This window comes from Acomys russatus, chromosome 25 (genome assembly GCF_903995435.1).
Source record: "Acomys russatus chromosome 25, mAcoRus1.1, whole genome shotgun sequence".
NCBI lineage: Eukaryota > Metazoa > Chordata > Mammalia > Rodentia > Muridae > Acomys > Acomys russatus.
Window position 1 is genome coordinate 50,034,219 of NC_067161.1, and position 69,209 is coordinate 50,103,427.

Consider the following 69,209-nt stretch of genomic DNA (forward strand, 5'->3'; position numbering starts at 1 on the left):
GATTTCAAACAGGTTTGCTCCTCAGTTTACCAAGTTGCCTAGCAACCATCCAGTCAATGGCATGAGGCCCCACCCCCACCTGCTTGACTTCACACCATGCTCAGCACCTCATTGGCTCCTGCCTGGTCCCACCTCTCAACCCCTGGTTTTGGGAACAATATGCCAGACCCCACAGACGCTGGACAAAGGAACATACTAACGCCCCCTGCCAAACTCCCACCAGTCACGTGCCACCCCCAAACAGACACAATGACTCCAGTATGATACAGAATCTTTATATTAACTCATCCCCACATCCCTCGGTCCTTCCTTGTCCCTTCTCATCCTGATGGTCACCAGGGCTGCTGGGGTCTGGTCCCCCTCCACACCACCAGAGCTGAAGCCGCCATTCAGGATGGGCGTGGCCCAGGGACAGCAGGGGAAGGCCCGGCTCCCGCTCGCCTTCGTCCCCACTGTCGGTGGGCTCTGGAAACATGCGCTGGCCAGAGGCAGTAGCCAGCAGAGGCAGGCTGGGGTGAAGGCTGCAGGAGAGAGCAGTGTGTGAAGATCCAGGTTAGGGGGACTCCTTTCTCCCCGACCCTGGCCCCACGTTCCTCCAGTGAACTGAGCACCTCACTCCGTTGGTGCAGTCCTTCTGGGGCAGAAAGGCCATCACAGGGTCCAGCTGCTTGCCGCTACTGAAAGCTCCGCTGACGTCCCACACAGAGACAGCTCCACTGGTGTTGCCACTCACTAGGAACTGCCCGCTCCTGGAATGGACGGAGACTTGCGCCAGGCAGGCATCACCCCTGGGGTAGAGCCATTCCTATCCAGGGTCCTAGGCCCCTGCAGCGAGACTCTGACATCCTTGAGCCTGGAAGGGGCTGCGACCACTTACGGGTCCAGATCAAAGTAGATGCGCTGATTGGTGGTCACTTCCCGACTCAGAGACCACAGGAGGTGGCCAGGCTGCCGGAGGTCCCAGCACAGAAGTTCAGCATCCTGAAGACAAAAACAAGGGTCTGGAGCCAGCCTCCCTGCCACCTGCCCCCCAGCTTCCCTGGTCCCTCAAACTTGTTATGTTTCTACATGTTACAAATGATGTCCTCACTCCTGTCTACCCATATGCTTTGGGTTCTGACCAGTACCTTTCGGGCTCCTGAGAAGAAGAGGTTGCCATCGGGGTGAAAGCAAAGGTGGGTGATACCCCCTTGGTGGCCTCCCAGCAGGGCAAGAGGTGAACCGTCATCCCAGGCATACAGGCCTAGGGTACGGCCATAGGAGCCACAGGCGTAGAGCGGCTGGGACGGACTAAAGGCTATACAGGATATGATGCCGCTCTGGCCTTTCTTCTTAGCTGGAGAGCAAGCAGGAGAGCAGTCAGCACAGGGTGCTAGCTAAGGACCTCTGTCCCTGCCCCGGTCCTGACCCCCCACTATGTCTGTCTCAAGCAATCTCAATTGTTGAAAGCTCAGGGTCACGGTGCTTGCCTAACACAGACCCTGGGTTCAATCCCAGGCACAGCAAAAGAATAAAATACATTTCTAGGAATTAGCAAGATTTTGAGAGACCACATAGCACACAATTGACAGGCACGGATGGTTGATTGGCTTGCTTTCTTTCTTTTTAAATAATTAGTTTTATTTTATTATTTTTTAGGTTTGTTTTGTTAGTTTTATTTTATGTGCATCGGTGTTTTGCCTGAATGTGTCTATGTGAGGGTGTAGGTCTTGTAGATATAGACAGCTGTGAGCTGCCATGTGGGTGCTGGGAACTAAACCCAGGGCCCCTGCAAGACCAGCCAGTGCTATCTTAACAGCCCCCTTGACCCAGCTTTGTAATCAACTGCTTGACCTTGGTAGAGTCCTCCACACTCAGAGGCTGCTGTCATCTCTACAGCTGGCATATGCCGCCCAGGTTTGTACTGAGGATGATGAGAAACCCCACAGGTGACCCCAGCTCACTCGAAGCCCCTCACAAGTGCTGCTCTTCCATCTCTTCCCCTTGCTGGCTTACCAAATGTGGGTCGCACCTCACAGTCTCTGCCAGGCCTGGATGTGGAAAAGATGCGCACAGTCCGGTTGAAGCCACAAAAGAGCTGGGAACCATCCGGGGAGAAGCAGAGTGAGTGTGCCGCTGTCAGCTCGTCCTGGGGGCAGGAGAGGGTTGGAAACAGGCCTGCAAAGCTTCAGCTGCATGCAAACAGAAGGGCGAGGCAGCCGCGAGCACAGGGGCTGGACAGGGAAGTCAGTACCAGGTGGTTGTAAGCGCGAAAGGAAGCTCGGAGCTCTCCAGTGAATGCATCCCAGATGTGAACTGGATTCTCCCGGCTGCTGCTGGCCACGCTGAGAGAGACACGGACGCTGAGGCCTGGCACTGACTGTCAAAGGAGGGGAAGGAAGCCAAGTGCCCAGCCAACACGTGAGCACTTTCTCCCGCTCTCCCAGTAGCCCTGGCAGCCTAAGGAGAGGCCTCTTTGAAACTGGGTGTGTGGGCCGAGGTGACGGGGAACACGTCACTTACTAGGAGGTGTCTGGCTGGGAGGAGGACATCAGAGAATACCAGCAGTAATCGTAGATGGTGTCGCCCTCCACCATTCGAAGGACAGGAACCTGCAGAGATACAAGAATACTGCGCTCACTGCAGGGAAAGTGGGGGTGGGGGGTGAGGACAGGACAGGACAGGATGACAGGGCGGGGGACGGGACGACCTGTGTGCATCTGTGCCCGCACCCCGGCAGGGGAGGTTATAACCCAGGTAGGAGAAAGCAGATGGGGCATAAAGAACACAATCTTTGCAGGGCGCGGTGGTGCACGCCTTTAATCCCAGCACTCGGAGGCAGAGGCAGGAGGATCGCTGTGAATTTGAGGCCAGCCTGGTCTACAAAGCAAGTCCAGGACAGCCAAGGCTACACAGAGAAACCCTGTCTCGAAAAACAAAACACAGGGCTGGAGAGATGCTCAGAGGTTAAGAGCACTGGCTGCTCTTCCAGAGGTCCTGAGTTCAAGTCCCGGCAACCGCATGGTGGCTCACAACCATCTATAATGAGATCTGCTGCCCAATTCTGGACTGCAAGTGTACATGCAGGCAAAACACTGTATACATAATAAATAAATCTAAAAAAGAAAAAGAAAAACAAACAAAACAGACTCCTTACTGTTTAAGCATTTATCTCAGGCTCTAATGTCAGACTCCAGCCACCAAAATGCAGTAAAATCTTAAAACACTTTAAAAAAGACACAAATAATACCCTAACCTAGAGATAAAGAACCAAGCAGATTCTGTGCCATTTGGATTTAGCTCAGTGGCAAAGTTGATCACCTGCCATTCACAAAGCCGTGGGTTTGATCCCCAGCGATGCAAATAAAGTCCAAAACTGCAAAGCTTTCTTAAAACGCACACTCACAGAGCACATGTGGGAGGAAGAGGGCAACTCAAGCGCGCAGGTCCTTCCCGCCTACACATGGGCCCTGGAAACGGGAATCACGTCTGCACCTGTGGTACCACCTCAGGCTCCCCAACAAGACAAGGTTTCACAGATCCCAGATGGGCCTTGAACATCTACCCCTAGCGGCCAGGGTAACAGGTGTGTCATAGCCTGCTTCTGCCCTGCCAGGGAGGGAGCCAGGGCTTTCCGCACGGGAGGTGGGTGCTCTACTTCCAGACCACCCACGCTCAGACAATGCACAGACACTTCCAAAGCAAAACAAGGGACTGTGGACGCACCTCGGCGGTAGAACACTTGCCCTGGGGTCAGTCTTTACTACTACAGAGAAGCAAACACCTATGATCTTTCTATCCAGCCGAAGAAAATAAAGTCAGTGTGGTGTCTCGTGACTGTTACAGACAGTTGTGAGACAACATGTGGTCGCTGGGAACTGAATCCGGGTCCTCTGGAAGAGCAGCCAGTGCTCCTAAGCACTGAGCCACCTCTCCAGCCTCCAACCCTAGCATTTATTAGAACCTGAGACAGGAGGAACCACTGTTAAGTCCAGGGCCAACCTGTAATACCTAAAGAACTCCAGGCCAGGCCTGGCAAGGGCCTAATGAATAAAGGCATTGCTAAGCACCATGCCAGCCATGAGCTTTGGCATGAGTGCCATGGTAGGCGTGTGTGTGCACATGTGTTCTTTTGTTTGTAAGACAAGGTTCCTCTGTGTAGTCCTAGCTGTCCAATTCAGAGATCTACCTGCCTGCCTCCCAAGTGTTGGGATTAAATGTGCACCACTGGGTGTGGTGGCACACAATTTTAATCCCAGCACTTGGGAGGCAGAAGCAGGTGGATCACTGTGAGTTCCAGGCCAGCCTGATCTACAAATTGAGTCCAGGACAGCCAAGGCTACACAGAGAAACTTTGTCTCAAAAAACAAACAAACAAATAAATTTTTTTTCAGACCAGGTTAACGTACATAGAAAGGCACTGCCTTCATAAATGGAAACACAAGGGGTTCGGGCTACGGGGCTACAGCTGTTGGTGAGGTGCCTGCCCAGTATCCACGGCTGTTGGTGAGGTGGTTGCCTGGCATCCACGGCTGTTGGTGAGGTGGTTGCCTGGCATCCACGGCTGTTGGTGAGACGCTTGCCCGGCAGCCACAGCTGTTGGTGAGGTGGTTGCCTGGCATCCACGGCTGTTGGTGAGGTGCTTGCCCAGCAGCCACAGCTGTTGGTGAGGTGGTTACCTAGCATCCACGGCTGTTGGTGAGGTGCTTGCCCAGCATCCACGGCTTGATCCCTAGCACCACAAATCAGGCATCAATGGCTCATGGCTGTGATCCAGCAATCTTAGTACTCCAGAGCGAGAGAGGCAGGAGGAGGAGGAGTTCAAAGACATCCTTAGCTACATGGCAAGTGCAAAGGCAGCCAGGGGTACTTGAAACCTTGTCTCTAAAAAGCAAAACAAAACATAACAAGCAAACCAGGGCAGTGGGTTAGCCGGCTCAGCGGGTGAGGTGCTTGTGCAACTTGGTGACTTTAGTTTGGTCTCTGGAGCCACGTGAAGATGGAAGGAGAGCACGTACCTGTCATCTGCTCTCTATGAGGCCCCAGCACACACACACACCCCTCCCTACACTAACAAAACAACAATAAAAAAGAGAATAATTTTAAGCTTGACAGTGTGCTGGAGTGTAGCTCAAAGCTCTGGCTTTGATCCTCACCACTACAAAAACAAAACCAAATACAGGTGATGGCAGGAAGAAAAAGGACACCAGGCACTTTAAACGCTGCTGCTGAGAGTCGACAGGGCTGGGTGCGCTGGGAAAACTGGCACTTCACAAAGCTCCTCATCCTTTTGCCTCAGCCTCCAAAGCGCTGGGATCACAAGCAGGTGTCACCGTGCCTGGCCACATGTTTCTGTCTGTGGGCTCTGAAATGGTGCTTTACAATGGTAAATTTGGTGTTTCTTATCCATACTGTAAAGTCAAGGCAGGACAGTTTGCCCTGTTTATTTTTTGTTGTTAGAATAAAAGCAAATACCTAATGTTTGATTTTTACCAATGAAGACTTAGGAGGCAGATGCTGGGGTGAAAACCTGCTAGCTCAGAGAGGCAGAGAAGGCACACAGCTGACCTGTCTACCCAGCTCACATCCGGAAGGAAAAAGGCAAAAGTTAAACGACAAAAAGCCTGCCAGCTCAGCTGATGGCCCAGGAGGAAAAAGCCAAAAGCTAAGCACCCTTCCTTTGCTCCTTCCCGCTATCTTAACTCCCCTGCTCTCAAAGTTCCTTCTTTCTACCTAATCTCTGCCAGATGGTTTCTTGTTCCGCCTGTTGACCTAGGGTTAACCTTATTTATTTACTTTTTTGAGACAGGATTTCTCTGTGTAGCATTGGCTGTCCTGAAACTTGCTGTCGACCAGGCTGGCCTCGAACTCACAGAGACTCACTTGCCTCTGACTCTCTCTGGGATTCCCGGCCTAGGGTTAACTTTTCGTACAGAATGGCCTCATAGTCACTATGTAGCTCTCAAGGCTAGCCTTGAACTATTGTGTCATCATCCAAACTCTGGATTTACAGACATGTGCCACATATATGGCTTCATTTTCTCTGTATTTCTTAGCTATTTAGGTGTCTTGTATCCTAATTTTTGCCTATTTTTCTACCAACTTGTTCTCTTCTTAACCATGTATAGGACTCTGAAATAGCACGGACACCAACCCTTTGTAAGGTATTTGTTGACATCATGCGAGCATGACTTCTTTTTCTGGCTCCTCTCCCTGCATCCATGCAGCTGCCTGCCTGGGGATTCCCACAGGCACTGCAGACTACTGATCCGTAACAGCTCCGGCTCCCACTGCTCCTGGGCCGCATGCTGGTTTAGAAGCTTAGTGTGCATCGACCAGAGTCACCAAGAAAGAGGGAACGTCAATCAAGGAATTACGGAGATCAAACTGTGTTGTAGATATGTCTACAGGGCCTTTTCTTTTTTTTAAATTGTTTTTCGACACAGGGTTTCTCTGTGTAGCCTTGGCTGTCCTGGACTTACTTTGTAGACCAGGCTGGCTTCGAATTCTGAGATCCACCTGCCTCTGCCTCCTGAGTGCTGGGATTACAGGCGTGTGCTGATATAGGAGGGTCCAGCCTACTGTAGGTGGTGCCATCTGTGGGCTGGTGAGCCTAGACTATGTGGTTGACCGTGAGCCTGGGAACAGCCAGTAAGTAGGCAGTGTTGCTCTTTTGTTTCTAACCACAGGCACAGGAAAGCAAACTAGGACAACGCTCCATCCTCGAGCACCCTTCCCTCCTGGTCCAGCCCAACATAAAGTTGCCAAGTCTTCCCCAGGGCTCCCTGTCTCCTCCCTTCATCCTTCCCGACAACCTATTACAAGCCGCTGCCTTCTTGCCAGCATTTCTGCAACACCCTGAGTGCTCTGCAGACCTTCCTCCACTACCGCTCTTACTGGCCTCTGCCTCCAGAGAGCTGGGACCACAGGCATGCGCCACCACCGCCCAGCTTCCACCACTGTTTTCAAGCCCACCCACCCATTCTCCACACTGGAGCGAGACCTTGTAAGCTGGAATTCTATATAGAATCATCTCCGCTGAAATGTTTCACAGACTCCACGTGGCCCTTTACTTAGGAAGACTTCCACATATGCTCCTGTCTGCAAGTCACCTGTCACGTCCCTAAAAACCACAGTATCTGTCGGGCAGTGGTGGTCCAGCACTCAGGCAGATGGATCTCTGTGAGTTTGAGGCCAGCCTGATCTCAAAGTGAGTTTCAGGACAGCCAGGGCTACACAGAGAAACCCTGTCTAGAAAAAATAAAACAAATGGGGCAGGAGAGATGGCTCAGTGGTTAAGAGCACTGTCCGTTCTTCCAGAGGTCCTGAGTTCAATTCCCAGCAACCACATGGTGGTTCACAGCCATCTGTAATGGGATCTGAGGCCCTCTTCTGGCCTGCAGATAGAACCCACCTCTGATTCCCAGGCCCCATGAGAGTGCACTTCCATGCCTCCCACGAGCAGCCTCTGTAACAGTGCTCCCTCCCTCCACTCTAACTCCTCCTGATAGACTCTAAGTTACTCCAGGGCCCAGGCCTCCTCGGAAAAGCTGTCCACACCCTTCGCCCCTGCTTCACGCTCTCCTGGCCTCCCTGCTCCTCGCTGCATCTCTTCTAACAGAGCAAGACAGTCCTGTCTGCTTCGCTCACCAGTGTCAAGGGCAGGATCACAGGCAAAGGATTTACTCATTTGTTTATTTTCATCTTACATTTATGAGTGTTTTGCCTGCATGTTTGGACGTGTGCCCCGCATGTGTGCCTCAGAGGTCAGAGAGGGTGTCAGATCCCCTGGAACTGGAGTTACAGACGGCTGTGAGCCACCACTTTGGTGCAGGGAATGGAACCTGGGTCCTCTGCAAGATCAACAAGGGCTCTTCACCGCTGAGCCACCTCTCCAGCCACGGGTGAATGATGTGTCACAAGCAGACTGTGGCAGCAACATAAGACCCAAATAAGTGGATCCTGAATTAAAGTCAAAGAGTGAAGGAGTCAAGTGGGGGATGAGGCAGATCACATAGGCTTAATGCGATCTGGCAGCTACCGTGGGGGCCGGGAAGGCGATTACAGGATGAGACCCTGGCTTCTGGCTTGGATGTCTGAGGCCACCAAGCTGTGGAGACTTAGACACAGAAAGGCTATGAGGAGCCAACACCCTCAGCAGTAGGGGAATCCGGAAAGACTTTGCAAGGACAAAGAACAATGGCCAGGCCGGGCGTGGTGGTGCACGCCTTTAATCCCAGCACTCAGGAGGCTGAGGCAGGAGGATCGCTGTGAGTTTGAGGCCAGCCTGGTCTACACAGTGAGTTCTAGTACATCCAAAGATAGAGAAACCCTGCCTCAAAATAAATAAATAAATAAATAAAATTAAAGAGAGAGTTCTAGAAAGCTCTGTGCAAAGACAGACAGTAAGAGGGGAAACTACATAGGGAGAAGGCCCTAGCTCACCCCTTACTACCCCAGGGGCACTGATCCAGGACACCCCCACACACAACATATCACAATGCTGCAGAAGCCGCACAGAACTTAAATGCCCGCTCCTGTGCTCCAGTCTCTAGGTTCCTTTCCATTACTAAGGCCATGTGAGTATCACACAGACAGTTGCTGCACTCAAGGGTTTAGGGAGTGCAATGGTCAGGGAGGAAAGGCTCCAAGCACGCTCAGCACAGACTCCATGCCTTCACCAGGTATCTGGACCTGCAGCTGTACAGAGGGCCAACTGGATCCAAAACCATCTTCATACACCAGGCAAGCATGGCACCCCAAGCTACATTCCTAGTTCCATAGATTTCATGTTTTCAAACACTGAGCTCTCAGACACAAAGTGGGAACACTTAGGCAGAACTCAGGGCATGCAACTGCCACCCTATACTTGGGAGGCTGAGGCACAAAGGTCAGAACTTCAAAGTCAGTTTGGGATACTAAGACCCAGCACACACAGGCACACGCGCACACACATCTATATGCAAAAAAACTGTGGGAGCTAAGTTATCTCTTACACATAAAATTTCACATTACAAACCTACCTGCATTTTCTTGGTGGGCATAACAGATCAGGCCTTTAATCCCTGCACTCGGAGGCAGAAGCAGGCCTACCTCTGAGCTCCAGGTCAGCCAGTGTCACACCAGTGAGGTTGTCTCAAAAACAAAACAAAATAAAACAAAAGCCCACAGAAACAGAGAAGGGGAAGAGGAGAGGAAAACAGGTTTTCCTGAAAGGAGGAAAGGGAAGGCTACCCTCAAGCAGGTTGAGATAGAAGCAGCCGCTGTGCAGGCCAGGCCCTCCTGCCTCAGCCTCCTAAATGCTACACTAAACAGGCGCGGCTGCCACACCCAGCTGCTATCTGAAGAATAACATACTATTAAAATTCTAGAAACTCAATGTCCAAAAGAGAAGGGGTTTTGTTTTGTTTTTTAAACCAAGCCTACCAAAGGCACTCAACACACACCATAAAACACATGAACTAAGAAGCCTAGACCACTCTAAAAAAACATTTAGCATCTAATTGTTGAAAGGAAATAAAGCCATGTACTGTAAGGTTGTAAGCACATAAACTGCTCCAGTACTTGGGTACAGCTTCTAGAAACAATGGAAATACATTTCCTGTGCTGTTTTGTAAAGTGGTAGGTAGTGGTGACTTTCTCTCTGTTTTGGGATGAGCTCTCATCCTGCAGCTCAGAGTGGCCTGGAGCTCCCTGCACTGAGATTTTAGGTACCAGCCACCACACCTGGATCTTATTCTCTCACTGTCCCCACCTTAGCCCCACCCTGCGCGTCTGTGCATGTGTGCCTACAGAACCGTAAGAGTGCACGACATGTGCACAGGCCTCCATGCTACGGTGTGTATGTGGTGGTCAGAGGACAAATCTGTGGCGCTGGTTTGCTCTTCCATCTTTGTGTGAATCCAACCCAGGTCTCCAGGCTGGCTCACCGGATGCTAAGCCATCTTGCTGGCCTGTAACAGCTAATGCTGACTGTTAACCTGACAGGTCTAGAATGACCTAGGAGACACACCTGTCTTGCGTGTCAGGGAACTTCTGGGCTGTGTTAACTGACGTAGCAGGGCCCACCCTAATTGTGAGAGGCCCCACTCTATGGCCGTGGGTCCTGGGCTGGATAACCAGGATAAAGTGGGTGGAGTACCAGCTCCCCACACCTGTGCGCCGAGGGCAGGGGACTGCTGCCATGATGCCCCTGCAATGATAGACTGTACCCTCAACTGGAACCAGAAGTAACGTTTCCTTCCATTGCTCTGTAAGATACTCTGTCACAGCAACGAGAAAACTACTCCTCAGTGGGCCTTTTTCTCAACAACAAGTATGCGCCATAATCCGACAGAAGCCACCTCTCCAACACACCACAGGCCCTGGCCTTGTTCCCCAGTGTTTGTCTGGGAACCGGGGCTTTTCACCTTCTCACAGAACTCAACATCTGCAGCCTTTGACCCAGGGAAGCATCTAGAACCACCAGGTCACACTTCTTTCTGGAAGCCATAGAGATTCACAGAAACGTTGGCTGGTCAAGATGGCACACGGACTGCAATCTCAGCACACGTGAGACAAAGCAGGATCACAGCAAGACTTACACGTCGCCCTGACCCGGAACACAGTGTGTTTCAGGCCAACCAGGGGTAACAGAAACACTACAACAACAGGGCTAGAGAGGTGGGTTCGAAAGTTAAGAGCACCTACCGCTCCCCTTCAGAAAGCCTTAGCTCCCTTCCTGTCCCTGTGTCAGGCAGCTCACAGCTCCCCTAAGTCCAGCTCTGGCCTGCTGGCATCTGCCCTGGCATGTACAGACACAGATATACACAACACAAAATAAAAATAAATCTTAAAAAAAAAAAAAAAGGAGGCCGGGAGGTAGTGGTGCACACCTTTAATGCCCAGAGGCCAGTCTGGTGTAGAGAGTAAGTTCCAGGACAGCCAGGGCTGCACAGAGAAACCCCCGTCTGCCAGGATGGGGGATAGGAGTGGAGACAGTGAAAGACCCACACAAACGTACCCACGAGCCTCAGGCACTGGAGCGGCCTCCCTTCTGGCTTGTCTAGCATTTCCTTGACACACACACCACTCACTCTACATACCCTAATTGGCCTTACATCAGAAATCTTGCCAATTTCCCCAAATCAGTGATTCTCAAGCAGGGAGTCTCGACTCCTTCGGGGACTGAATAAACCTCTCACAGGGGTCGCCTAAGTTCATCAAAAAAAAACAACTATTTACATTATAATTGATAATATTAGCAAAATCAGTTATGAATTAGCAACAGAAACAATTTTATGGTTGGGGTCACCACGGCATGAGGGTTAGTTAGGTACTGCGGGGTCACAGCACTGGGAAGGTTGAAAACTACGGCCCGGAACCTTCCTCACTACAGGGTCTGAAATTCCCCTGACCTCTCCTCTTCTTGGAGCTCCATTGCCCCTCCAGAACTTGCCTGGCCCTGGCTATGCCACGCCCTCCCGCACTAAGGTGGCTTTTCAGCTCACGCTCCCCGCCTTGGCAGGACGCAGACTGATGTCAGCCAGTCTTTGGCTTCTCTGAGGCCCAGTTTGTGTAGGAGAGTCTTGTTGCCTGGGCCCAGACTGGCCCACAACATGCTACATGTACATCTAAACTCACCCTCCTCAGCCAGGCTTGGTGGCCAATGCCCACAGGGAGGCAGAGGCAGGTGGATCTCTGTGAGTTCGAGGCCAGCCTGGTCTACAAAGTAAGTCTAGGACAGCCAAGGCTACACAGAGAAATCCCATCTAAAAAAGAAAAGGTTAAAAAAAAAAAATTAATAAAAAAAAAAAAAAGAAAAGGAAAGGAAAGAATGGATGAATGAAGTCTCCCAAGTCCTAGGATCAAAGGCTTTGCAGCCGTGACTGGCCCTTCTCCTCATTTTCTGAAACTGACAGCCTGGTACTCCACCTTGGTTTTTACAGATCCTTCTGTTATCTTTATTATTATTGCTTTATATGTGTAATGCATGTGTGAAAACGGATGCATGAATGCCACAATACACACATGAGGCCACAGGACAACTGTTGGGGTGGTTCTCTCTTTCCCCATTGGTCCCATGACCTGAACTCGTTAGGAAGCTTGCACACCCAGGGAGCCACCTCGCTTGACTAGTGTGCAGGGTATTTGGTCCACAGATTGTGAACTGTAAATCTGTCCTTGATCCCTGACACTGTCAACTGTAAAAACCTGTTTATTGTTTGGTGTGGCTTGGCCCTAGCATACACCTTTAATCCAAGGGCTTTCTGTATAGAGTATTTAATAAAGTTAGCCCTAGGTCAAGAGGCAGAGTAAGAAACCAGCTGACAGGGATTAAAGAGCAGGAGGGACTTTGAATTGAGCGGGCAGGTGTGGTGGTGGCTGGTGACAGTGGTGGTGGCACACGCCTTTAGTCCCAGCACTTGGAAGGCAGAGGCAGGTGGATCTCTGAGTTCAAGGCCAACCTGGTCTACAGAGCGAGTTCAGAACAGCCAAGGCTACACAGAAAAACCCTGTCTCAAAAAACCACAAGAAGCCGGGCATGGTGGTGCACACCTGTAATCCCAGCACTCAGGAGGTAGAGGCAAGCAGATCTCTGAGTTCGAGGCCAGCCTAGTCTACAGAGTTCCAGGGCACCCAGGGCTAAACAGAGAAGCCCTGTCTCAAAAAAAAAAAAAAAGAAAAAAAAAAGAAAAAAAAAAAAAAAAAGAAAGAAAGAAAAGAAAAAAGAAAAACAAACACAAAGACAGCATGTAAAGTAGAAGGGTCTCTTTGGTCTTTAGCTTTTAGCTCTTTAGCTCCTTGACCTTTGGCTTTAAGCTTTGAGCTAGCAAGCCTTTGGCCTTGGGTTTTTTGGCCTTTTCCTCCTGGGCTGTCAGCTGGACTAGTGAGCCTTCTGGGCCCTATCCACTGGGACATGAGCTGAGTAGGCAGGTCAGCTGGTGCTTTCTCTGCCCCTCTGAGCTGGCAGATTTTCACCCCAGCATCTGGCTCCTCCTTTATTGGAAAAGTAGACAGACTGGGATTTTAATTTAAAACAAGAGACTAGTATTCTTTTTTTTAAAAAAATACCGCTTTAAAAAAATATATTTATTTATTATTATGTATACAGTGTTCCTGCCTGCATGTACACCCACAGGCCAGAAGAGGGCATTACATCACATTACAGATGGTTGTGAGCCAGCATGTGGTTGCTGGGAATTGAACTCAGGACCTTTGGAAGAGCAGGCAGCACTGTTATCCACTGAGCCATCTCTCCAGCTCCAAAATACTGTCTTTTAATAAAAGTATACGGTGTTTTCTGGCTGCACACGTGTGTGCCTGGGGCCCACAGGGAGGACAGAGAGGATGCTGGCTCCCCGGAGCAGGCTAAGCAGCCGCCTCCCCAGCACTCCCTGCGCTCAGTCCTGAGCTTCCGCTTCCATCCTCTTCTGTCTTCCTCCAAGCACCACTTCCTTTTTTTATGTTTGTTCGTTTTTGAGTCTTTGTTTTAGCTCGTTTTGTTTGTTTGTTTGCTTTGTTTTTGAGACAGCCTTGGCTGTCCTGGAACTCACTCTGTACACCAGGCTGGCCTCAAACTCAGAGACCCACCTGCCTCTGCCTTCCAAGTGCTGGGATTAAAGGCATTAAGTTAAGAACACTCACTGCTCTCCCAGAGGACTGAGGTTGGATTCCCAGCACCCACATGGTGGCTCACAACCACCTGTAACTCATGGCAACCATCTGTAACTCCAGTGTCAAGAAATCCGATGTCTTCTTCCTATCTGTGGGCACCAGATATACACGCAGCAAAACATCATGCATTTCACCCAAAACAAAACACAACATGATTAAGTATAGACATGTACCATGCCGGCATACTCACGTGTTTCAAACCTGTAACTTCCGATCCCTATACGCCCTGCCTTACTTTTCCTGTGGCATCGCCCAGGCATGCATTCCAGCTCTATGGACTCATGCCACCGTGGGCCTGTTTCATGCCAGCGTACCTCCTCAGCAGCCACAGCCATTACCCTTGTATCTGCCACTTGCTCCCAAGGTCGAGTGTGGGCCGTGTCACCACTGAATTGGCATTACCATCAAGTTCACATACTCTAATTTCCACAGTGATTCAGCTTCATTAAGACACACTCATAAGGTGTGAGATAGTTCAGAAGTAAAGCGCCTATTGCACGGGGGTCACTTAGTTCAACCCCCCACAACCTACTATGCCAGGCGATAGCGGCTACTTGTGATCCCAGAACCACCAGACAAGATACAAGGTGGAGCTGGGCATGGTGGCGCACGCCTTTAATCCCAGCACTCAGGAGGCAGAGGCAGGTGGATCACTGTGAGTTCGAGGCCAGCCTGGTCTACAAAGTGAGTCTAAGACAGCCAAGATAGCACAGAGAAACCCTGTCTTAAAAGAGGAGTAGGAAAGCCGGGCGTGGTGGCGCATGCCTTTAATCCCAGCACTCGGGAGGCAGAGGCAGGTGAATCGCTGTGAGTTCGAGGCCAGCCTGGTCTACAAAGTGAGTCCAGGATGGCCAAGGCTACACAGAGAAACCCTGTCTCGAAAAACCAAAAAAAAAAAAAAAAAGAGGAGGAGGAGGAAGAAGATGAAGAAGATGTAAGGTAAATGAGACAAACCCCAAAGACTACAAGAGGCCCTCATCCTCAGATACTTATGGAGTTCAAGGAGAGTCTACGGCTGTTGTCGGGGGAGGGAAGCCGACAATCCAGATGCAGACACAGGAGGATCTCCGTGAGTTTGAGGCCAGTCTGGTCTACATAGTGAGTGAGTCCATAGCAAGATCCTATCTCAAAAAATATAAAAAAGCAGCTAGAGAGACGGCTCAGTGATCAAGAGCACTGCCCGCCCTTCGAGGACCTAGGTTCAATTCCCAGTACCCATGTGGCAGATTACAACCTTCTGTGACCAGTGCCAATGCCTCCTCTGGCATACATGTGATATACATCCGTATGTACTGGCAGAACACTGATGCATGTTACTTGCGTGGCCTACAGAGTTTCAAGACAGCCAAGGCTACATAGTTAAGACCCCATCTCAAAAACAAACAAAGAAAACCAACTGGGTATAGTGACGCACGCCTGTGATCCCAGCACTCAGGGAGGCAGAGGCAGGCAGATCACTGTGAGTTCCAAATCAGCCGGTCTACAAAGTGAGTCCAGGATAGCTATGGCTACACAGAGAAACTGTCTCAAAACTCCCTCCAAAAACAAAACCAAAATAGGATTAAATGAGGTCATGAGTTTGGGGTCCCCTGGTAAGAGACTGTGGCTATATAGGAAGGAGCTAACAGTTTAGCTTGACAAGTAGGGGGCAGGGGCGTGGAAGAGAGACTGTTTTGCAGGTGGAACCAGCAGGTCAGGAATTCAAGGCTAGCTTCAGACTTTGAACTTGAGGGCAGCCCTCTCTACATAAGTTCTTGTGTCAAAGGGGTGGCGGGGGCTGGAAGGATGGCCTGGCAGTTAAGAGCACTGGCTGCTCTTCCAGAGGAGCTGGGGTTTAATTCCCAGCGCCCACATGACAGCTCATAACTATCTGCAATTCTAGTCCCAGGGGATCCGACCCCCTATTCTGCCTCCCGTAGACACAGCGTGCATGTGTGCACAGACAGACATTCAGGGTATGACAACAAACGCCTGGAGCTCCAGCACTTGAAAGGAGGGAAGAGAACCCCGGGTTCAAGGCTAGCCTCAGCTACACATCGAGTTAGAAGCCAGCATGAGACCTGCCTCAAAACAAAGAGAGGTGGCTGGAAAGATGGCTCCGAGGTAAAGAGCACATACTTGCAGACAACCCAAATTCGCCTCCCAGCACCCATGTCAGATGGCTCATAACTACCTGTCAACTCCAGTGTGGCTCCGTGTTGGGAGCACAAAGGTCCTTGCGCCTACAGATGTCTAGAGAAGCAAGGAATGCGAAACACACAAGACTCTCCGAGATGTGAACGCTGGGGATTGGGAGTGATTAACAGTCCGGAGATCAGTGGTATCTGTTGGGCGGGGCCATATCAAGTTCCTTAACCAGGACTGGAGGTGGCTGGTCATCTAAACGGCCCTTACAGCCAAGGCTTTCCCAAGCTCCCACAACCAGGACCAGAGGTGCTAACAGCCCAATGGATCTCCACACTATCTGTCTGACTAAGACAGGGCAGACCCTTCTTAGGCCCTTGAGCTATTATAGATAGCCTATCTCTGGAAACCATCTCCCTGAAGAAATGACAAAATTCCATGTACCCTGAGTGGAGTTTCATCTTAATTTATGCTACCTTCTGTACCAGAGATTGTACTACACCAGGAAACTTCTTCCAAAGTATGCTGTGTTCAAATCTATCAGGAATAAAGCTCCTGAGATCACATTCCCCAACATCCTGATCCATGGTGACTAAAGTAAATCTGAACCCAATTTTCTTTTTCTTTTTTTCGAGACAGGGTTTCTCTGTGTAGCCCTGGCTGCCCTGGACTCACTTTGTAGACCAGGCTGGCCTCGAACTCTCGGAGATCTGCCTGCCTCTGCCTCCCGAGTGCTGGGATTAAAGGCGTACCCCATCACCCACGGCCCTGAACTGAATTTTCATTCTCACCTCTTTTGAGGTTCCCTTTCCTGCCTGCCTGACAGCTCTGAAGGTACCGGTCCACCCACACACATCCCCACACACACCTAAAAACTAAAAATAGATCTTTTTGTTTGAAACACGGTTTCTCCATGTAGCCCTGGCTGTCCTGGAATTCCCCCTGTAGACCAGGCTGGTTTAGGAGCTCACAGAGACATACATGCCTCTGCCTCCTGAGCACTGAGATTAAAGGAGAAAAAGAGGAAGAAAGTAAGCTGACAGAGACGAAGCCTCCTAAAGCCGGCCAGGCTGCACTACAGCTCCCAGGCTGAAGTAACTTCCTGCCTGGAGCTTCTAGAGCACTTGTCTCGATGTGCAACGACCTTGTTTACTGAGGTGCACTTGCACACTAAACCCCCCCCCAAAATACAACCAGCTCTTTGTCCACCGTTCACTCCTATATGAGCCCAATGGCCTAGAACCTGCTATACAGTTGAGGAAGACCTTGGATTTATCCCTCCTGGCCCCACCTCTGGGGTGCTGAGGTTAAGCCAGCAAGCCCAGTTTATGAGAGTGGGGGCTGGAACCAGAGCTTCGTGTGCGATGCTAGGCACTCTACCAACTGAGCTACACCCCTAGGACTTATGGGAAATCACGAAACAGACACCTAGAAGCACACGGTGTCACTGAGACCCAGCCTGAGCACAGAAAGCACAGGCTCCTGACTAAAGGGGCTGGCTGGCCTTTAACACAGACTTCAGAATTCAAGACAGAAAATGATGCATGTGACAAGCCAAGGTGAAGGGAAGTCCTGCCTGTGAACCGCTGACCCAGGGACACACTGAGTTCATTCACAGTAAGGGCTGTGATGGGCGGTGGCTGGCAAAGGGGCGGAGTCAGCCCCACCCTTACCATTTCTGCATATTCCTCCTGTTCTCCTTCACCGTACAGTTCTGGGGGCAGGTTGTAAATCCTTAGGACGTTATCAGCGCTACTGGTCAAGATGCAGGAACCGTCAGGGGCCCTGAAAACACAGGAGAATTAGAAAACTGAACAGAGCTTTGATTTCAAGCTGTAAGAATAGGGCTGCCTCTAGTAGACACCAGCCCTAGGGAAACATAAACTCATGCAGAACATGGTGGCACACGTCTCTAATCCCAGCAACCGGAGAGGCTGAGGCAGAGGACGGAATTCTAGGCCAGGCTGGGCAGCTTGGAAAGACCCTGTCTCAAAATAAAGAAAAAAAAAAGAAGGAAAAAAAAAGGGGGGGGGGGGGAGGCTAGCATGTAGCTTAGTGGTAAGGCCCAGGTCAGCATGCTGGACACCGTGGGCTAAACCCACAGTACTAGAAATTGAAGGAAAAAAAATAAACCAAAGCAGAAAAGGAAAACACAGCCCCAATGTGAGCACTCAACAGTATTCTATCACTCCTTAACCACCTTTAGCTACGTTTGGGTTTGTTTTGTTTTCCCTCAAGACAAGGTTTCTCTGTGCAGCGCTGGCTGTCTTGGACCGAGACCTGTAGACCAGGCTGGCCTCGGAACTCAGAAATCCGCCCGCCACTCCCTCCCCGAGTGCTGGGATTGAAGGTGTGAGCCGCCTCTGCCCGGCTTTGTTTTTGTTTTAAGACAGGGTCTCACTCTAGGGACAAGGCAGGCCACCAACTCCCAACCTCCCCTCCTCGACTTCCCAAACGTTGAGATTACAAGACCGCCCCCCCCCCGCCCGCCCGACGAGGGGCCAAGTCCGGGTGGGTTTTAAAAACGAACCTCCCGAGAGTGGCCATCTCCCTGCCTGCTGTACTTACCACTTACAACCTTTCAGGAAGTTCTCCGGGTGGCTGCCGAACTCCGACCAGGAACCGCTGAGGTAGCGGGGTACCTGCGAGAAGCAGTAGTTCCAAAAGCTGGAAAGGAGATGGACAAACAACAATCGCGGGGCGTCAGAGCGAAACGGGCCTGGGACGGAGCTGAGGACGGGTGGTGGACGTTTTCACACGTCCAGGCTCCCCAGGTTCCAGCCACTTACATGTCCCCCTCATCCGCTGCAGCGGGTTCCTCGGACACACCTTCCACGGCCTCTGCCGACTCCGACGCGGGCCGATCCGTTGCATCTACCGGGGGAAGGCTCGCACTTTCAGAACCTTCTTGTCCCTCGGTTCGAGGGCTCAACTCACTGGGAGCAGGAAACTGCGCCTCCCGAGGAGCCGGGTCCCCTTGCTGCAACTCCTGGGACACAGCCGAGCCAGCCACGCAACCTGTGGCTACCTGGGGTTGGTCACCTCCACCGCATGGCGGCGGCACCAGCTCGGAGTCTGCATCTTTATGCCCAGGGGAACCTTGGGGCCCTGGAGCTGGGGCCTGGTCAGAAGGGAGGCTGTCCGCAGCTAAGAGTCGCTCCTCCGACGTCTTCATCCTGTAGAGCCCGCCCGCGGGAGGGCAGAGCGCGGACAAGCCTCAGCTGCCGAGGCCGGACTGCCTACAGTTCCCAGGGATCCGGGCGCAGCGCCGCACAGACCCGAGCCTGCTTCCCTCTTCCGGGAAGAACAAGCCGAAGCCGGAAACCGACGGCAGACGCCGGGAAACCCAGCGCGGAAAGCAAAGCGCCCCGGGTCGCTGCGCGCGGCCGGCGCGTCCTGAGCTCGCGGGAGTCCGGCCTCCTTCCGATAGGCTCCCCGCATCCCGATCCGAGTCTGAGCGCTAAGGCGGGAAACCCTAGAGGTCTCTGGGAGTTGTAGTCTGAACTGACGGCCTGGGCGAAAAGTACGCGAGCTCCCTCTACTGTGCCCTGGGGAAATTCTTTTTTTTTTTAATTAATTAATTAAATTTTATTTTATGTGCATTTGTGTTTTGCCTGCACGTGTGTCTGTATGAGGGTGTCAGATCTTGGAGTTATAGACAGTTGTGAGCTGCCATGTGCTGCTGGGAATTGAACCCGGGTGCTTTCGAGGAGCAGTCAGTGCTCTCAACCGCTGAGCCTTCGGTCCCAGCCCACCCCTCCACCCCCCGCCCCCCGGGAAATTCTTAAGGCGCCCATCCTCCCCCGGCCTGCAGAGGGCGCTTAATTTCTACAGTTCTGGCCCCCCCATGAAAATATTGTTTTAAGTTAGGCAAACTCAAAATTAGATTTCCTTTCTCCCCCCCCCTTCCCTTCCTTCTGTACTCCCTCCATGTCATTCAATATTTATTATCAATATTCCTACCCAGGCGCTGTACAAGGCATTAGAGAAAATAGTAATTAATAAAATAGATAACAAGTTCTCTATGCCCCATAAAGTTTTCGTCGTTGTGAAATCAAAGACTGTGAAAACAATCTTTTCAGATAGTGATGAGGACTGTACAGGAAATTAAACAAGATGGTATGATATAAAGTATCTCCGAGAACACGTTAGATTGAGATTTTAAGACCTTTCTAAAGTGATTAGCTGATGAGAAAACAAACTTAGCTGCCCGCGTTGGTTCATCCCTGTACTTGGGAGGCGAAGGCGGAGGGGGGGGGGGGGAGGCTGCCGAGAGTTCAAGGCCAGACTTGGCTACAAAGACCGTGTTTCCCAAAGCCAAAAAGAAAATAACTACATCTAGCTGGATCAGAAAGAGCAGTGGTTGGCGCAAAATAGACCTTAAAGCTTAATTCTTTCCACCCTTTATTCGTGACACAGTGATAGAAGTCCTCCGAAGCGGTTTCCGCCAATTTCCCCCTCCACGGCTCTGTCTTAGAGTACTTTTCACAAAAATATTCGCAATGATGGCAACAACGCGGGAAGAATCCGCACTCTGCAACTCCCCGCCTCCACTTCTTGCCCGCAGCCTACAGAATGACTTGCCCTTACTTGTTATGGCGACTATCCAGCTTTGTGCCAGCAGTCTCGCGGGGGTTGCTGGGATTGGGACTTTCCCCTCCCATGTGTTCAAACTGGCAAAGAAAAGTTCTGGTGCCCGAATTCGCTGCAGGTACCTACAAGGATTAGGGGGTGCCTGGCGCCTCGGCCCGAACCTACCTCCGGCAAGGTGACACGCTCCCCTGAAGACCGGATAAATGACTGACACAAGGTGATGAGTACTTTCTGAGTCACCGGCTCTCGGCTCGCACATTGGAAACTAGAGAGAATGGTGGGGACTGGGGGTGGAGCAGCCGGGGAGTCGGGGGGACCCGAGCGAGGTTGCGGGAGGTGGGGGGAATGGAAGCCCGGCCGGCGGGGTGAACGTGAGTGCCAAGTCGGAGATGAGTGTAGACGATGGTGATGTTAGCACCAACCAGCCGAGCACCTGAAAGTGCACGGAGGGCTTGGGGACCGCAGAGACCGCCAGAGGGGTTTGCTCTCCGCCACCCACTTGCCCACCCGGTGCCGGAAGCTCCAGAAATAACATGCACAGAGCACCGTGGTCGGAGATTCCCCCCCACCCCGAGATTCATGGCTTAAGACTTTAAGAGCCCGCAGCATCCTAGTGAGACCTTGAGCTCCATTCCTTAGTTAAACCGGGGTGATCAGGGAAGCGTTAGCCGCTAAGGTCCAACAACTTCCGGACCTTTGTCCCTGGGGTGACTTTTTTTTCCCAGCCGTACCCCGCGATTCTGCTAGACTAAGAAAATCCAAGGAAAGACTGTCAGCCGTGCTAGCGAGAAATGTTTTCCCTGGGGGCCGACCGAACCTTTTTTTTTTTTTTTTTTTTTTTTCTGAAAGGTCCGCCGGCCCAGTTATTGTTTGGCTAGACATTTGCATTTCTGCCGCTTGCAGGAGCATTTCCGGTTTCTTTCTTTCTTTTTTTTTTTTTCCGGAGCAGCTTACTACACGGTCGACAAGAGGGGAGTTAAAAGGGGGGGGTGTGTATATTCTAGGCTGGTGCTGCCTCTTGAGGAGGGAAGCTGTCGTGCTGTTCTAGATTCCTTGGTTATTGCTTTTCCAAAGGAGGGTGTGTTTGTTTTAAAAGCGTGCAGGGATAGGTCGTTTGTTCGTGCCGGAAAAACAAATTACCGAGTATCCGGTTTTGGGGTGAGCCATTCCCTGGGTGAACGCATTCCTCACGTCCTGGAGGCGGAAGGGGCGGACCTTGCCCGTGGCTCGCGGAGGCCCTAAGAGCATCCGCCCGGCAGGCAGGTTCCTCTCCGCGGGAGGCGCCCCGGTCCAGCTCCTTCAGTTTTAGTTTCTTACCGCGCACCAGATAGTATGCGAGTCTTTTCTTTTCCTTTTTCCATCTTGGTAAAAACAGTACTGTGGTGCACGCCTGTAATCCCAGCACTGGGGCGGTGGGGAGGGAACAGAGACAGGTGCAGCTATCGCTCTGTGAGTTCGAAGACAGCCAGGACCCAATTTTTCAGGAAAACCCTGTCTTTAAAAAAAAAAAAAAAGTATTTCAGCCGGGCAACGTGGCGCACGCTTTTAATCCCAGCACTCAGGGAGGCAGAGGCAGGCGGATCGCTGTGAGTTCGAGGCCAGCCTGGTCTACAAAGTGAGTCCAGGACAGCCCGAGCTACATAAGGAAAACCTGTCTCGAAAATAAGGAAAATCAAGGCTACACACAAGAGAAACACTTTCTCTTTAAAAGAAAGAAAAGAACGGGGAATAAATTTCTTTTTGTCCTTCTGAAGGTTTAGTGATTTTAGTCTAAAGCATAAGTGAGCAAAAAGCCGATCGCACGCCTTTGATCCCAGCACTTGGGCGGAAAAGGTAGGCAGATCGCTGAGCCAGCCTGCTCTACAAAGCGAGTCCAGAACAGTGAAGGCTACACAGAGAAACCCTCTCTCGAAAAGCCAAAAAAAAAGAATAAGTGAACAATAGGTAGACGGGAAAGAGAAAAATAAAAGTTTTAAAAATTATTTTTCGTAGCTTAAGGTACAAAACTCAAAGGAAGACTAGGTAATTCAAGTTCATAGAGAAGTATACAAATTCCTGCAGGTAGTTTTATGCTTGAGGGACCCAGGCAGTAAATGTCCCGCCGGGCAATCCCAGAGGTCCAGGCTTGCTTTGTTACGCAGATAGCTGTGGGAAAGATTAAGCTTTGTCACAGGTGGAAGCAGTTTTGGCGGGCTTTATTTACCTTTGGGGCACCCCATGAATACCTTGTGACTGACTGAGTGGAGCCATCCTGCGCCTGGAATTCAGGAAGCAGACCTGGGAACCCCAACTGGGCTATTGTTTTTCTAATTGACCCTCAACGGGAGAAGGAGACCGCCCTTCCCATGTGACTCAGGCTGGTAGGGAGGAGAGAACCAGTTCAGCCCGGGCTTGAGCCCGTGTGGAGCAGTGAACAGGCCAGACCAGCATGCGGGCCAGAGAGACACCTAAGGACCCGTCCCGTGGAACGGATACCGGAAGGTTCACTCTTTTGTCCCTTTAATCTTTTTTCCTTCTTGTGTAAGCTATCTGGGTTGTATAATAAAGTTTAATTGTTAAAAAACAGAGCCAACAGATAGCCATGCAGCTCTGATAATCTCTTGACTGGGTTTGGTGTCAGAATGTGAAAAGATCCTGTTCCAAAGTAAAAAGGGGGTGCCCCTGAGCCCCACCCTGCTGTTTACAAATGTAGATGTAGGTATGTGCAAATTTTGTTTGCTTTTTACATAAAGACAACTTTGAGAGGTATCTGTTCTCTACAGATGTCTTCAGTCTCTGGTAAGTTACTGCAGACTGGGTTGGGAGTATAGGGTGGGTAGTGTTTGCCTAGGCTTAACTCGTCCATAGCTTACTTGGGACCCTGCAGTGTAAGTGCTATCCAAATAAATGTTACAGTGTGTTGACTGAAGAAGGGCGCCAGGATGAACCAGGGCTGGGCTAGGGAGGCAGAGGCAGGCAGGTGCCTGTGAGTTCAAGAACAGCCAAAGATAAAGAATAAGGCCCCATCTTGTAAAGAAAAGAACGGAGGTTACTATTCAGCACAGAAACAAACTGCAGCCCCGACAGCAGCTGCTCAGCAGCGCTAGAAAGCCTGAAACAGGAGGGTCTCGATTTCCAGATCGGCGTCTGGAACTTGACAAGTTCAAGATCAAGTGAGACCCTGTCTTTAAAAAAAAGAAGAAAAGAAAAAAAACACTTGAAAAGTGGAGACACAGCCGGGCATGGTGGCGCACGCCCTTAATCCCAGCACTTGGGGAGGCAGAGGCAGGTGGATCTCTGTGAGTTCGAGGCCAGACTGGTCTACAAAGCAAGTCCAGGACGGCCAGGGCTACACAGAAACCTGTCTCTAGACGGTTGGGGGGGGGGGGGCGAAGTAGAGACAGAAATTCCAGGTCACCCGTGGCTCTGTGGTTCTTCGCCAACTTAGGATACATGAGACTGTCTGCAGAGCAAAAAAAGGGGAAAAACTACCATCCATTAACAAGTCAGACCCAGCAGGCATTTATGCTGAAAGAGTAATTAAGGACACAGGACACATTCCTTTAGTGCTAAGACTGCCCCCTGTTGCTGAGGCAAGAGGATTGCCATGAGTTGAAAACCAACCAACACGGGCACCATGGCTAGACCTTGTCAAAGAAAGACAAAAAACGATGGAAACACAGCTTGTGATAAGAGTACTTAACCTGACTAACAAGATGCCCTGGATTTAAGTCCCAGAACCACAAAAACAAAGTAAGCCCTTGAACACACGTGATTTGTCCAAGGATGGTTGTATTTGAACCAAGCAGTAATCTGTGTGATTGGGGTGTTAACATCCTGTGAGCGCTGCAGCTGAGGGAGACTTGTCTGCTGATTAACCCTTCTGCCCTTTCCCCATCCCTTTATTCCTGTTATGTTCATGAATTGGGTCTTAATGAGTTGTTTGTTTGTGAGACAAGGTTTCTCTATGTAACCCTGGCTATCCTGAAACTTGCTCTGTAGACAAGGCTGGCCTTGAGGAGGTCCACCTGCCTCTGCCTCTCACGTGCTAGGATCCTAGGGCTTAATAGATTTGGAACCAGCCTCACGGCAAACTGAGCGCCTAGGATCCCAGCACTATGGAAGTTAAGACAGTGGTGACTCAGTGACAATTTTAAGGCCAGCCAGGAATACAGAATATATAGTGAGAGTCTGTTGGGGGATGGTCTGGTGTATATTGATGCTAATTACAGCTTGCTGTCTGACCCATCTTTTGTTTAATAAAAAGCCATCCCACCTGGACAGGACAGAGGAGATAGGTGGAGCTAGGAGAGAAATTTGGGGGAGGGGTGATCTGAGACTGCCACAAGGACAAAGGAGAGAGACATAAGGGGGGAGAAAAAGTCCGCCGTGGGTTAGCTGGAGGAAAAACACATGGCTGCCGGTGTGGATAAAAAAATCTGGCCCAGGTAAAAAACATAAACAAATATTTGGGATTATGGATAAAAGATAGCTTGATAAAAGTTACTAAAAACAGATGGCATGGAATTAACACTGGGATTTCATGCCTGCCCCATTATAAGAGGTAGTTTAAAAGATTAATACCTACTCTGCCCTAGATTAACTAAGGCTATTTTAAAATATAACGAGTGTCTGCGTCTTAATTGATCCCTAGCCGGGCCTACTGATAATACATGTAATTTTTAAAACAATGAGAGTCTGTCCCGAGAAAGGGTGAGGGCGCGGAGTAAGTTCCAAAGGTCATGTTTCCCAAGGTGCTAACGGGTGCTTCACTAGTGAAAGTCCTACCAGAAGGGACAGAAGTCAGTTTGGCTCCTTAGTTACTGAATTGGTGTGAGTTCGAGGCCTACACATAAAACTGGCAAGCTTTTAGGAGGGACGCTAACAGGGAACACCTTCCTTACATTTTGTGTATTTGGTTTGGTTGTCTTTGGCTGATAGAATGAGCCAAGTGTCTTTGTCTTGGTGCAGGATAGGGTTATAAGACTATTTCAGAATTTGCCAAATTAGAGGTGGGCGTGGTGGCGCACGCCTTTAATCCCAGCACTCGGGAGGCAGAGGCAGGCGGATCGCTGTGAGTTCGAGGCCAGCCTGGTCTACAGAGCGAGTCCAGGACAGCCAAGGCTACACAGAGAGACCCTGCTTCAAACACACACACACCCCAAAAAATAGGCAAGAATTCTGCCACTGAGCTACACTGCCAGACTCGAATAGTTTTTATATATATATATATATTTATTTATGTAAAGTGCTCTGCCTGCATGTACACCTGCATGCCTGAAGAGGGCATCAGATCATATTGTAGATGGTTGTGAGCCACCATGTGGTTCCTAGGAATTGAGCTCAGGACCTCAAGAACAGCAGCCAGTGAGTGCTCTTAACCTCTGAGCCATCTCTCCAGCCGGACTCAAAATATTTTGTTTGTTTGTTTTGTTTTCCGAGACATAGTCTCTCTGTGTAGCCTTGACTGTCCTGGGCACTTTGTAGACCAGGCTGCCCTTGAACTCATAGCGATCCACCTGCCTCTGCCTCCTGAGTGCTGGGATTAAAGGCATATGCCACCATGCCCAGTTCAAAATATTTTCATCTTTTTTTTTTTCCAAAATATTTTTATACTAAATTCTGTGAAACATTAGGAGTAATTTTGTTCAGAGTAGGGTATGGCTTCTGCCTTTCCTGGTTCCCATCCCTTGGTGGCAGTGGCGATGCTGGCAGAATTTGTTCACTTTGGGGTTGGAAGGCCGCCATGGACAAGTCTTGAAACCCTCGGCCTTCTGAGTAGTGAGATTACAGCCTAGCTTTCTCAGAGGATCAAATGAGATGAGCTCAGGAAGACAGGCCTGGTGGGCCTGGGGCAGCCGCCATAATTGTGCTCAAGCCTTCCCACCCAGCACTTTCCTAATGTCCAGCCTTCCTGAGCATTTGACTTCATTTTTAAAAAACTTTTTTTTTTTTTCCTTAGTATTGTGGCCTCCTGATCTGGTGTCTGTGAAAAGTGCCTGTTTAAAAATGGTCCATAATGCCGGGTGTGGAGTTCGAGGCCAGCCTGGTCTACAAAGTGAGTCCAGGATGGCCAAGGCTACACAGAGAAACCCTGTCCAAAAAAAAAAAAGTACATATTAGCAACTGTTCTTCTTAAGGAAACACTGAAAAACATAATTGCTACTAATGACCTCAGTGACAGAGCAGGGAGAATGGGGCATTGGCCACCACCCCAGTACACACACACACACACACCTGCCTACACACGGACGCACTGTGTTCACTAGACAGAGTTCCCTGACAAGGTGAACTTGCATTAGTGGGAGCAGTTAGTTCCCCAGAAGCCCTGCTAGCTCACAGAGGCTATTAGCCTGTTATAAGGAGGCGCACATGTTAACATTGCTGAGGTCTTATATGTGCCAGGCAGGCACTTGTCTCGGTTTACATGCATGTGTTTGTATGCTGTTGGGGGAGACTTCACAAATTAGCTAAACACTCAACCACTGAACTCTACCCTGAGGCCAAAGGAAAAGGCCAAAAGCTAACCTTTCAGATAGGAGTCATCTTACAGTAAGTGTAAGTAATAGTGAAATGCCCAACTCAGGACCTTTGACTCCTGAGCGATTAATTATTAATCTAAAGAAGCGCAGGGCCTCCCCCACGCTTTTCCATGTCCAGTCAGTCCTTCGCTTTTGTCATCATCTGCCTTAACTGATGGCAAGAGGCGCGTACAGAAGAGCCTGTGGTACATGGACCTGCCTGAGTGACTGTCTTTTGTTTTTGTTTGGTGGCCATCTTTAAGGAAAGCTCCTTCAACTTGCCTTCTGTGTGTGCTTGGCAGGTCACCTGTCAAATGGCAGATAAGACTATTGTGGCAGATAAAATAACCCATATGAAAAGATTTCCCAAGCTCTTAAATAAATGAGGAAGTGTTCAATCCTGGAGAGATGGCTCAGAGGTTAAGAGCACTGGCTGTTCTTCCAGAGGTCCTGAGTTCAATTCCCAGCAACCACATGGTAGCTCCCAACCATCTATAATGTGATCTAATGCCCTCTTCTGACCTGTAGGTGTACACGTGTACATAATAATGAATAAGTCTTTAATTAAAAAAAAAAAGGCCAGGTGTAGTGGCTCACGCCTCTAATCCCAGCACGTGGGAGGCAGAGGCAGGTGGATTGATATGAATTTGAGGCCAGCCTAGTCTACAAAGCAAGTCCAGGACAGCCAAGGCTACACAGAGAAACCCTGTCTCGAAAAATAGAGAGATGGGGGGAGGGGATCATCCAGCCTAAACACTAGGAAGAGTACCATGGTGCGACTTGCTGGAGATTGGCTGGCTGTGACTGGAACATTTCTGAGGAGCTATGGCATACAGGAGAAGGAAGAGCCGACCTCCTAGCCATCAGGAGAATAGAAACAGCAACTTGGCTCCTGATTGAGCCAGGAAGTGCTAGCCAGAGCCCATAGGGAAGAAGACTGTAGGGAAATTGCTGAATGTTCAGGAATTTTCCAGGGGTTGGGAGCTGTCCCAAGGGTACTGGCAAGGTGCTGGTGTGTGCGACATTGAATGATTCGGAGGCCCAGAGCAGGGCTGGGGGGGTGGCTCTCGGGGTTGTCTTTTCCTTAAGGCAGTGTGTAATCAGAGAATCTGATTAGAGGCTAGGCTGCTGGAGCAGCCTGAGGAGACAGGAGAGCTGCCCCAGGTTTCACCTCCGTGTTGGGACATGGTCTGTGCGCTGTGTATTCAGAGCTCGGTTTCCGTGCGCAGAGATCTGGTCAGAGCCCTTGTGTCGGTGTTGTCATTTCTATGAAGAATCTCCTCTCTCAGTGTTGTGTAAAACTTGTTCTCCATCATCTCTGATTGGTTAATAAAGAGCTGAACAGCCAATAGCTGATCAGGAGAGTAAGGGCTGGCCTCCTAGAGAGGATCCCAGTGGGGGCAAGGATCTATAAGGAAGGTTACCTTGCTGGGGTCCCCTGAGGACAGATGGAGCAGGAGCGGCCGGGGCGGGACTAAGAGGGAAGTGGTCCAGGCCAGCGTAGACAGGTTAGAACAAGCGAGTATTTGCCCAGCTTGTTAACGAGGTAATATTTGGGAGCTGGAATGGGAGCAGGAAAAAAAGTGTATTTTTTTCTACACCTCATTTTTCTTCTCAAAGCAGCCTGGCAGATTTCTTGGATACAGCCATGGAGGAACCACAGTCGGATCTCAGCATTGAGCCCCCTCTGAGTCAGGAGACATTTTCAAACTTGTGGAAACTGTGAGTGGATGCTGGATGTGGGTGTGTGATCCCCCCCCCCCCCCAGACAAAGTTTCTCTATGTAATCGCCCTGGCTGTCCTGGACTCACTTTGTAGACCAGGCTGGCCTCGAACTCACAGAGATCCTCCTGCCTCTGCCTCTCAAGTGCTGGCATTAAACGCATTCACCACCACGCCCGGCCTGTGAGTGGATCTCATGGGGCCCCTAAAGTATCCATTCCACCCACCCACCAATCCTGTCCCCTAGCAGAGGCCCATGAAAAACAAAAGCAGGGGGTGCTAAAACAAGGTGTGGTGTTGGGTGCCTGTGGTTCCCTGCATTTGGGGGGTGAGGGCAAGAGGGTCAGAAGTTTGAGCCTAGCCAGTTCCAGGGCAGCCCGGGATAAGTAAAGCTCTGTCTCCCAGGAAAATGAAATCAGTGCTGCTAACTCTCTGCTCTTTGCTTTCCAGGCTTCCTCCAGAGGAGCTGGTAAGGGCGGGACGGGCTGAGGGCTTGGTGTGCCGGGCAGTTGGTAAACTGAGAACAGCAGCATTGAAGTTCTTCTCTGGCCCGTCCGCAGTCCAAATTGCTGCCATCGGACCCCATGGGAGATCTCCTGTTCCAGGACGTTAACTGGCTAGATGGCCCAGGTGAAGCCACCCAGGTGGCCACAGCTCCTTCGGCAGAGGACCCTGTCACCGAGGCTCCCGCACCAGTGGCCCCTGCACCAATCATTCCCTGGCCTCTGTCGTCTTTTGTCCCCTCCCAGAAAGCTTTCGAGGGCAGCTATGGTTTTCATCTGGGCTTCCTGCACTCGGGGACAGCCAAGTCTGTCACGTGCACGGTCAGTGGGCTTGAGGAGTTGTGATCTTTCGATGCATGGTTGTTTTGTTTGTTTTTCTGTCTAAATGTTGGGGATTCCTCTTTAGCTTGGGGGTTCCTCTTTAGCCTGTCTCAGTTTAATTTCCCCATGAACCTTTCTTTTCCTTTTATCCTTCCTCTCATATCTTTGCATCTCTCCACGGGGCGTGGCACTTTCTTCCGCCCGGTTCTTTTTTGGTTTTTCAAGACGATCCCCCAAGCTCAGGCACAGTGGTGTTTGCTGTGGTTGCAGCTGCTGGGTGTGTCGAGGCAGGCGTGTTTAAGACTGCTTGGTAAGATCCCCACTCAAGAAAGAAAAGGACAAGCCTGATATGGTGGCACACACCAGAAGTAGGCGAGTCTCTGTGAGTTCGAGGCTGTCCTGGTCTACAAAGTGACTTCAGGACAGCCAGGGCTATCCAGAGAAACCCTGGTTTGGAAAACCAAAAAAAGAGAGAAAATAAGCCTGCTGTGTAGCCCAGACCTGTCACTGCTCACCAGGCTCTGCCGTGACACGCTTTGCTTTGCTTTTTTGTTTGTTTTGTTTTATTTTTTGAGACATGGTTTCTCTGTGTAGCCTTGGATGTCCTGGACTCGATTTGTAGATAAGGCTGGCCTCGAACTCACAGCGATCCTCCTGCCTTTGCCCCCGATGGGCCGTGCTTTTTTTCATCGGCTCCCCACTTTGACCCTTGCTCGCTGCTTGTCCCCTGGCCATCGAAACTTTCTCCTCTCTTGCAGTACTCCCCTTCCCTCAATAAGCTGTTCTGCCAGCTGGCCAAGACGTGCCCCGTGCAGCTGTGGGTCAGCTCCCCACCGCCTCCCGGCACCCGTGTGCGGGCCATGGCCATTTACAAGAACTCACAACACATGACAGAGGTTGTAAGGCGCTGCCCTCACCACGAGCGCTCCTCTGATGGCGACGGTGAGCACTGGGCTGTGGGGATGAGAACCGATTGCCTGGGGTCCCCCAGCCTGTGACCTAATGTTCCATTGCTCTTAGGGCTGGCTCCTCCCCAGCATCTTATCCGAGTGGAAGGCAACTTGTATGCTGAATACATGGATGACAGGCAGACTTTTCGGCACAGTGTGGTGGTACCATATGAATCACCTGAGGTCTGTTGGTTCGTTTGTTTTAAGGCGGGATTTGATTTGTTCTAGCCCAGACTGATGTGAACCCTGTAGGGACCTTCCTGCCTCAGCCTCCTGAATGCTAGGCTTGCAAGTGTAGGGTACCGTGCCCTGCCTGAGGTCTGCTTTAACAACTGGGTCTCTGGGAGAAAGGGGGTCTGGAAGGGGTTGTCGGTGGCCACCCAGATGGGAGATGAAGAGGCCCAGTCCTGTTCCCTCGCACATGCCAAGCAAGTGCCGCGCCCCGTCTCCTGCACATTTGTCATCCTGTACCCCACAATTCCAGGAGCTGTGCAGTACTCTACAACTGAAACAGGCTTTTTAGAGGCCATAGACCTTCCTGTTTGCTGCAGGTGCCCTGTGGTGAGGTTGGGAGTGGCTTTACCCCAGATCCTGTGTCCTCCCACAGCTGGGCTCTGACTGTACCACCATCCACTACAACTACATGTGTAATAGCTCCTGCATGGGGGGCATGAACCGCCGGCCCATCCTGACCATCATCACACTGGAAGACGCCAGGTAGGCAGCCGCTAACATGTTCCTCGAAGGCCCCTGCCCGCCTCAGTTCCCTCAGGTCTGTGAGCCCCGCCCCCTACCACACACATGCCTAGCCCTCTTTAGCTTCCTACCTTATCTGCAGAGATGAAGTCTCCTCTGTGCCCTCTCTGGCCTAGGGACGTCTCTTATGTCTCTTATCTGTGGCTTCTCGGGGTCCCTGCAGCTGGAGCCCCAGATAGGACGAGAGCGGTTGGGAGTAGGCGGGGCCTGGTTTAGACCGGGCGGGATAGGGCCCAGCGTCCGGCCTTCTCACAGGCTTCCCTTCTCTTACCCCGGGCAGTGGGAACCTGCTGGGTCGGGGCAGCTTTGAGGTCCGCATTTGTGCCTGCCCTGGGAGAGACCGTCGGACAGAGGAAGAGAATTTCCGTAAGAGAGAAGGCTGCTCCGAGCTATCCCAAGGGAGCAGTAAGCGAGGTAAGCAGGCGGAGAGGGAAGATGGAGGACAGCTTTCAGCTTCATCCCAGAGTCACTCACTCACTCGCCGCTGCTCTGCTCTCCACAGCACTGCCCACCAACGGGAACACGTCTCCCCAGCCAAAGAGAAAACCACTTGATGGAGAGTATTTCACCCTTAAGGTACCAAGCATGGGAGGGTCGCATATCTGACAAGATGTGTCTGTCACTGCCTCTGATGCCTCTTGGGTGCACAAAGCTAGAATTGTCGCCAGGTTAAACATCTAAGTCTAGTACCCAGAATGCTATTTCTTTTTTAGCTTCTGTGTGTGTGTGTGTGTGTGTGTGTGTGTGTGTGTCTCCCCGTCCCTCCCCGTGTGTCCGCCCATCTGCTGTCCGTCCACAGCCCACCTCCCACCCCCACCACCGCTGCCGGTTTTTCCAGACAGGGTTTCTCTGTGTAGCCTTGGCTGTCCTGGACTCACTTTGTATGCCAGGTTGGCTTCAAACTCACAGCGATCTGCCTGCCTCTGCCTCCAGAGTGCTGGGACTAAAGGCCTAACCCTATCTCGACCCCCTTTTGCTTCTTTTTTTTTTTAATACAGTGCTCTGCCTGCATGTACGTCTGCAGGCCAGAAGAGGGCACCAGATCACATTATAAATGGCTGTGAGCCACCATGTGGTTGCTGGGAATTGAACTCAAGACCTGGAAAAGCAGTCAGTGAGTGCTCTCAACCTCTGAGCCGTCTGTCTACCCCACCCCACCGCCCCCCACCCCACTTTTTTAACTGCTTTGACATTAGCTTCAGAGCGCATGCTCAATGGGTGGGTAGTGGTGTCTCAGACAGTGGCTCTCGGTTGCACCTGAGTAGCTGTCACCATAAAGCAGGTGCTGCTTGGAAACGCCATGTCCAGCCAGGCTGTAGTGGTGTGTGCATTAGGGGCGCTGAGGCAGGTGGATCTCTTGTAAGTTCCAGGACAGCAAGGCTACACACAGAAACCCTGTTGGCACGGGGTGAGGACATACCAAAAAATGAGTTGAGAGCCAGGCGTGGTTGACACACATATACCTGTAATCTCGGAACTGAAGGAGGCGGCTGCAAGTTGCTTGTGAGAAAAAGTAGCCCTTAAAAGTTTTTATTTATTTTGGGTGGGAGGAATGAGGGTTTAAAGATGTAGCTTGGTTTCAGAATACTTCCGTGGCATGTACCAGGTCCTGGACACATGGCACATTTAATCCACCTAACCTTCCGGATGCCACAGCTCAGCAGCGTGGTGCATTTTCCCAGATTGAATTCTCCTTTCTCTGCCTGCTCCCCCCCCCCCCCCCCATGCTGTTGAGAGTTGTGGCTTGCTGCCTGTCACCAGCATCCACAGAGCGCCCTGCTATGTTACTGCTAACTGAGAAAGACCCAAATTGGATGTACACTTTCTACTGAAGGCCTGTTACTTTCACTGGGACCTTGCCCGATGCTTCTGCCCCCTTCACCCCTGCTGCAGGTCCGGGGCCATAGACGCTTCGAGTTCTTCCGAGAGCTGAATGAGGCCTTGGAACTGAAGGATGCTCACGCTGCTGCTGCTGCGGAGGAGTCGGGAGGCAGCGGCGCTCACTCCAGGTGAGTGACCCAGGCTGCTGGGCCAAATGCTAATGGGCCCTGTGAGGCCTCCTTCCTCCCCACTTCAGGATCTATAAAGTGTCACGAGGGACAACAAGGTGTTACACTCCTGTAATCCCAGCAGCAAGGAAGGCAGGGGCAGAGCGGTTATAGGAAGTTGGAAGCCTTCATAAAGTTGGGCGTGGTGGCGCACGCCTTTAATCCCAGCACTCCAGGAGGCAGAGGCAGGTGAATCGCTGTGAGTTCCAGGACAGCCTGGTCTACAAAACAATGAGTCCAGGCCGCCAAGGCTGTTACACAGAGAAACCCTGTCTCATAAAACAAGTTGAGGGCTACATAGCAAGACCCCATCTCGTGGTCCAGAAGGGAGAATAGGCTGATTTTCACAGGTACTCTGACATGTTCTGTGACTACCTACCCTGGTAGAGACCATCTTAAATTCCTTTTTTTGTTTGTTTGTTTGTTTTGTTTGGTTGGTTGGTTTTTGTTTTTCAAGACAGGGTCTCTCTGTGTAGCCCTGCCTGTCCTGGACTCACTTTGTAGACCAGGCTGGCCTCAAGCTCTCAGCGATCCGCCTGCCTCTGCCTCCTGAGTGCTGGGATTAAAGGCGTGTGGCCGCCACTTTTTTTTTTTTTTTTTCCTCTCAGCCTCCATCCTAGAGCTTTTCAAGCCTTGATCAAGGAGAAGAGCCCACCTGCCGGCGCTCTCCCATCACCCATCCATCCCTCTTCTCTCTCCCTGCAGCATCTTGAAGACCAAGAAGGACAAGTCCACCTCCACTCGCAAGAATCTCAAGATCAAGAAAAAGGAGCCTGACTCAGACTGACGCCCTCTCCTTCCTGCCCCCCAGCCCCACCCTCCCACCGCAGCCCCTCCTTTCCTGCCATTTTATGACTTGGGTGCTTGAGCTGCCGCTTGGGTCTGGTCATCGCTGATACCTGGGGAGGGTGGTGGGATGCACCAGCTTAGCTGTTAAGACTTTGGCTATGAGGAGAGGCTTGAAGAGAGGAAGAAAATTCTCGCAGGTGGGGTTGGAGTTTACAATCCTTAGGCGGTGGTGACGGCTCCGCCCATTTCTGAGTTTGCTCTTCTCCAAACTTGAATTGGTACACCTGTACAATGCAGACCAGCATACCGACTTCTCAGGGCTTGTGAGAGTTGAAGTAATGTTTGTCTCTTCCACTGCCTTTTCTTACCTTGTCCACAGGACTCGGCCCCTTCCGGGAGTGCTGGTTCATGGCCCGGCTCGGGGAATGGGTTGGTAGTTGCCAGGTCTCTGCTGGCCCAGCGAAATTCTATCCAGCCACTTCTTGGCACCTAAAATGAAATGTCACCCCAGCCCACAGCCTGTAGGATTCTATCTTGGGCTCTCATAGGGTCCATATCTACCAAGATCCGTTTATTTTTTTCACTCTGCTCAGGATCAGTTTCTTCCAACTCTGCAAAGCCTGTCCACGTTTACTCTTTGCCCCCTGTCCCTTCCCCCTTTTTATATCCCTTTTTATATCGATTTCTCATTTTACAATAAAATTTTTGTTACCATTTGTATGGTTTTTTGGGGGCAGGGGTCAATTTTGGCATAGGCTGTTGGGGTTCCCAGGTGCAGGAATGAATTTGGGTGGCAGCCGCCTGAGTCTGGAGTCGGGGGAGGCTTGCTTGGGTTCCAGGGGAGGAACAAGGCTGCAGACTGGGTCAGTCTGTGCCCTGAATGACAAGAAGGGAGAAGGGTACGTCCATTCATAACTTGGGAACCAACTGTCCCTGCTGCCAGGGCTGGCACACAGGCCTCTCGCCCACCCCTACTTCTAGGGCTGGGCTGCCTCTCCTGGTAGCCTCTTACCAAGGATTACTGGATTTAAACGTCTGATTTAGCAAGCCTGAGCCTCTGGAGCAACCATCTGCTCCACAAGAAAGGATCAGGGTGCCTTGGTTCCACAGGGAAGGGGGTGGCTGCTCCTGGCTGGAAAGACCTGTGGGAGGCCTGCCAGCCAGGGTCCCAGGAAGCTAGGGGCAGTTAAGGTGAGGTTTGGGGCCTTCCCAGCATCCCCATATCCTGGGCCTGGTGCCAGGCAGTTGAATGAATTGAAGTTTTGCGCTTTGCCAGGAAATCCTTTGAAAGGGCTTCTTGGGGTGGAGAGGAGAGTCAAAGTTGGGGAGCCCAACACCCTCTCTTAGCCTGTTCCTCAGTGCTGCTGGCTCCCAGGGAGGGGGGCTAGGCCAAGCTGTCCCCATAGCCTGCTGTTGGCAGAGCCAGTGCCAGTAGGGAGAGCCAGTCAGTGAGCACATGGCTTGGCCTTGTCTCTTGGTGATGGAGAGAGGTCCTGAGGTCCAGAGGGACTTTGAGGCCACTGTCCTCTGCCTGTCAACTGGCTTAAAGTGCCAGTCGGAGCCCTTAGCTTTGCCCAAGGGTCCTATACAGCTTGGAAGGGACCCGCCCCCTTGCTTCAAGACCACCTTTTTTTTTTTTTTTTTTTAAACTTATTTGTAGGAAACAAATGTTCTCACAGCAAACTAGGGTCCATCTTTTTCACTTCATTTTGTGTGAGGGTGCAATGTCAGTCTTACAGCGTCTCCTGCAGCCGGCAGGCCCCAGCTCCCTGCGAGCTTGAACTCAGTTGCTCTCCCTCCTAATGTGCAGGACACAGAAAAGCGCTTGCCTCTCACCACTGTCCCCTGTTCTGCAGCTGCACTGAGATCTAGCTAAATCCAAAGAGATGTGATCAGAGGCCACAGATATTAGCCCCTTATCTCGAAGAGCAGGGGTGGGGTAAAGTGGTTGCCAGTTTGGGAGCTATCTCTACAGTTGGCCACTTGAGAGGTAGCGGCGAGATAGACTCTCCTGACAGAGCTCCACTTAACAGAAAAGCTACAGCTCCGCTTCTCCACTCCTTCGGTTCTTAATTTCAGACCGTACCTTGCTAACTAAGTAGCCCAGGCCAACCTCAGCATTGGTTTCCTTTTTACTTGGCTTTCCAACTGTAGGGAGTTGAGCCTTGAACCAGCGTCTAGCACAGCCTTCCACTTTTCCCCCCATACTTTATCCTGACTTCTGTCTTACTACCACGAGTCTTCGGCGAGCAGATCCACTTTGGTACATCTCGTCCCTTCCTTGAGAGCTGGTGTCAGTGGACAGACGGTAATGGGCTTTGGGTTTTGTAGACAGCTCTAATATGGTGGCTCACGTGAGTTACTAACCTGCCTGGTTCCACTTGCTGGCTGGTTCTCCTGACAGCATTCTGCCAGGCAGCCAGCCATCCACTCAGTACTTGACGTCTACAGGGCCCTGTGGTAGGTATGGCCTCTGCCCGGGAGGTCTAAAATTAAATTTTCCTGACCTTGTAACTCTAACCTACTTTACATTTTTAAGGTCAATATAATCTTTACTTTTTGTTTTTGGACAAATGGTAAGGTGCTGGGCCTGGAACCTAGGCATGCTAAGCACACTTTACCATGAGTTAAAAAACCTCACCCCCCAAGCAGGGCAGTGGTGGCACATGTCTTTGATCCCAGCACCTGGGAGGCAGAGGCAGACGGATCACTATGAGTTCAAGGTTAGCCTGGTCTATAAAGTGAGTCCAGGACAGCCAAGGCTACACAGAGAAACCCTGTCTCGAAAAACCAAAAAAGAAAATAAAGGAAACTAAGGCTGGAGAAGTGACTCTCAGGGTAAGAGCATATACTTCTCTTCGAGAGGACCAGGTTCTGTTCCCAGCATCTCCGGGGGACTCAGCCTCACCACACACACACACGGTACATGTATACACACTCAGACACGCACATAAATAGGACAACTAGGACCTGAAGAGATGCTCAGAGGTTAAGAGCACTGCCTGCTCTTCCAGAGGTCCTGAGTTCAATTCCCAGCAACCACATGGTGGCTCATAACCATCTGTAGTGAGATCTGGTGCCCTCTTCTGATGTACAGGTGTACATGCAGACAGAGCCCTGTATATATAATAATAATTAAATAAAGGACCCAGGGTCAGTTGTCAGCACACAAATGGCAGCTCATAAACTAACTCCAAGATTGGACACTATCACACAGACATACATGTAGTCAAAACACCAATGCACATAAAATAAAAGTAAATTATTAAAAAAAGAAAAAATACAACTAAACCTCCAAGGAAGGAAAGAAAGGAACCTAGTACTCATCCTAAAATTAAAACTTTGACTCAAACGGTAAATCTAAACCAGAAACTTTAAAGTGTAAATATTCACTGACAAGCTAAGGGCTGGGCATATAGCTTAACGGACTCAACATGTGCAAACCCTGGGTCTATCCCCAGCTATCATGAAAAAAGAAAGGGAGAGCGAGGAGAGCGGAAGAAACGAGGGATGGAAATGGGCATGGGGCAGAGAAAGCAAAGGAGAAGGAAGAGCTGGTGGAGCGACACACCCCTGAAGACCTCCCAGCTCCCCATAGACCAAGGCAGCAGGAGCACATGAGCTCAGAAATTGTAAGTCATTTTAGGCAAGAGAATAAGACACTAACTTAAAAGGAAGGAAGGAAAAAAGGGGGAAAGCTAGAAGTTAGGAGTATAACTTAGTCTTCAAATGTGTGCCCACCCTGAAGGCCTTAGCTTAGATTCCCCATATCACTGCACTCAAGAGGCGGGTGGATTTCTGAGTTCGAGGCCAGCCTGGTCTACAGAGTGAGCTCCAGGACAGCCAGGGCTACACAGAGAAACCCTGTCTCAAAAGCAAACAGCTGAGCATGGCGGCACACCAGAGGCAGAGGCAGGTGGATTGCTATGAGTTCAAAGCCAACCTGGTCTACAAAGTGGGTCTAAGACAGCCAGGGCTATTACACAGACAAACCTTATCTCAAAAAAACAAAAACAAAAACATTTAAAACTAGGAAGCAACTTAATTTGTAAGTATTTATGCAAACTGACCAAAATGTTATCAAAATACATTTTTGAATTTGAGAAATATTATGCTTTAGCTTGTACTAGAGCCAGGGTTTGTAGAATCTATCAACATAACTCATAACAGTTACAAAGTACAGGAAAAATGATACGAGCATATCAACAGGTGCTGAAAAGTATTTGATTACATTGCCGCTGCCTTTCCTTCTAAAAATGTTTTTAATTAAAGCAGTAATAGTCTGGTGCTGGAATGCCAATGGATTGATTTTTTTTTTTCTCCAAATACTGAAAGTGAGCCAGACGTGGTGGTGCACGCCTTTAATCCCAGCACTTGGGAGGCAGAGGCAGGCGGATCGCTGTGAATTCGAGGCCAGCCTGGTCTACAAAGTGAGTCCAGGACAGCCGAGGCTACACAGAGAGACCCTGTCTCGAAAAACAAAAACAAACAAACCAAAAACAAAAAAAGAAAGAAAGAAGAAAAGAAAAACAAAAAGACCACTGGCTGCTCCTCCAGAGGACTACAACTCCGCTCCCAGCACCCACATGCCGGCTCACAAGCACCTGTAATTCCAGCCCCACACAATTCAATGCCCTTTTTTGGGCTCTTGGGCATCAGACATGAATGTAGCACACTGACACACATGCAAAACACCCACACATACACATAAAATAAAAATAAATCTAGAGAGATTGAAATTGAGATTGATTCTCTCTCAAAACAAGAAGATCTAGGGCTGGAGAGATGCTCAGGGGTTAAGAGCATTGGCTGCTCTTCCAGAGGACCCAGGTTCAACTCCTAGCATCCACACGGCAACTCATCACTATCCATATGTAACTCCTGTTCCAGGGGATCTGACCCCTCACACATGCAGGCAAAAACACCAACGTGCATAAAATAAAAATTAATTAATTAAAAAACAGAAACAGAAAACAACATCAAAGAAACAAAACACAAAAAAAGCCCATGCCTGTCATCCCTGCGCCTGGGAGGCTAATGCTGGAACATGGAAGCAAGTTAGCGCCCAGCTTAGGCTACCTGCATGCATCCTTGTTTCAAAAAAGCAGACAGAAGGCTCTTATTTTATTTTATTTTATTTTTTTAGACAGAGCATATAGGTCAAGATGATTTTAAAGTCCCATTGAAGGGCTGGAGAGATGGCTCAGTGGTTAAGAGCACTGCCTGCTCCTCCAAAGGACCCGGGTTCAATTCCCAGCAACCACATGGCAGCTCACAACTGTCTGCAACTCCAAGATCTGACACCCTCACACCAACACACATAAATTTAAAAACACAAAATAAATAAATAAAGTCCCGTTGAAGAGATGATAACCTCGAACTCACTCTCGTCCTCTTGCTTCAGCCCCCGTGCGTACTGCATGGAACACAACCACACCCAGTTCCATAGTGCTGAAGATGAATCCTGGGGGGGTGGGGGGGGGGCGCTCATGAATAGTAGGCAAGCACTCTCAGGATAAGCTCCACTCCCAGGCTTCTTGCCTCCCGGGATGAGACAGGTGGTGCTGGGGTTGAACTCAGGGCTTCACGTGTGCTAAGTATGCTCTCTACCACGGCGCTGCACCTCCAACCAAAATTATCACAAATTTATAGACAGGTTAAGTACCCAGGAACAGGCAAGAATGGCCAGGTGGCGGTGGCGCACGCCTTTAATCCCAGCACTCAGGAGGCAGAGGCAGGCAGATCGCTGTGAGTTCGAGGCCAGCCTGGTCTACAAAGTGAGTCCAGGATAGTGAGGGCTACACAGAGAAACCCTGTCTCAAAAACCAAAAAATAAATAAAAAGAGTGCATACTGGGGCGGGGGGGCTAAGTGAGGGGGGGCGCTGGAGAGATGGCCTAGAGTTTAAGAGCACTGACTGCTCTTCCTAGAGGTCCTGAGTTCAGTTCCCAGCAACCACATGGTGACTCCCAACCATCTATAATGATATCTGGTGCCCTCTTCTGGCCTGCAGGTGTATATGCAGGCAGAGCATTGTATACATAATAATAAAAAATCTTTTTTAAAAAGAGTGCACACTGGTGTTGCAGAGGGCCGATGCTTGCTGCCCAGCACCCGTGTCAGACAGCTCATAACTGCCTGCTAACTCCAGCTCCAGGGTATCCAAACCTGGCCTCCTCAGGCATTGCACCTATGGGCACAAACACACACGCGTGTGTACACATCATTTTTAAATTTTTAAATAAAAAATAGTTAGGAACTGGCACACAACTGCAATTCCGGTATTCAGGAAGCAGAAGTGAAGGGATCAGGGGTCCCGGTATTCAGGAAGCAGAAGTCCCAGGCCGGCGGCTTTGGCACTGACCTGGTCTTAGCATTTGCTCAGAACAGTGACTTTTACATATACAGCACAACACATCGTGAGTGCCGAAGCAAAAGGTGAAATCCAAGCCCTAAGGAAGAAAATTATTATTAACTATCAATACATTCCTTGCCCTGTATAGAGTACGACCCTAGCTGAATATGGTAATGTGTACCAGCACTGAAAAGGCTGATGGAGAAATATATATGTAATTTCATATTTTGGAATTGGCTTCATTTAATCAACTAATCTGTCTCAAAGCATTTACAGATCTAGTCTCCTGAAGTCCCAGCTCTGGTGCTGGCTCCTCTAGAATTTCCCCCTGGAGGCCCTGCCCTCCCCCTGCAGACCACTCTGGCCCTGCCCTCCCCCTGCAGACCACTCTGGCCTGTCCCCACCAGCTCACTCCCCTTCCTTAAAGCACAGGTCCACCTAGTAGGACAGTTTCTCCTGGGCTTCTTCTGTTTGTTAAAGTGGGTGCAGGGACTCTGCCCCTTCCCTAAGTGTGTATTCACACTCATGGCGCCTAAAATCCACACAGAGGCCCTGTGTAATCCTGAACACAGTGTGTGGTTTAACTTTAATGGCGGTGAAGAGAAAGGAAGGGAAGTGATGCTCGGCCACCGGAAGGCAGAGGCCAGGATGTGAGGCCATGCTCAGGGCTTGAGTTACCCAGCATCAGGCACATGCATCCTACGGTCATTTCTCAGAAGAAGAAAAACGCACACAGGGCTTCTGTGTATGATATATATTTATATATATAACCGCTCTCACTTTATTGGTACTTTATCCTCTTTTTACAGTAGATCTGACACAGGCATTAAATAACTGCAGCGGGAGGAAGACGGCAGAACAGGAAAACCTGGGCACCCAAAAGGAAGAGACACAGATCCAGTGGGAGGGAGAAGGGAGGGACCCACCTGAGGGTGGGACGTGGGGCCTGCGTGTTAATGAGGAGGGGTGAGGGGTTAGGAGGGACGAGGAGAAACCGAAGGGAAATGGCTCTGTAATGGAAGAGAACTTAAGAGCGGGGAGACTCCTAACCTCCTAGAGGCCTCATAGGGGCTGTTTGTTTGTTTTCTAAAGGCAGAAGAGTCTGAAAGAGATGGAGCCAAGAAATGGGGGGCCTCCCGAGCTGGAGGAGAGGCATCTGAAAATGTTCAGGCCAGCATGCAGAAAGGGAAGACGGTTAGTGATCGGTTAGTGACTTGCGAGGAGTTTGCCAGAGAGAGGATGGGGGGTGAGCAGATCTGGGCTCAGGGAGTCCCCCCCAGCCAGTAGACGTTTCCAAGGTGGCCACTGGGGATAGAGCCAAGACAGCGGCCCCTCCCCCAGAGCTCCCTGGGAAGTAGAACTTGAAAGATATTCTGGGAAGGCCAGTGGGGGAAGGGAGCCATCAGTTAAAAACAAAGTGGATATTCAGAGCAGGTCAAGTCCGCCTGAGTAGGAGCTGTTTGGATGACATGGGGGTGGGGGTAGCGGGTTGAGGGACCAGGAAGAAGTTAAACTCTAGGCCCACTAGAGAATCTTCCAGAAGAACTAAAGACTTCTCTTCCAGTCCTCCTTTGGATGGGGCAGGATGTACCAGGAAGGTCGGAAAAGGCCACAGAAGCAACTCCAAATGGTGGCTTTTCAGAGGGGGGTTGGGTGGGGGGTGGAAGAGAGGAGAGGGCAGGACCTGCTGGAAGAACCAGAAGTCAAAGCCAGCAAGTACCGGTTCCGGTGACAGAAAGGAAAGTGGCTAGAGCGACCGCTATAAAAGGAGGGAAGGCTGTATTTGGGAAGCAGAGGGCTGAACTGTGGTGAGGATGGTGGGGGGTACAGGGTAGGGGATGAGTGCATAGGTGAGCGGGCACATGGCTATTTTCTATAGCTCTCAGGGGATGGGAGTACAAGACGGAGCAGAAGCTGTAAGGGCATGTCACTCATAATCTCAAACTAGAAAAAAACCCCAGTGGCACTAAGGCCCGCAGGCACGCTAGGCAAGTCCTCTCAGTCACTGAGTAATGACAACTCCAGTTCCTGACTCCTCTGCGGCCATCTTGGTAGCCCATCTGTCTCTGGCTAAGCTACGATTGGAAGATGCTGGACACTGTGTGGATGGATGGCGGGCTGGGTTGAGGAAAGGGAAGTGAGGCTCAAACGAGTCATAGCTCTGTTATAAAAAATACCTTTGGGGTGGGCGAGGGAGGGGTCAGGCAGGGTCAAGGAGCATTCCAGAAGTATCCACGGGAAAGTGGGGGTGGGTGGGGGAGGAGGGAGGGCCTCAGGCTTTGTTGATTCGAAGCTTGAAGGCCACACGGCCGGCGAACTTGTCTCGCTCGTCATCGGTGGCGATGTTGGCAGCATTGATGCGACATTCGACATTCACCTCCACGTTGGGGGTCACATTCAGGAACTTTACGGCCACCAAGGGCTGTGTGTAGTTCACCTAGGCCAGAGGAGACAAGGACTTAAGCCTGCGGCACCTTGGCCTCTTTCCCAAGACCCCCATTGGGAGCCCCCGCCAAGGACCGTCCCTGGACTTACGTGGAACTTTTTGCCGTAGTAGGGGAAGTACATGAGGTCGATGTTGCCATTGGCCGGGAACATGACGAAGTGGCCAAGGTTCTCGGCATCCTCATCTCTCTGCGGGGGTTGCCAGAAGGTTAAGGGGAGGGGATGTTAAGAACAGCGGCACTTGGAAGGGCTCACAAGGCCTTGCCTTGCACCTCCTTCACCCTAAATAATTCCTCTCAAATTTGTCTTCTTGATGGGCTGTGGTGGCGCACGCCTTTGATCCCAGCACTTGGGAGGCAGAGGCAGGTGGACTGCTGTGAGTTCGAGGCCAGCCTGGTCTACAAAGCGAGTCCAGGGCTACGCAGAGAAACCCTGTCTCGAAAAACAAAAATAATAATAATAATAATAATAATAAAAATAATAATAATAAAAAAAATTTGTTTTGAGACGTGCCTCTGCTCTGTAGAAGGGAGTGTGTGTGTGTGTGTGTGTGTGTTTGCACGCGCGCACACACGAGCGCACTCATTTCTGCACATCTACACGGAGGGATAGCCTGCCTCCCCATCAGACTAGGAATTCTAAGGGTGCCTACACAGTGGAGGCCTTCTACCCCACTATCAAGCCCAAGTTCTTACCCCATCCTTGGGAATCAGTCTCTGGAGCAGAGCCAAGAAAGAACAGATAAACAGTAAGGGCTGGGTAGGAAGGAGGAGGAGGAGGGTGACCGGGTGGGGGTGGGGCAGCAACTTTCTAGAGAGGACAGAGTCAGGTGCAGGGTTCCAAGGACGACTAGCTGCAGCAAATGATGCTAACCGGTCAGCAGCTACTGACACTTAAAGGGACCTGAGAAACAAGGCAAGATGGAAGGGAGAGTGGAAGCAACACACACAACTGAGGGGAAAAGAACAGACACACGGAAGGAGCCAGAGGCCAGGGCTTTGGTGCAGGAGGGGACGGGTCTGTCCCCAGGAGAACAGGGTTTCTGCATCCTAGAGAGAAGCAACAGGGCTAAGAGCCCCTTAGCGCTACCGCTGCAGGAGGAGCCCTCTCTTACCCCCTTATCCCTATAGTGCTGGGGCCTCTGAAAGCAAAAAGACAGGGAGATACGGGTCAAGAGCTCAGAAAGCTGGATGTGTGAGCAGGTGGGCGGGGGCGGGAGGGCCCACACACTCACCTTCCCCACACAGGTGACATTCATGCTCTGGTTCGCCCCTGCATAAAAGTTGATGACCTGGGAGAAAAGAGAGAGATATTGTCACACCTTGATGTCCAGCCTTCCAGCTCCCCAGCTTAGCTCCCAATAGCCCCACCTCTTTCTATCAACCAAAACCTCTTTAATGCCCATTAACCCCAATGAAAGGGCACATTAGTTAACAGATGGCAGTGGCCACAGCTCCCTCCTCCCTAGGGACCAATGTCATGGGTACCCACCCGGTTCATTTTGATGAAGACACAGGGCTGCCCGGTGCTGTAACCATAGTGGGTAGGGTCCCCGATGCCAGAGCAGTTGCCCAGCTGGGTCCGGTTGAATTGGCAGGCACGTTTTGGGTAGTTGAGAACCCCGTTATCTGGTTGCTCATAATATCGCCCAGGGCGGCAGACATCATTTTTCTGGGCTTGGATGGAGTCGTTGTAAGCTGGGCAGTGGGAAGGAAATAGAGAATTCAGAGGCCCGGTGATGTCCCACTTGGAGTGTCCTCAGTTGTCTGCCCCTCCCTCCTGCAAGGTCCTGGACTAGCCACCCCTCACCCCCACTCCCCACCCCCCGCACTCACGCTCCAGGAACTTGTTGAGCTTCTGGACGTGCTGATCCCAGCTCTCGGTGTCACTGATGTTGACAATGACATCAAGGTTCTCAGTCTTGGGGCGAATCATCAAGCCTAGGGCCGACAGGAGCAAAGACTGGAGTCACACATAAGATGAGACACACACCAGGACGAGGGGATGGGGCGAAGATCTGAAGCTGCCCTTCCTCTGGGGGAGGGACAGTCTCCTGTGGCATCGCCACTTCTCCAGAACACACACACACACACACACACACACCTGCCTGCACGGCATGGGAAGGAAGGGCCCAGTTCGAGAAACTCCCCCATGACACTCCTGGAAACAACTGTACGCTCTTTGTGAGGGCACAGCTGTGCTGTGCGGGGGGGTGGGGGGCTGCGGGTGAAGGGGGGTACCGCTTAGCTCACCTGGTGTGGCCAGCCGATCTTGGTACTTGGGAGTGTGGTCAGAGACAGTCTGCAGCATCACCCACATGGTGAGGGTGAACATGGCCGTGAGAAAGCCATAGAAGACGAGGTAGAAGAGGAGGATGAAGGCTAGGGCGGAGGAAGTAGAGTCAGCAGGGTCCCACATCTCCTTCATGGCCTTACCTCGCCCACCACCCCCACTCAGCCCTTCTTCCCTCTCAAGCTGTGTGCTGGGATAGGACAAGGAGCAACAGGATATCTTAGGGCCTTCCCCTGGGAGCCAGAGGACACAAGCCGGAGGCCTACAGAGCCCAGCTCCAGCCCTGACTCCCAGCCTCCTCCTGAGGCGCAGTCAAGTCCGACCTTCTGGAGGCCACGAGAGACCTAAACTGTAGTTGTTGTGACAACTCCAAGAATAGGCCACTGTCATTCTGCCTCTAATTACATTTCCAACTTCTCAACCGTGCTTGGTCCTGAGAAGGCCTTAGCGTCTTGTCCCTGCTGCGTTGGAACCCAGGCTTAGAGCTGCCCTAGCACAAAGGTAGTGAGCTGGTCACCATTCTCGCCCAAGTTCTTTCTTTCTTTCTTTTTTTTTAAATTACACCTTAGGATACAGCCTTGAGCTCTGCACTCCGAACTGCTGCTGGAATGTCTGGGTGATTACATAGGACCAATTTTCAGAAAGATTTACTCATTTATTTTATGTATATGAGCACTCCATTTTCATGTACAACAGGAGAGGGAATTAGAGTCCATCACAGACGGTTGTGAGCCACCATGTGGGTGCTGGGAATTGAACTCTGGACCTCCTGAAGAGCAGGTAGTGTTCTTAACCTCTAAGCTATCTCTCCAACCCCTTGCCCAAGTTCTTACCACCTCAAGCCCTAGGGTCCCGGGGCTTAACAGAAAGATCGCTCTCTCTGTGTCTCTCCCCCCCACCCCACCCCTCTTTCTCACCCTGAGGGAGCAGCTCCTGGAATGAGAGGCTAACACTGGCCCAGTTACAAAAACTCTCAGCCATAACTGAACCTCAGCAGTCACCTCACCCTTAACTCACATGAGATCCTGGCCAGCGTCAAGAAGACAGGCCACCCTAGAAGCCTCCCCTGGACACATCTCTCACGTCTCCTAGACCTCACGGGTGAGGAAGACACACTGTTCCAAGCGTTGGTTCATTGGTCCTTGCCATCCCACAGGGTCTTTGAGGACAAGGGCTGCGCTGATCTCCTTTCACAGTCCCCTAGGCCTTGGGTAGGTGGTCTGATGAAAACTGTGTCCAATCAATGTGGATGTATTATAAATTATGTCACACAGACTCCCTTGTGCCTTAATTCTGCAGCTTGGTACTGTCTTTTGCAAGAATGTCACCCCTCACTTCACCTGCACCCATCAGCAGACCCTTGCACGGCCCTGAGGTAAGTTCCCCCCAAGGCATGGGAGTCCTATGGAAACACTCTGCCTGAGGGTGTACCCATCTCAGCGTAGTGACCATTTCTCCCTGCTCCCTCTGACATCTGAAAACATCATGCCTGGAAAAGTGTCATCCCTTCTGGCAGCCCCCCCGACCCACAAAGCAGCCACAGAAGGCTCCAAACGCCCAATAGTGGAATACAGACAAACAACTTCCGCTGCTAAGAACGCCCCCCCCTCCAAGACCCCCCTGGTAGATCCGCCCCCTCATGAATGTTCCCAGGGTCCAAGGAGGTGGGTGAGAGCTAAAAATAGACGAGGTTGGCTAGCTAGGGAAAGCCAGAGGGAGAGTTAGGGCACACTCTTCGGGGAGGGGGGGTGATGATGACCGTGTGCAGCCGCTGGGCCTGAGCCGGAGCGGGAGCGCCGCGGCACGGACACGCGCGCAGAGCCCGCGACCCCCCGCCCGAGGGGGCTCCGCGGGGGGCGGGCAGGCGGCAGTGACCTACTTTCTCCGCCTCCGCAGCGGCCATAGAGATTAGACCGCTGATTCGGGCCCCTCCTGGTCCAAAGCCTGACAGTGGGAGCTGGACGCCAGGGACCCGGCAGGGGAGCTAGGGCGACGCCCGCGGGACCCTGCGCCCCAAAGGCGTCGCCGGACGGTCAGCTACCACCTTTCCCGCGCCAGCCCCGCGTACCCCAGCTGGTCCCGGTGCGCCCCATGAACTGGTGCGTCCGCGGGTTCCACACGAACTCCTTCCACTCCTCAACCACCTGCCCGCAGCTCTTCTTCTCTTTCTGGATGACCATCTTGGCTGCACAGGGCGAGTCCCGGCGCGCTGCGGGGGGCTGCGGAGAAGCGGGGGCGTCGCGCACTAAAGCCCTCCACGCACCGAACGCGCGCGGGGAGTGAGGCGAGGATGACTCCAATCAGATATGCAGCTGTTGCAAATTCCGGGGTGCACAGCCACGCGCTGTGGTCTGCTGGCAGTGCAGCGAAGGTGCGCCGAGGCTAGGCCCCCCCGACTGCGATAGAAGAGGGGGGGACTGTCAAAACAGGGAAAGATAACCAGGGCAAGGGATGCCAAGGCAGCTTCACCCGACACACCGGCTAGAAGCAAAACAAAAAGGGGTGCAAAACCAGACGGCTACAAAACCCGAGCGAAATGCAGAAAAAGCGGGGTGCAAAGAAGCAAGAAAAGATGGGGGAGGGAGCCGCCCCGAAATCCGAGATGCAAAGAGGCTGCGGAACGCGGCAGGTGGCCGATTAAGGCTTCTCCGACAAACTGCGACAGCCACACCACAGTTGGCCCAGCCAGTGGGAGCTGAGGCGGGGACGAGCAGTTGGGGGAGAGGTGACAAGCAAAGATAGGGGGCCCCCAATCGGAGGCTCCGCTCCTCAGCAGTGCAGGGAGCGCGGTCCCTGCGCACGGTCTTTATACTCGGTGACTCTGAGGGTATCCGCCCCCTTCCCACCCACCCCTCAGGAACCCCGCCTCTTCGTGGCTCGCCCTGGAGACCTCATACATATGCAAATATGGAGAGGGATCGGGCCCGCCCCCTGCTGCGTCTTTCAGTCCTTGAGGGCTCTTCCTTACCCCTACCCAGGTACTACACGGAAAACAGGTGGGAAAAGGGGACAGAGGGTGTGCCTGGGTGGGGAGCCAAGGAGGAAAAGATCACACTCTGAGAGGCATAAACCTTAAAAGACAAGCTGATGGGTATGCAGAAGTAGGAGCACGGGGCGGGGAATTAAAAGACTAAGATAAAGTTACTTCGAAAGCCTCCGGAACAGAGGGCAGAATGTGAGAGGAATAGAGAAAAGCGCCAGACACCAAGAGCGAGCCAGGAAACTAGAACACAGGGATGGGTAAGAAGCCACCGCAGGACGCCCTTCTTTTCCGTCCCACTTGCCCATCCTACCCCTTCTCTGTGCCTGCCCAGAACTCCCTGCCCTCTTTCCGAACATGTGTGAGGCCCCAGAAATGCCACCCAGCTCTACACGCGCCCAGCACCCCACCCACAGGTCTGATCCCCCCCACCACCGCCACATTTGCCAGAGCTTTAACTGTTACTGACTAGTGGCTCCAGCTCTGAGGAAGCCAAGCGAGCCGCTAAGACAGAGACGGCAGCTTATGTCAACACTTCTTTCTTTCTGTGTCAGGAACAGCAAAACCCACTTGCTGCGGAGGCCAGAGCGTAACTTGCAGGAGTCCCGTCTCTTCTCCCACCCTATGCATCCTGGGAAGGAAATTGATCTGTACATAAAGCTGGGCCATGCGGTGCTCCTGCCTCTTCCTCCCAAGTTCTGGGCTTAGAGAAACATGCCGCTTTGATTTGCTCTGTTCTAGAGACAGGGTGTCCCTTACTCCAGGCTGCTGCAGAACGTTGCTGGTCTGGAGTATCCAAAGATGGATTTGAACTCCTGATCCTCCTGCTTGGATTCCCTGATCCTGGGGTTGCAGGTGTATACCGTCATATCCAGCTCCAGGTTTGCCCTGAACCCCGATCCTTCGTCCTCTATTGAGATTACAGGTGGGATGACTGTGTTTGATTGTTGTGGGAAGGATTGTAAACTTTGTCCCTGGTGAAAGCTGTCTTGCGGGGGGGGGGGGGGGGGGAGCTTTGCCCCTTGGAAACGCCACGGATAGACTGAATGGAGCCATCCTGGGTCTGAGTTCAGGAAGTGGACTGGGGGACTCCAGCTGGGCCATTGTGTTTCTAATCGAATATCGATGGGGGCAGGGATGCTGACCCAGACCGGACATTGCCCGCCCGAGAGAGATGCAGGCAGAGGAGAGAGGAGAAAGCTGCATCTTTTGGAGCAGGATTGCACGTGGATTTGGGCAGAGACCAATTTGCAAGCCAGACCAGCGTGCAGGCCAGAGACACTTGGGGATCCATCCTGTCCCATGGAACAGATACTGGAAGGTTGACTCTTCTTTCCCTTTAACCCTTTTAGCCGAGGATTGCTGGATTGTATAATAAAGTCTAATTGTTAAAAAACAGAGCCAACAGCCAGGCGGTGGTGGCGCACGCCTTTAATCCCAGCACTCGGGAGGCAGAGGCAGGTGGATCGCCATGAGTTCAAGGCCAGCCTGGTCTACAAAGCAAGACCAGGACAGTCAAAGCTACACAGAGAAACCCTGTCTCGAAAAACCAGAAAAAAGCCGGGCGTGGTGGTGCATGCCTTTAATCCCAGCACTCGGGAGGCAGAGGCAGGCAATCCCAGCACTCGGGAGGCAGAGGCAGGCGGATCGCTGTGAGTTCGAGGCCAGCCTGGTCTACAAAGTGAGTCCAGGATGGCCAAGGCTACATAGAGAAACCCTGTCTTGAAAAACCAAAAAAAAAAAGAAAAACCAGAAAAAAAACAAAAACAAAAACAGAGCCAACAGATTGTAATTTCACTTTTACTCCAAGCATCATGGAAGTAATTCTAGTATTTGAAACTATGGGATGACATGATTAAATTCAATGAACGGACCAGGCATGTGACCATATCAGGATTCAGTGACTTGGGAGACTGGGGGTGGGGGGTGGGGGACCGGAAAGGACTGACTGAGGCCAAGAGTTCAGAGTTAGTCAGGACAACACAACTAGACCCAAACTCAGAAACACAGACAGAAAGAAAAAGGAGAGCCCACTCAGCTATGTTAATCCTTGTTGGTAATCCAAACTGAGGATAGCCTTTGAAGCCAACCTGGGCTAATGGAAAAATAAATAAATAAAGCCAATGGGGGTGGGAGTGGAGGAGGAGAGTGTGAGCAAACAGCATCAAAATACATTGCATATTATTTTATATATTACCTTGCATCCATGTGTGGTATGTGTGTGTGTGTGTGTGTGTGTATGTGTGGTGTGTGTGGTGTGTGTGTGTGTGTGTGTGTGTGTGTATGTGTGTGTGTGTATGTGTGTGTGTGTATGTGTGGTGTGTGTGTGTGTGTGTGTGTGTGGTGTGTGTGTGTGTGTATGTGTGGTGTGTGTGTGTGTGTGTGTGGTGTGTGTGTGTGTGTATGTGTGGGGTGTGTGTGGTGTGTGTGTGTGTGTATGTGTGGTGTGTGTGTGTGTATGTGTGGGGGGGTGTGTGTGTATGTGTGGGGTGTGTGTGTGTGTATGTGTGGGGTGTGTGTGTGTGTATGTGTGGGGTGTGTGTGTGTGTATGTGTGGGGTGTGTGGTGTGTGTGTGTGTGTGTGTGTGTGTATGTGTGTGTGTGTATGTGTGTGTGGGTGGTTGTTGTGTGTGTGTGTGTGGGTGTGTGGTGTAGTGTGGTGTGTGTGTGGTGTGTGTTGTGTGGTGTGTGTGTGGTGTGTGTGATGTGTGTGTGTGTGTGTGTATGTGTGGGGGTGGTGTGTAGTGTGTGGTGTTGGTGGTGGGGTGGTGATGTGTGTGGGGTGTGTGGCTGTGTATGTGTGGGGTGGTGTGTTTGTATGTGTGGGGGTGTGTGTGTGTATGTGTGGGGTGTGTGTGTGTGTATGTGTGGGGTGTGTGTGTGTGTATGTGTGGGGTGTGTGGTGTGTGTGTGTGTGTATGTGTGGTGTGTGTGTGTGTGGGGTGTGGGGTGTGTGTGTGTGTGTGTGTGTGTTTAAGGCCCAGGCAGGCGATTTACCAGCATGTAAGCATTCCAAGAGGGGTGGCTGACTTGGACAAGGGCATCGCTGTGGGAGCTGGAGAGGAGAATGAGTTCAAGACGCATTTCAGAAATACAGCAAGCAAACAATGAGGACAAGGCGGGGAAAGGAGCCACGGCCAGCGGCACCTGAGTGCTTTTCTTGAGCGTGTGGATCACGAACCTACTTGTATGCTTTGTCTACGCGACTACATTGTAAACCTGACTTCTCTCCCCGCCTCCCCCCACCCCCCACCCCCCGGCACTGAGCACTGAAACCCAGGGCCCTAAATATAGTGGGCGAATACTCTACCCCTGGACTGGCCTGTCTCCCCCAACACTAGACTCTATGCTTTTTGACAGTAGGCCTTTATCTTAGCAAGATAATGCTGGTAGCTGAATTCAGCTTAAGTATGGAATGGCAGCCAGGCGTGGAGGCGCATGCCTTTCATCCCAGCACTAGGGAGGCAGAGGCAGGTGAATTGCTGTGAGTTCGAGGCCAGTCTGGTCTACAAAGTGAGTCCAGGATAGCCAAGATAACAAAGAAACACTGTCTCGAAAAACCAAAAGATCTGCAAGAAACCCTTGAAAAGCAGCTTGCTTTCTCCAGTAGAAAAAGAACACTAAATTGGACACACAACAGACACACACACACACTCACACACAACATGGCAATACAGCCTATGGTGGCCTCTGGCTTCTTGTCTCAGTCTCTACCCTGGGCACTAGGCTCACTTTCTTAGAAAGGAAAGGGTGAATGCCTTCTGGGCACTAGAGATAGGTCACAGAGTAAGATGCCTGTCCCCTCCCTTTCTTATGGCTTCTATAGGTGAGGAGGGAGGAGTCCTGTACCAAAGGCCTGACCCAGGAGACAAGCCAAGAAAGGGGCGATCCAGAAAAGACTATGGTGGAGCTGGGGCACAGAACCATCCAGAAAGGACTATGGTGGAGCTGGGGCCACAGAATCATTTGCAATCCTCCAACCTTAGGGCGGGGGCTACAGCTCAGCGGTACAGCGCTTGCCTCTATGTACAGAGCCCTGGGGTTCAATCCCAAGCGAAGGAATAGCAAGGGGAGGACAAACTCCTCTTCTGGAACCTGCCTCCATCCATGATCTCCAGAAAGGATGAAGGGGTTAGATAGCCATGCCCTCCTCACTGTCTCAGAGGCAGAGGCAGTCTGCATGGTCTACACTCACATCCTCATGATAGCAGAATTGAACCTTTTCCAAAATAATAATAATAATAATAAATAAAAATAATAATAATAAAAAAAATTTGTTTTGAGACGTGCCTCTGCCTGTAGAAGGGAGTGTGTGTGTGTGTGTGTTGTGTTTTGCACGCGCGCACACACGAGCGCACCATTTCTGCACATCTACAGGAGGGATAGCCTGCCTCCCCATCAACTAGGAATTCTAAGGGTCCTACACAGTGGAGCTTCTACCCCAACTATAAGCCCAAGTCTTACCACCCCATCCTTGGAATCAGTCTCTGGAGCAGAGCCAGAAGAACAGATAAACAGTAAGGGCTGGGTAGGAAGGAGGAGGAGGAGGGTGACCGGTGGGGGTGGGGCAGCAACTTTCTAGAGAGGAAGAGTAAGGTGTGCAGGTTCCAAGGACGACTAGCTGCAGCAAATGATGCTAACCGGTCAGCAGCTACTGACACTTAAGGGACCGAGAAACAAGGCAAGATGGAAGGGAGAGTGGAAGCAACACACACAACTGAGGGGAAAGAAACGACACACGGAAGGAGCCAGAGGCCAGGGCTTTGGTGCAGGAGGGACGGGCCTGTCCCCAGGAGAACAGGGTTTCTGCACCTAGAGAGAAGCAACAGGCTAGAGCCCCTTAGCGCTACCGCTGCAGGAGAGCCCTCCTACCCCCTACCCATAGTGCTGGGGCCTCTGAAAGCAAAAAGACAGGGAGATACGGGCAAGAGCTCAGAAAGCTGGATGTGTGAGGGTGGGCGGGGCGGGAGGGCCCACACACTCACCTTCCCCACACAGGTGACATTCTGTCTGGTTCGCCCCTGCATAAAAGTTGATGACCTGGGAGAAAGAGAGAGATATTGTCACACCTGATGTCCAGCCTCCCAGCTCCCCAGCTTGCCCCAATAGCCCCACCCTTTCTATCAACCAAAACCCTTTAAGCCCATAACCCCAATGAAAGGGCACATTAGTTAACAGATGGCAGTGGCCACAGCTCCCTCCTCCCGAGGACCAATGCATGGGTACCCACCCGGTTCATTTTGATGAAGACACAGGGCTGCCCGGTGCTGTAACCATAGTGGGTAGGGTCCGATGCCAGAGCAGTTGCCCAGCTGGGTCCGGTTGAATTGGCAGGCACGTTTTGGGTTTTGAGAACCCCGATCTGGTTGCTCATAATATCGCCCAGGCGGCAGACATCATTTTTCTGGGCTTGGATGGAGTCGTTGTAAGCTGGGCAGTGGGAAGGAAATAGAGAATTCAGAGGCCCGGTGATGTCCCCATTGGAGTGTCCTCAGTTGTCTGCCCCTCCCTCCTGCAAGTCTGGACTAGCCACCCCTCACCCCCACTCCCCACCCACCGCACTCACGCTCCAGGAACTTGTTGAGCTTCTGACGGCTGAGCCCAGCTCTGGTGTCACTGATGTTGACAATGACATCAAGGTTCTCAGTCTTGGGCGAATCATCAAGCCTAGGGCCGACAGGAGCAAAGACTGGAGTCACACATAAATGAGACACACACCAGGACGAGGGGATGGGGCGAAGATCTGAAGCTGCCCTTCTCTGGGGGAGGGACAGTCTCCTGTGGCATCGCCACTTCTCCAGAACACACACACACACCACACACACACCTGCCTGCACGGCATGGGAAGGAAGGGCCCAGTTCGAGAAACTCCCCCAGACACTCCTGGAAACAACTGTACGCTCTTTGTGAGGGCACAGCTGTGCTGGCGCGGGGGGTGGGGGGCTGCGGGTGAAGGGGGGTACCGCTAGCTCACCTGGTGTGGCCAGCCGATCTTGGTACTTGGGAGTGTGGTCAGAGGACATCTGCAGCATCACCCACATGGTGAGGGTGAACATGGCCGTGGAGAAAGCCATAGAAGACGAGGTAGAAGAGGAGGATGAAGGCTAGGGCGAGGAAGTGAGTCAGCAGGGTCCCAATCTCCTTCATGGCCTTACCTGCCCACCACCCCCACTCAGCCCTTCTCCTCTCAAGCTGTGTGCTGGGATAGGACAAGGAGCAACAGGAAATCTCTAGGGCCTTCCCTGGGAGCCAGAGGACACAAGCCGGGCCTACAGAGCCCACTCCAGCCTGACTCCCAGCCTCCTCCTGAGGCGCAGTCAAGTCCGACCTTCTGGAGGCCACGAGAGACCTAAACTGTAGTTGTTGTGACAACTCCAAGAATAGGCCACTGTCTTCTGCCTCTAATTACATTTCAACTTCTCAACCGTGCTTGGTCCTGAGAAGGCCTTAGCGTCTTGTCCCTGCTGCGTTGGAACCCAGGCTTAGAGCTGCCCTAGCACAAGGTAGTGAGCTGGTCACCATTCTCGCCCAAGTTCTTTCTTTCTTTCTTTTTTTTTAAATTACACCTGAGATACAGCCTTGAGCTCTGCACTCCGAACTGCTGCTGGGAATGTCTGGGTGATTACATAGGACCAATTTTAAGAAAATTTACTCATTATTTTATGTATATGAGCACTCCATTTTCATACAACAGGAGAGGGAATTAGAGTCCATCACAGACGGTTTTGAGCCACCATGTGGGGCTGGGAATTGAACTGGACCTCCTGAAGAGCAGGTAGTTGCTTAACCTCTAAGCTATCTCCCAACCCCTTGCCCAGTTCTTACCACCTCAAGCCCTAGGGTCCCGGGGCTTAACAGAAAGATCGTCTCTCTTTGTCTCTCCCCCCCACCCCACCCTCTTTCTCACCTGAGGGAGCAGCTCCTGGAATGAGAGGCTAACACTGGCCCAGTTACAAAAACTCTCAGCCATAACTGAACCTCAGCATTCACCTCACCCTTAACTCACATGAGATCCTGGCCAGCGTCAAGAAGACAGGCCACCTAGAAGCCTCCCCTGGACACATCTCTCACGTCTCCTAGACCTCACTGGAGGAAGACACACTGTTCCAAGCGTTGGTTCATTGGTCCTTGCCATCCCACAGGGTCTTTGAGGACAAGGGCTGCGCTGATCTCCTTTCACAGCCCCTAGGCCTTGGGTAGGTGGTCTGATGAAACTGTGTCCATCATGTGGATGTATTATAATTTATGTCACACAGACTCCCTTGTGCCTAATTCTGCAGCTTGGTACTGTCTTTTGCAAGAATGTCACCCCTCACTTCACCTGCACCCATCAAGCAACCTTGCACGGCCGGAGGTAAGTTCCCCCCCAAGGCATGGGAGTCCTATGGAAACACTCTGCCTGAGGGTGTACCCATCTCAGCGTAGTGACCATTTCTCCCTGCTCCCTCTGACATCTGAAAACATCATGCCTGGAAAAGGGCACCCCTTCTGGCAGCCCCCCCGACCACAAAGCAGCACAGAAGGCTCCAAACGCCCAATAGTGGAATACAACAAAACAACTTCCGCTGCTAAGAACGCCCCCCCCTCCAAGACCCCCTGGTAGATCCGCCCCTCATGAATGTTCCCAGGGTCCAAGGAGGTGGGTGAGAGCTAAAAATAACGAGGTTGGCTAGCTAGGAAAGCCAGAGGGAGAGTTAGGGCACACTCTTCGGGGAGGGGGGGGATGATGACCGTGTGCAGCCGCTGGCCTGAGCCGGAGCGGGAGCGCCGCGGCACGGACACGCGCGCAGAGCCCGCGACCCCCCGCCGAGGGGGCTCCGCGGGGGGCGGGCAGGCGCAGTGACCTACTTTCTCGCTCCGCAGCGGCCATAGAGATTAGACCGCTGATTCGGGCCCTCCTGGTCCAAAGCCTGACGTGGAGCTGGACGCCAGGGACCCGGCAGGGGAGCTAGGCGACGCCCGCGGGACCCTCCCCCACAAAGGCGTCCGACGGGTCAGCTACCACCTTCCCCCCGCCAGCCCCGCGTACCCCAGCTGGTCCCGTGCGCCCCATGAACTGGTGCGTCCGCGGGTTCCACACGAACCCTTCCACTCCTCAACACCTGCCCGCAGCTCTTCTCTCTTCTTCTGGATGACCATCTTGGCTGCACAGGGCGAGTCCCGGCGCGCTGCGGGGGCGGCGAGAAGCGGGGGTCGCGCACTAAGCCCTCCACGCACCGAACGCGCGCGGGAAGTGAGGCGAGGATGACTCCAATCAGATATGCAGCTGTTGCAAATTCCGGGGTGCACAGCCGCGCTGTGGCTGCTGGCAGTGCAGCGAAGGTCGCCGAGGCTAGGCCCCCCCGACTGCGAATGAAGAGGGGGGGACTGTCAAAACAGGGAAAGATAACCAGGGCAAGGGATGCCAAGGCAGCTCTCACCCGACACACCGGCTAGAAGCAAAACAAAAAGGGGTGACAAACCAGACGGCTACAAAACCCGACGAAATGCAAAAAAGCGGGGTGCAAAGAAGCAAGAAAAGATGGGGGAGGAGCCGCCCCCGAAACCGAGATGCAAAGAGGCTGCGGAACGCGGCAGGTGGCCGATTAAGGCTTCTCCGACAAACTGCGACAGCCACACCACAGTTGGCCCAGCCAGTGGGAGCTGAGGCGGGACGAGCAGTTGGGGAGAGGTGACAAGCAAAGATAGGGGGCCCCCCAATCGGAGGCTCCGCTCCTCAGCAGTGCAGGGAGCGCGGTCCCTGCGCACGGTCTTTATACTCGGTGACTCTGAGGGTATCCGCCCCCTTCCCACCCACCCTCAGGAACCCCGCCTCTCGTGGCTCGCCCTGGAGACCCATACATATGCAATATGGAGAGGAGGGCCCGCCCCTGCTGCGTTTTCAGTCCTGAGGGCTTTCCTTACCCCTACCCAGGTACTACACGGAAAACAGGTGGGAAAAGGGGACAGAGGGTGTGCCTGGGTGGGGAGCCAAGGAGGAAAAGATCACACTCTGAGAGGCATAAACCTTAAAAGACAGCTGATGGGTATGCAGAAGTAGAGCACGGGCGGGGAATTAAAAGACTAAAGATAAAGTTACTTCGAAAGCCTCCGGAACAGAGGGCAGAATGTGAGAGGAATAGAGAAAAGCGCCAGACACCAAGAGCGAGCCAGGAAACTAGAACACAGGGATGGGTAAGAAGCCACCGCAGACGCCCTTCTTTTCCGTCCCACTTGCCATCCACCACCCCTTCCTGTGCCTGCCCAGAACTCCTGCCCTCTTTCCGAACATGTGTGAGGCCAAGAAATGCCACCCAGCTCTACACGCGCCCAGCACCCCCACAGGTCTGATCCCCCCCACCACCGCCACATTTGCCAGAGCTTTAACTGTTACTGACTAGTGGCTCCAGCTCTGAGGAAGCCAAGCGAGCCGCTAAGACAGAGACGGCAGCTATGTCAACACTTCTTTCTTTCTGTGTCAGGAACAGCAAAACCCACTTGCGGCGGAGGCCAGAGCGAAACTTGCAGGAGTCCCGCTCTCTCTCCCACCCTATGCATCCTGGGAAGGAAATTGATCTGTACATAAAGCGGGCCATGCGGTGCTCCTGCCTCTTCCTCCCAAGTTCTGGGCTAGAGAAACATGCCGCTTTGATTTGCTCTGTCTAGAGACAGGTGTCCCTTACTCCAGGCTGCTGCAGAACTGTGCTGGTCTGGAGTATCAAAAGATGGATTTGAACTCCTGATCCTCCTGCTTGGATTCCCTGATCCTGGGGTTGCAGGTGTATACCGTCATATCCAGCTCCAGGTTTGCCCTGAACCGATCCTTCGCTCTATTGAGATTACAGGTGGGATGACTGTGTTGAGTGTTGTGGGAAGGATTGTAAACTTGTCCCTGGTGAAAGCTGTCTTGCGGGGGGGGGGGGGGGGGGGGAGCTTTGCCCCTGGAAACGCCACGGATAGACTGAATGGAGCCATCCTGGGTCTGAGTTCAGGAAGTGGACTGGGGGACTCCAGCTGGGCCATTGTGTTTCTAATCGAATATCGATGGGGCAGGGATGCGACCCAGACCGGACTTGCCCGCCCGAAAGAGATGCAGGCAGAGAGAGAGGAGAAAGCGCATCTTTGGAGCAGGATTGCACGTGGATTGGGCAGAGACCAATTTGCAAGCCAGACCAGCGGGCAGGCCAGAGACACTTGGGGATCCATCCTGTCCCATGGAACAGATACTGGAAGGTTGACTCTTCTTTCCTTTAACCTTTTAGCCGAGGATGCTGGATGTATAATAAAGTCTAATTGTTAAAAAACAGAGCCAACAGCCAGGCGGTGGTGCGGCACGCCTTTAATCAGCACCGGGAGGCAGAGGCAGGTGGATCGCCATGAGTTAAGGCCAGCCTGGCAACAAAGCAAGACCAGGACAGTCAAAGCTACACGAGAAACCCTGTCTCGAAAACCAGAAAAAAGCCGGGCGTGGTGGTGCATGCCTTTAATCCCGCACTCGGAGGCAGAGGCAGGCAATCCCAGCACTCGGGAGGCAAGGCAGGCGGATCGCTGTGAGTTCGAGCCAGCCTGGTCTACAAAGTGAGTCCAGGATGGCCAAGGCTAATAGAGAAACCCCCTTCCTTAAAGCACAGGGTCCACCTAGTAGGACAGTTTCTCCTGGGCTTCTTCTGTTTGTTAAAGTGGGTGCAGGGACTCTGCCCCTTCCCTAAGTGTGTATTCACACTCATGGCGCCTAAAATCCACACAGAGGCCCTGTGTAATCCTGAACACAGTGTGTGGTTTAACTTTAATGGCGGTGAAGAGAAAGGAAGGGAAGGGATGCTCGGCCACCGGAAGGCAGAGGCCAGGATGTGAGGCCATGCTCAGGGCTTGAGTTACCCAGCATCAGGCACATGCATCCTACGGTCATTTCTCAGAAGAAGAAAAACGCACACAGGGCTTCTGTGTATGATATATATTTATATATATAACCGCTCTCACTTTATTGGTACTTTATCCTCTTTTTACAGTAGATCTGACACAGGCATTAAATAACTGCAGCGGGAGGAAGACGGCAGAACAGGAAAACCTGGGCACCCAAAAGGAAGAGACACAGATCCAGTGGGAGGGAGAATGGAGGGACCCACCTGAGGTGGGACGTGGGGCCTGCGTGTTAATGAGGAGGGGTGAGGGGTTAGGAGGGACGAGGAGAAACGAAGGGAAATGGCTCTGTAATGGAAGAGAACTTAAGAGCGGGGAGACTCCTAACCTCCTAGAGGCCTCATAGGGGCTGTTTGTTTGTTTTCTAAAGGCAGAAGAGTCTGAAAGAGATGGAGCCAAGAAATGGGGGGCCTCCCGAGCTGGAGGAGAGGCATCTGAAAATGTTCAGGCCAGCATGCAGAAAGGGAAGACGGTTAGTGATCGGTTAGTGACTTGCGAGGAGTTTGCCAGAGAGAGGATGGGGGGTGAGCAGATCTGGGCTCAGGGAGTCCCCCCCAGCCAGTAGAACGTTTCCAAGGTGGCCACTGGGGATAGAGCCAAGACAGCGGCCCCTCCCCCAGAGCTCCCTGGGAAGTAGAACTTGAAAGATATTCTGGGAAGGCCAGTGGGGGAAGGGAGCCATCAGTTAAAAACAAAGTGGATATTCAGAGCAGGTCAAGTCCGCCTGAGTAGGAGCTGTTTGGATGACATGGGGGTGGGGGTAGCGGGTTGAGGGACCAGGAAGAAGTTAAACTCTAGGCCCACTAGAGAATCTTCCAGAAGAACTAAAGACTTCTCTTCCAGTCCTCCTTTGGATGGGGCAGGATGTACCAGGAAGGTCGGAAAAGGCCACAGAAGCAACTCCAAATGGTGGCTTTTCAGAGGGGGGTTGGGTGGGGGGTGGAAGAGAGGAGAGGGCAGGACCTGCTGGAAGAACCAGAAGTCAAAGCCAGCAAGTACCGGTTCCGGTGACAGAAAGGAAAGTGGCTAGAGCGACCGCTATAAAAGGAGGGAAGGCTGTATTTGGGAAGCAGAGGGCTGAACTGTGGTGAGGATGGTGGGGGTACAGGGTAGGGGATGAGTGCATAGGTGAGCGGGCACATGGCTATTTTCTATAGCTCTCAGGGGATGGGAGTACAAGACGGAGCAGAAGCTGTAAGGGCATGTCACTCATAATCTCAAACTAGAAAAAACCCCAGTGGCACTAAGGCCCGCAGGCACGCTAGGCAAGTCCTCTCAGTCACTGAGTAATGACAACTCCAGTTCCTGACTCCTCTGCGGCCATCTTGGTAGCCCATCTGTCTCTGGCTAAGCTACGATTGGAAGATGCTGGACACTGTGTGGATGGATGGCGGGCTGGGTTGAGGAAAGGGAAGTGAGGCTCAAACGAGTCATAGCTCTGTTATAAAAAATACCTTTGGGGTGGGCGAGGGAGGGGTCAGGCAGGGTCAAGGAGCATTCCAGAAGTATCCACGGGAAAGTGGGGGTGGGTGGGGGAGGAGGGAGGGCCTCAGGCTTTGTTGATTCGAAGCTGAAGGCCACACGGCCGCGAACTTGTCTCGCTCGTCATCGGTGGCGATGTTGGCAGCATTGATGCGACAATTCGACATTCACCTCCACGTTGGGGGTCACATTCAGGAACTTTACGGCCACCAAGGGCTGTGTGTAGTTCACCTAGGCCAGAGGAGACAAGGACTTAAGCCTGCGGCACCTTGGCCTCTTTCCCAAGACCCCCATTGGGAGCCCCGCCAAGGACCGTCCCTGGACTTACGTGGAACTTTTTGCCGTAGTAGGGGAAGTACATGAGGTCGATGTTGCCATTGGCCGGGAACATGACGAAGTGGCCAAGGTTCTCGGCATCCTCATCTCTCTGCGGGGGTTGCCAGAAGGTTAAGGGGAGGGGATGTTAAGAACAGCGGCACTTGGAAGGGCTCACAAGGCCTTGCCTTGCACCTCCTTCACCCTAAATAATTCCTCTCAAATTGTCTTCTTGATGGGCTGTGGTGGCGCACGCCTTTGATCCCAGCACTTGGGAGGCAGAGGCAGGGGACTGCTGTGAGTTCGAGGCCAGCCTGGTCTACAAAGCGAGTCCAGGGCTACGCAGAGAAACCCTGTCTCGAAAAACAAAAATAATAATAATAATAATAATAATAAAAATAATAATAATAAAAAAAATTTGTTTTGAGACGTGCCTCTGCTCTGTAGAAGGGAGTGTGTGTGTGTGTGTGTGTGTGTTTGCACGCGCGCACACACGAGCGCACTCATTTCTGCACATCTACACGGAGGGATAGCCTGCCTCCCCATCAGACTAGGAATTCTAAGGGTGCCTACACAGTGGAGGCCTTCTACCCCACTATCAAGCCCAAGTTCTTACCCCATCCTTGGGAATCAGTCTCTGGAGCAGAGCCAAGAAAGAACAGATAAACAGTAAGGGCTGGGTAGGAAGGAGGAGGAGGAGGGTGACCGGGTGGGGGTGGGGCAGCAACTTTCTAGAGAGGACAGAGTCAGGTGCAGGGTTCCAAGGACGACTAGCTGCAGCAAATGATGCTAACCGGTCAGCAGCTACTGACACTTAAAGGGACCTGAGAAACAAGGCAAGATGGAAGGGAGAGTGGAAGCAACACACACAACTGAGGGGAAAAGAACAGACACACGGAAGGAGCCAGAGGCCAGGGCTTTGGTGCAGGAGGGGACGGGTCTGTCCCCAGGAGAACAGGGTTTCTGCATCCTAGAGAGAAGCAACAGGCTAAGAGCCCCTTAGCGCTACCGCTGCAGGAGGAGCCCTCTCTTACCCCTTATCCCTATAGTGCTGGGGCCTCTGAAAGCAAAAAAGACAGGGAGATACGGGTCAAGAGCTCAGAAAGCTGGATGTGTGAGCAGGTGGGCGGGGGCGGGAGGGCCCACACACTCACCTTCCCCACACAGGTGGACATTCATGCTCTGGTTCGCCCCTGCATAAAAGTGATGACCTGGGAGAAAAGAGAGAGATATTGTCACACCTTGATGTCCAGCCTTCCAGCTCCCCAGCTTAGCTCCCAATAGCCCCACCTCTTCTATCAACCAAAACCTCTTAATGCCCATTAACCCCAATGAAAGGGCACATTAGTTAACAGATGGCAGTGGCCACAGCTCCCTCCTCCCTAGGGACCAATGTCATGGTTACCCACCCGGTTCATTTTGATGAAGACACAGGGCTGCCCGGTGCTGTAACCATAGTGGGTAGGGTCCCCGATGCCAGAGCAGTTGCCCAGCTGGGTCCGTGTTGAATTGGCAGGCACGTTTTGGGTAGTTGAGAACCCCGTTATCTGGTTGCTCATAATATCGCCCAGGGCGGCAGACATCATTTTTCTGGGCTTGGATGGAGTCGTTGTAAGCTGGGCAGTGGGAAGGAAATAGAGAATTCAGAGGCCCGGTGATGTCCCACTTGGAGTGTCCTCAGTTGTCTGCCCCTCCCTCCTGCAAGGTCCTGGACTAGCCACCCCTCACCCCACTCCCCACCCCCCGCACTCACGCTCCAGGAACTTGTTGAGCTTCTGGACGTGCTGATCCCAGCTCTCGGTGTCACTGATGTTGACAATGACATCAAGGTTCTCAGTCTTGGGGCGAATCATCAAGCCTAGGGCCGACAGGAGCAAAGACTGGAGTCACACATAAGATGAGACACACACCAGACGAGGGGATGGGGCGAAGATCTGAAGCTGCCCTTCCTCTGGGGGAGGGACAGTCTCCTGTGGCATCGCCACTTCTCCAGAACACACACACACACACACACACACACCTGCCTGCACGGCATGGGAAGGAAGGGCCCAGTTCGAGAAACTCCCCCATGACACTCCTGGAAACAACTGTACGCTCTTTGTGAGGGCACAGCTGTGCTGTGCGGGGGGGTGGGGGGCTGCGGGTGAAGGGGGGTACCGCTTAGCTCACCTGGTGTGCCAGCCGATCTTGGTACTGGGAGTGTTGGTCAGAGACAGTCTGCAGCATCACCCACATGGTGAGGGTGAACATGGCCGTGAGAAAGCATAGAAGACGAGGTAGAAGAGGAGGATGAAGGCTCGGGCGGAGGAAGTAGAGTCAGCAGGGTCCCACATCTCCTTCATGGCCTACCTCGCCCACCACCCCACTCAGCCCTTCTTCCCTCTCAAGCTGTGTGCTGGGATAGGACAAGGAGCAACAGGATATCTTAGGGCCTTCCCCTGGGAGCCAGAGGACACAAGCCGGAGGCCTACAGAGCCAGCTCCAGCCCTGAATCCAAGCCTCCTCCTGAGGCGCAGTCAAGTCCGACCTTCTGGAGGCCACGAGAGACCTAAACTGTAGTTGTTGTGACAACTCCAAGAATAGGCCACTGTCATTCTGCCTCTAATTACATTTCCAACTTCTCAACCGTGCTTGGTCCTGAGAAGGCCTAGCGTCTTGTCCCTGCTGCGTTGGAACCCAGGCTTAGAGCTGCCCTAGCACAAAGGTAGTGAGCTGGTCACCATTCTCGCCAAGTTCTTTCTTTTTCTTTCTTTTTTTTAAATTACACCTTAGGATACAGCCTTGAGCTCTGCACTCCGAACTGCTGCTGGAATGTCTGGGTGATTACATAGGACCAATTTTCAGAAAGATTTACTCATTTATTTTATGTATATGAGCACTCCATTTCATGTACAACAGGAGAGGGAATTAGAGTCCATCACAGACGGTTGTGAGCCACCATGTGGGTGCTGGGAATTGAACTCTGGACCTCCTGAAGAGCAGGTAGTGTTCTTAACCTCTAAGCTATCTCTCCAACCCCTTGCCCAAGTTCTTACCACCTCAAGCCTAGGGTCCCGGGGCTTAACAGAAAGATCGCTCTCTCTGTTGTCTCTCCCCCCCACCCCACCCCTCTTTCTCACCCTGAGGGAGCAGCTCCTGGAATGAGAGGCAACACTGGCCCAGTTACAAAACTCTCAGCCATAACTGAACCTCAGCAGTCACCTCACCCTTAACTCACATGAGATCCTGGCCAGCGTCAAGAAGACAGGCCACCCTAGAAGCCTCCCCTGGACACATCTCTCACGTCTCCTAGACCTCACGGGTGAGGAAGACACACTGTTCCAAGCGTTGGTTCATTGGTCCTTGCCATCCCACAGGGTCTTTGAGGACAAGGGCTGCGCTGATCTCCTTTCACAGTCCCCTAGGCCTTGGGTAGGTGGTCTGATGAAAACTGTGTCCAATCAATGTGGATGTATTATAAATTATGTCACACAGACTCCTTGTGCCTTAATTCTGCAGCTTGGTACTGTCTTTTGCAAGAATGTCACCCCCTCACTTCACCTGCACCCATCAGCAGACCCTTGCACGGCCCTGAGGTAAGTTCCCCCAAGGCATGGAGTCCTATGGAAACACTTGCCTGAGGGTGTACCCATCTCAGCGTAGTGACCATTTCTCCCTGCTCCCTCTGACATCTGAAAACATCATGCCTGGAAAAGTGTCATCCCTTCTGGCAGCCCCCCCGACCCACAAAGCAGCCACAGAAGGCTCCAAACGCCCAATAGTGGAATACAGACAAACAACTTCCGCTGCTAAGAACGCCCCCCCCTCCAAGACCCCCCTGGTAGATCCGCCCCCTCATGAATGTTCCCAGGGTCCAAGGAGGTGGGTGAGAGCTAAAAATAGACGAGGTTGGCTAGCTAGGGAAAGCCAGAGGGAGAGTTAGGGCACACTCTTCGGGGAGGGGGGGTGATGATGACCGTGTGCAGCCGCTGGGCCTGAGCCGGAGCGGGAGCGCCGCGGCACGGACACGCGCGCAGAGCCCGCGACCCCCCGCCCGAGGGGGCTCCGCGGGGGGCGGGCAGGCGGCAGTGACCTACTTTCTCCGCCTCCGCAGCGGCCATAGAGATTAGACCGCTGATTCGGGCCCCTCCTGGTCCAAAGCCTGACAGTGGGAGCTGGACGCCAGGGACCCGGCAGGGGAGCTAGGGCGACGCCCGCGGGACCCTGCGCCCCAAAGGCGTCGCCGGACGGTCAGCTACCACCTTTCCCGCGCCAGCCCCGCGTACCCCAGCTGGTCCCGGTGCGCCCCATGAACTGGTGCGTCCGCGGGTTCCACACGAACTCCTTCCACTCCTCAACCACCTGCCCGCAGCTCTTCTTCTCTTCTGGATGACCATCTTGGCTGCACAGGGCGAGTCCCGGCGCGCTGCGGGGGGCTGCGGAGAAGCGGGGGCGTCGCGCACTAAAGCCCTCCACGCACCGAACGCGCGCGGGGAGTGAGGCGAGGATGACTCCAATCAGATATGCAGCTGTTGCAAATTCCGGGGTGCACAGCCACGCGCTGTGGTCTGCTGGCAGTGCAGCGAAGGTGCGCCGAGGCTAGGCCCCCCCGACTGCGATAGAAGAGGGGGGGACTGTCAAAACAGGGAAAGATAACCAGGGCAAGGGATGCCAAGGCAGCTTCACCCGACACACCGGCTAGAAGCAAAACAAAAAGGGGTGCAAAACCAGACGGCTACAAAACCCGAGCGAAATGCAGAAAAAGCGGGGTGCAAAGAAGCAAGAAAAGATGGGGGAGGGAGCCGCCCCGAAATCCGAGATGCAAAGAGGCTGCGGAACGCGGCAGGTGGCCGATTAAGGCTTCTCCGACAAACTGCGACAGCCACACCACAGTTGGCCCAGCCAGTGGGAGCTGAGGCGGGGACGAGCAGTTGGGGGAGAGGTGACAAGCAAGATAGGGGGCCCCCAATCGGAGGGCTCCGCTCCTCAGCAGTGCAGGGAGCGCGGTCCCTGCGCACGGGTCTTTATACTCGGTGACTCTGAGGGTATCCGCCCCCTTCCCACCCACCCCTCAGGAACCCCGCCTATTCGTGCTCGCCCTGGAGACCTCATACATATGCAAATATGGAGAGGGATCGGGCCCGCCCCCTGCTGCGTCTTTCAGTCCTTGAGGGCTCTTCCTTACCCCTACCCAGGTACTACACGGAAACAGGTGGGAAAAGGGGACAGAGGGTGTGCCTGGGTGGGGAGCCAAGGAGGAAAAGATCACACTCTGAGAGGCATAAACCTTAAAAGAAAGCTGATGGGTATGCAGAAGTAGGAGCACGGGGCGGGGAATTAAAAGACTAAGATAAAGTTACTTCGAAAGCCTCCGGAACAGAGGGCAGAATGTGAGAGGAATAGAGAAAAGCGCCAGACACAAGAGCGAGCCAGGAACTAGAACACAGGGATGGGTAAGAAGCCACCGCAGGACGCCCTTCTTTTCCGTCCACTTGCCCATCCTACCCCTTCTCTGTGCCTGCCCAGAACTCCCTGCCCTCTTTCCGAACATGTGTGAGGCCCCAGAAATGCCACCCAGCTCTACACGCGCCCAGCACCCCCCCCACAGGTCTGATCCCCCCCACCACCGCCACATTTGCCAGAGCTTTAACTGTTACTGACTAGTGGCTCCAGCTCTGAGGAAGCCAAGCGAGCCGCTAAGACAGAGACGGCAAGCTTATGTCACACACTTCTTTCTTTCTGTGTCAGGAACAGCAAAACCCACTTGCTGCGGAGGCCAGAGCGTAACTTGCAGGAGTCCCGTCTCTTCTCCCACCCTATGCATCCTGGGAAGGAAATTGATCTGTACATAAAGCTGGGCCATGCGGTGCTCCTGCCTCTTCCTCCCAAGTTCTGGGCTTAGAGAACATGCCGCTTTGATTTGCTCTGTTCTAGAGACAGGGTGTCCCTTACTCCAGGCTGCTGCAGAACGTTGCTGGTCTGGAGTATCCAAAGATGGATTTGAACTTCCTGATCCTCCTGCTTGGATTCCCTGATCCTGGGGTTGCAGGTGTATACCGTCATATCCAGCTCCAGGTTTGCCCTGAACCCCGATCCTTCGTCCTCTATTGAGATTACAGGTGGGATGACTGTGTTTTGATTGTTGTGGGAAGGATTGTAAACTTTGTCCCTGGTGAAAGCGGTCTTGCGGGGGGGGGGGGGGGGGGAGCTTTGCCCTTGGAAACGCCACGGATAGACTGAATGGAGCCATCCTGGGTCTGAGTTCAGGAAGTGGACTGGGGGACTCCAGCTGGGCCATTGTGTTTCTAATCGAATATCGATGGGGGCAGGGATGCTGACCCAGACCGGACATTGCCCGCCCGAGAGAGATGCAGGCAGAGGAGAGAGGAGAAAGCTGCATCTTTTGGAGCAGGATTGCACGTGGATTTGGGCAGAGACCAATTTGCAAGCCAGACCAGCGTGCAGGCCAGAGACACTTGGGGATCCATCCTGTCCCATGGAACAGATACTGGAAGGTTGACTCTTCTTTCCCTTTAACCCTTTTAGCCGAGGATTGCTGGATTGTATAATAAAGTCTAATTGTTAAAAAACAGAGCCAACAGCCAGGCGGTGGTGGCGCACGCCTTTAATCCCAGCACTCGGGAGGCAGAGGCAGGTGGATCGCCATGAGTTCAAGGCCAGCCTGGTCTTACAAAGCAAGACCAGGACAGTCAAAGCTACACAGAGAAAACCCTGTCTCGAAAAACCAGAAAAAAGCCGGGCGTGGTGGTGCATGCCTTTAATCCAGCACTCGGGAGGCAGAGGCAGGCAATCCCAGCACTCGGGAGGCAGAGGCAGGCGGATCGCTGTGAGTTCGAGGCCAGCCTGGTCTACAAAGTGAGTCCAGGATGGCCAAGGCTACATAGAGAAACCCTGTCTTGAAAAACCAAAAAAAAAAAAGAAAAACCAGAAAAAAAACAAAAACAAAAACAGAGCCAACAGATTGTAATTTCACTTTTACTCCAAGCATCATGGAAGTAATTCTAGTATTTGAAACTATGGGATGACATGATTAAATTCAATGAACGGACCAGGCATGTGACCATATCAGGATTCAGTGACTTGGGAGACTGGGGGTGGGGGGTGGGGGACCGGAAAGGACTGACTGAGGCCAAGAGTTCAGAGTTAGTCAGGACAACACAACTAGACCCAAACTCAGAAACACAGACAGAAAGAAAAAGGAGAGCCCACTCAGCTATGTTAATCCTTGTTGGTAATCCAAACTGAGGATAGCCTTTGAAGCCAACCTGGGCTAATGGAAAAATAAATAAATAAAGCCAATGGGGGTGGGAGTGGAGGAGGAGAGTGTGAGCAAACAGCATCAAAATACATTGCATATTATTTTATATATTACCTTGCATCCATGTGTGGTATGTGTGTGTGTGTGTGTGTGTGTATGTGTGGTGTGTGTGGTGTGTGTGTGTGTGTGTGTGTGTGTGTATGTGTGTGTGTGTATGTGTGTGTGTGTATGTGTGGTGTGTGTGTGTGTGTGTGTGTGTGGTGTGTGTGTGTGTGTGTGTATGTGTGTGTGTGTATGTGTGTGTGTGTGTGTGTGGTGTGTGTGTGTGTGTGTGTGTGTGGTGTGTGTGTGTGTGTGTGTGGTGTGTGTGTGTGTGTATGTGTGGGGTGTGTATGTGTGGTGTGTGTGTGTGTATGTGTGGGGGGGTGTGTGTATGTGTGGGGTGTGTGTGTGTGTGTGTGTGGTGTGTGTGTGTATGTATGTGTGGGGTGTGTGTGTGTGTGTGTGTGTGTGTATGTGTGGGGGGGTGTGTGTGTATGTGTGGGGTGTGTGTGTGTGTATGTGTGGGGTGTGTGTGTGGTGTGTGTGGGTGTGTGGTGTGTGGTGTGGTGTGTGTGTGTATGTGTGGTGTGTGTGTGTGTGGGGTGTGGGGTGTGTGTGTGTGTGTGTGTGTGTGTTAAGGCCAGGCAGGAGATTTACAGCATGTAAGCATTCCAAAGAGGGGTGGCTGACTTGGACAAGGGCATCGCTGTGGGAGCTGGAGAGGAGAATGAGTTCAAGACGCATTTCAGAAATACAGCAAGCAAACAATGAGGACAAGGCGGGGAAAGGAGCCACGGCCAGCGGCACCTGAGTGCTTTTCTTGAGCGTGTGGATCACGAACCTACTTGTATGCTTTGTCTACGCGACTACATTGTAAACCTGACTTCTCTCCCCGCCTCCCCCACCCCCCACCCCCGGCACTGAGCACTGAAACCCAGGGCCCTAAATATAGTGGGGCGAATACTCTACCCCTGGGACTGGCCTGTCTCCCCCACACTAGCTCTATGCTTTTTGACAGTAGGCCTTTTATCTTAGCAAGATAATGCTGGTAGCTGAATTCAGCTTAAGTATGGAATGGCAGCCAGGCGTGGAGGCGCATGCCTTTCATCCCATCACTAGGGAGGCAGAGGCAGGTTGAATTGCTGTGAGTCGAGGGCCAGTCCTGGTCTACAAAGTGAGTCCAGGATAGCCAAGATAACAA

At 52.2% G+C, this 69,209-nt stretch overlaps 3 protein-coding genes and 1 pseudogene across 4 annotated transcripts; 1 reads left to right on the forward strand and 3 right to left on the reverse strand.

Moving 5' to 3' along the window:
- Window positions 1-226: 226 nt before the first annotated feature.
- On the reverse strand, window positions 227-19,141 carry Wrap53 (WD repeat containing antisense to TP53). The gene is made up of 10 exons (XM_051167489.1): window positions 18,549-19,141; window positions 18,328-18,426; window positions 17,433-17,544; window positions 2,503-2,591; window positions 2,234-2,324; window positions 1,996-2,128; window positions 1,128-1,336; window positions 878-981; window positions 612-749; window positions 227-521 (listed from the first exon to the last, which is right to left on the reverse strand). Exons 1-10 carry the CDS (start codon window positions 18,932-18,934, stop codon window positions 275-277), a joined length of 1,608 nt encoding a protein of 535 aa, XP_051023446.1. The 5' UTR covers window positions 18,935-19,141; the 3' UTR covers window positions 227-274.
- A 9,344-nt stretch (window positions 19,142-28,485) lies between these two features.
- On the forward strand, window positions 28,486-33,939 carry Tp53 (tumor protein p53). 2 transcript variants are annotated; one of them, XM_051167466.1, is made up of 10 exons: window positions 28,486-28,574; window positions 29,025-29,043; window positions 29,135-29,398; window positions 30,157-30,340; window positions 30,419-30,531; window positions 30,956-31,065; window positions 31,385-31,518; window positions 31,607-31,680; window positions 32,998-33,113; window positions 33,858-33,939. In XM_051167466.1, exons 1-10 carry the CDS (start codon window positions 28,501-28,503, stop codon window positions 33,937-33,939), a joined length of 1,170 nt encoding a protein of 389 aa, XP_051023423.1. In that variant the 5' UTR covers window positions 28,486-28,500. The 2 variants fall into 2 exon arrangements, with proteins under 2 accessions (XP_051023423.1, XP_051023422.1); XM_051167465.1 differs by lacking the exon at window positions 29,025-29,043 and having other exon boundaries at window positions 29,113-29,398.
- An 8,621-nt stretch (window positions 33,940-42,560) lies between these two features.
- LOC127208093 (sodium/potassium-transporting ATPase subunit beta-2) lies at window positions 42,561-47,750 on the reverse strand. Its single transcript, XM_051167469.1, has 7 exons — window positions 47,101-47,750; window positions 44,993-45,121; window positions 44,576-44,680; window positions 44,232-44,437; window positions 43,975-44,031; window positions 42,831-42,929; window positions 42,561-42,732 (listed from the first exon to the last, which is right to left on the reverse strand). The coding sequence occupies exons 1-7, from the start codon at window positions 47,210-47,212 to the stop codon at window positions 42,568-42,570; spliced, it is 873 nt and encodes a 290-aa protein (XP_051023426.1). The 5' UTR covers window positions 47,213-47,750; the 3' UTR covers window positions 42,561-42,567.
- Window positions 47,751-60,460: 12,710 nt separating this feature from the next.
- Window positions 60,461-66,750, reverse strand: LOC127207951 (sodium/potassium-transporting ATPase subunit beta-2-like; annotated as a pseudogene).
- Between the last annotated feature and the right edge of the window lie 2,459 nt (window positions 66,751-69,209).

Bases quoted from the DNA above. Each gene is read 5' to 3' on its own strand.
- LOC127208093 (XM_051167469.1), bottom strand. From the start codon at position 47,212: ATGGTCATCCAGAAAGAGAAGAAGAGCTGCGGGCAGGTGGTTGAGGAG. The intron at 44,681-44,992 runs GTGAGCTAAGCG...TGTCGGCCCTAG, and splicing joins AGATCGGCTGGCCACACCAG to GCTTGATGATTCGCCCCAAG. The intron at 42,733-42,830 runs GTAAGTCCAGGG...CCTCTGGCCTAG, and splicing joins ACTACGGCAAAAAGTTCCAC to GTGAACTACACACAGCCCTT.
- Wrap53 (XM_051167489.1), bottom strand. From the start codon at position 18,934: ATGAAGACGTCGGAGGAGCGACTCTTAGCTGCGGACAGCCTCCCTTCT. The intron at 750-877 runs GTAAGTGGTCGC...CGTCCATTCCAG, and splicing joins ATCTACTTTGATCTGGACCC to GAGCGGGCAGTTCCTAGTGA. The intron at 522-611 runs GTGCTCAGTTCA...TCTCTCCTGCAG, and splicing joins GACTGCACCAACGGAGTGAG to CCTTCACCCCAGCCTGCCTC.
- Tp53 (XM_051167465.1), top strand. From the start codon at position 28,501: ATGGAGGAACCACAGTCGGATCTCAGCATTGAGCCCCCTCTGAGTCAG. The intron at 29,399-30,156 runs GTCAGTGGGCTT...CCTCTCTTGCAG, and splicing joins CCAAGTCTGTCACGTGCACG to TACTCCCCTTCCCTCAATAA. The intron at 31,519-31,606 runs GTAAGCAGGCGG...TGCTCTCCACAG, and splicing joins CCAAGGGAGCAGTAAGCGAG to CACTGCCCACCAACGGGAAC.